Genomic DNA, 72,089 nt, shown 5'->3' on the forward strand with positions numbered 1-72,089 from the left:
TTATTACTAGGCCTTTCAACTAATGTCCATACTTTACTTCTCTCAAATTGATTTAACTCTTCTTGCATGACTAATCCATTTTCATCTTTAATGCTTCTTGGATATTCTTAGGCTCTATGCATGAGATAAATGCAACATAATTATGTATATTTCTAAGAGAAGATCGAGTTGTTACCCATTTGGATGGATCACCTATAATTTCACCATCCTTGACATAGTTGTATTCTCTTGGGTAAGAGACTTCCCTTTCTTCAATGGTTGGATTCTCGAGAGCATCGTGAGTTTCCTCATCTTTCATTTATTTATTTGATGATGGTTCTCTAATGTCATGTCCAACGTTATGTGTATTTACAATACCTACGTCATCATCAAAACAAGAATCCTTCCTCGGAAGGGTATTGTCATCTAAAACAATATGTATAGACTCTTCTACCACTAAAGTTCTTTTATTAAATACTCGATAAGCTTTAGAATTTAAGGAATAACCCAGAAAAATTCCTTCATCACTTTTAGCATCACATTTTCCAAGGCTGTCTTTACGTTGTTTAAAACAAAATATTTACATCCAAATGGATGAAAATAGCTAATGTTAGGCTTTTTATTTTTGAAAAGTTTATATGGAGTTTTCTTTAAAATAGGTTTAATCATTACTTGATGAATAACATAGCAAGCGGTATTTGAGGCTTCAACCCAAAAATATTTTGGCAAATTGTTTTCACAAAGCATAGTTCTAGCCATTTCTTATAAAGTTCGATTTTTCCTCTCAACAACTCCATTTTGTTTAAGGGGTTCTAGGTTCTGAAAATATGGCTACCATTAGAATTACAAAACTCAGTAAATCCAGATTTCAAATTCAGTACATGATCAATCCTAACACTAGAAATGGAGTAACCTTTTTCGTTTTGGATTACTTTTGAAACGTGATGAATTTTTCTAATGCTTCATATTTAGTACTTAAGAATATAACCCAAGTATCTAGAATAGTCATCTACCAATACAAGCAATATTGTTTTCCACCCAAGCTAATCGTTCTAATATCTAGAATAGTCATCTACCAATACAAAGCAATATTGTTTTCCACCCAAGCTAATCGTTCTAATTGGCCCAAAAATATCTATATGGATCAATTGTAATACTCTACTAGTTGATACATCATTAATGGATATAAAGGAAGTTCTTTTATGTTTTCCTTTAGCACATGCATCGCAGATTTTATCTTTGTCAAATTTTAGCTTTGGCAACCCTCTTACTAAATCTCCTTGAATTAGTCTTTGTAAAACACTCATGTTGGTGTATCCTAGTCTCTTATGCCATAACCAACTATCATGTTCATCATTAGCAACTAGGCACAAGTTAGTCATTTTTTTATATCTAAATGCACCATGTAAATATTTCCTATTCTATGACCAACAAGCATAATCATATTAGATGCAATGTCAACAATTTTACAATCATTTGTTTCAAATAAGACATTGTATCATTTATCGCATAATTGACTAATACTCGATAGATTATGCTTTAACCCATTCACATATAAAACGTTTTCTATTGTATGAAAGAGGTATAACCTATAGTACATATACCTTCAATGTAACCTTTTGAGTTGTCACCAAAGGTTACCACTCCTCCATTTTTGTCTTTAAGCTCTATAAATCGACTCTTGTCTCCGGTCATGTGTCTTGAGCATCCACTATCAAGGAACCATGAATTTGAACTTGTATTTTGTGCCTTGTAGCAATGCTTTTTCCTACAAACATAGATTAATTTTTATTTTTGGTACCCAAATTATTTTGGGTCCATATTCATTAGTCCCTAAAATCCTAGTCCCCTTCGGTATCATTTGTGAAGATATTATCTTTAGTAGTAATGAGTTCTTTAGGAACCCATATACTTTTAATGATTTTACCATTTGAGGTTCTTTGGGGACCTCTATTATTGTAGTTTTTAAAACTTTTTCTAACAAAGTTGGATTTTGAACTTTCACCATTTTCAAAACGTTTTGTTCCAACTTTATTGAAAAAAGCTTTAAGATCATCAATTTCTTTTTGATGATGGTCATGAACTCTTGAAAATAAATTATGCAAATCATTATTTCTTTTTAAAAAATCTTCGATTTTGATTTGTAATTCTTTAATTTTACTTTCAAAATTATAGTTGATCTTGGATATGAGTTCATTTTCATTTTTCAATTTTGAAATATCATTTTTGAATTTCAGAAATAATTTCTCATAATCCGAAGTCAACCCCATATATTCCTTTACTAACTCATCAAAATAATAATATTCGAAATCAAATGAGTTAGAGATTACCTGAGAATCTTCTCCGATGGCCATCAAGCATAGGTTCACTACTTCTTGTTCCTCTTCATTTGATGATTCATCATCATCACTCCAAGTAGCAACATGTGCCTTGTGCTTCTTCTTGGATTGACCATTTTTCTTTAATTGAGGGCAATCATATTTGACATGCTCGGGCTTTTTGCATTCGTAGCAAATGATCGGGTCCTTATCCTTTGGTTTACTTTTGAATCCTTCATTTCTTTTGAATTTTCTTCCTCTGTTGGGCTTCATTCATTTTCTGAACCTTTTGGCAAATAATGCCATCTCTTCATCATCATCAGAATCACTCTCAACTTTTATGGATTCGAGAGCAACTCCAATGTTCTTCTTCATTTCCTTCTTTGTTTCATTCTTCTTTTAGAGGTCTACCTCATCTTGAATCATTATTTCATGAGTGAGGAGAGAACCAATTAACTCGTCAAGAGTTAAAGACTTTAAGTTTTTAGCCTCGATGATCGCCGTCTTCTTCGATTGCCAAGCTTTAGGAAGAGAATAAATTAACTTCCTCACAAGCTTCACATTTGAAATGATTTCTCCATATGATTTGAGACCATTGACAATCACGGAAAATCTATCTGTCATAGCTTGGATATCTTCATCCAGTTTCATCCTGAAATTTTCATAGCTATGAGTTAGAAGACTAATTTTATATTCTTTTACTTCGTCTGTGCCTTCATGAGTGACTTGTATTTTATCCCATATTTCCTTGGCGATTGTACAAGATAAAACTCTTTCGTATTCATATTGTCCAAGAGCACAAAATATAATATGGATAGCCTTTGAGTTGAGCTGGAACATTCTTGTGTCTTCTTCACTCCACAATATTAAATGAGTGGATAGAATGGTGTATCCGTCTTCCACGATATTCCATGCTCCCATGTCACTTTATTGAATGAATTACCTCATTCTATTCTTCCAATAAGCATAATTAGCTCTACTGAAGAAAAGAGGCTTGTTGGCACGCATTGAATAAAGACCGAAGATAACGTTTGAAGTGGAGGACATTGATGACTTGGATATCGATATAACTCTTCCTAAATTGAATCAAGAGGTGGTTAAACCTTCAAATGAGTGTAGCTATGATACCAATTGTTTAGTTAATCGAACGATGAATTGGCCAAGAGGGGGTGAATTGTCAATAAAGATTTTGGTAGAAGCTTTTGTAGAAAATTGAAAATATTTGCACAGCAATTTAGAGTGGTTCGAATTTCTCAACCAAAGTCTACGTCCACTACCTTAGTTATCCACACTAAGGATTTTCCACAAATTCAATAATTTGTCTTTCTTTTGAGGACAAAGAGTAACCTTACAACTCCCTCAAGAATTATACCTCAAATTCTTGAGAACTCTCTCTCCCAAAGAGAAGAATACAAATTTCGCAAACTTATAGAAAAACCTCACAAGGAAAGATGTTTGTACAATTCTAGAACAAAGAAAGAACACTCAAGAATGAATACAATTGAGCACAAATGGTGTTCTTGAAAGCAAAATGAATAATGAATGAAAATAGGCTTGAAAATGCTCAAATGATAAGTTCAGGGCTTTCTCTTTGATTCTCTCTCAATTCTTGTTTCTTATTTTTGATTAATGGCTCCTTAGCTTGTTTAAATACACCTTGGATCACTTCTGAACGTTGGGGATCATTGGTGAAGTCAATAGAGTCGTTATGGTGTAATTACCATTAAAAATGTGTTAGGAGCATGGGTGTATCGGTACACTCTCTAGGTGTATCAGTACACTCAGTGTAAAATTCAAATATTTCGACCGTTGGTTGACCTAGTGTATCAGTACATCCAGGTGTATCGGTACAATAATTACATTCTATGTTTCTCGGAGTAAGGGGTGTATAGGTACATCAGTCAGTGTATCGATACACAAAATGCATTCGATGTAGGGGGTGTATCGATACATCGAAGAGTGTATCGGTACCCAAATTATTCGATTTAGGATATATTCGATACATCCAAGACTGTATCAGTACCTCCCTTTCTGAAAATCATTTTGGTCCGATTATGGTTCAAAATACTTGTAAATTGTTTAAAAAATATTTTAAGACTAAAACATAAATTTACACTTAATGAAGGATTAAAATTGACATTTAAAACCTTGGAATATTTTTTATATACGAATAATTTATTCAAATTAATTTTGAAATCGAATATAAAATCTTAAAATTCAATATGATTTATTTGTTATATTGAACATCAAAATGTTTTCAACAATTTTAATGGATTGACAAAAATTTTAATTTTTTTCCTGGATTTTTACTATGGGTTGCTCCGTGGCCATAATGTTACACTTCGGATCAGGTCACTCGCATCGGTATGAGGATGTTACAGTTTTTGTTTGAATAAATGGTTTAAAATTATCAATGTTTAAATTCTTGCTTTCTTTATTGTTTAATTGCTTAGATTTGTAAAATATTTCAAGAGATAGTCATAATCTATGTTTGATACTTAATATCAAGAGAGTTAGGCTTCATCGAGTGAACAATGGGGTTAAGTTAGGAGCAAAACCCTAACTAGTCTTAGACATAAGGATGGGTTTCAACTAAAAGAGGACTTATTCTGATAGAATCTTACTTATGTTTACGCTGAGAGGTATTATTGTAGCCTTGTACATCAGGTTTCTTACTAAGATAGCCTAGAAAAACTTTAGCAAACTCTATCGAGCAATATACTCATGGAAGATGTAACCATTCTAGAAGACAAGTCATAGATTCCTTAGTAAACCCAACCTTTTATCCTTTTTGTAGCTTGTTTGTGTGAGGTTGTCAAGTTATCTTATTTCATACTCCAGTGCTCAACTCAATTTTTTGATAGAATTCTTTACTATTTGTCACAATATTTTTACACACATAATTCAATACCATTTTATAGCTAAGTGCATAAACTTTACTCGAAGTTTTATAGTCTAAGTGAATAACATTTACCTCGAAGTCCCTTCGATGCCTATAGAGATAATATCACTCAACTATATTACTGTTCAATGTGTATACTTTGCTCATTGCATATCAATTAAGTACACTCACAACAACAAGTTTTGGTGCCATTTTCGGGGATTGACAATTGATGATTTTAATTTTAGTTATTGCATTATTTTATTTCTTCTTTTTGTATAGATTTACTTGTTTTTTATTTACCTTTTTCAGGTGTGTTGTTGCATGACCCAAAGAAGATCTGAAGAATCAATTGAAAGATTATTTTATTGAGAAAATATGCTCAAATATGGATTCAAAATCAAGTGGAGGATCCTTAGTTCCAAATAAATAGTAATTCGCAATGATGGGTTGTAGCTCAACCACAAACTATTAGAGATTATTTAGCACCCATCTTGGACTATCTCAACCCTAAGATTATAGCTTCATCAATTTAGGTAGCCCAACTTCAAGCTCAAATCTGTGATGTTCAATATGTTGAGCTCAATGGATAGTTTGTGGTACACCTCATGAGGATGCAAGGTACATATTTATGTTTCTAGACATGTGTGACTCCTTTCAATAGCAAGGTGTACATGAAGATGTGCTGAAAAAGAATTTATTTTCCATATTCTTTAAGAGATCGAGCTAGGGCATGGCTTAGGAGTACCCTCTGGCTCGATAAAGTCATGGACATACCTATGCAAAAGCTTTTGATACGTAATCCACCCAACATGAACTCCTAGCTAATAAATGATATCTTCTTTCGTCAAGTTGATGATGAGTCAATGTAAGAGTGTTAGGATATATACAATGAATTTCTTCAAGTGTACAAACCATGGATTTCATGATTGGACATAAGTTGTTATGTTCTATCATGGTGTGAATGCTCCAACAATGATGATGCTAGTTACTTAAGAAAATGGCACTTTGTTGGAAAATCTCCTAAAGAAGCATTTGATATCCTTGATAGGATAGCAAACAATGACTATTAATTCCTTCTTCGAGGCTAAGAATGCGGAAAAAAGCTCAAGGAACAGTTATGTTCGATGCTAAGGATTCTGTTTTATCTCAATTATTGACCATTACCAAAATATTGAAGAGTCTCCAACGTCCTAGTGAGATGAAGGAAGTCAAGCTTGCAAGCTCTTCTTGTGTTCATAACCTTGGCATTCATCATGTGAGTGAATTCCCTGAAAACCAAGAGTAACCAACTACGTGGGGAAATTCAATAGGTGAATACAACCCCTATTCAAATACTATAACCATGATGGCATTAACATCCTAATCTATCTGTGGAATCTATGCAAAACCATTGCAAGTAGCTCAATCGTCAACAAATCTAATGAACCCCTAAGTTTTAGCAAAGTATGTCGTGGCATAATAACAGTAAGGGGTCAGCATCTTTATCGAAAATCAACTCTTTATAAGCCATTCTTCAAGACTTTATGGTGACTACAAAAGCTCTATTTCAAGATAACTATTCATCTATTAAGATACAATGAGTATTATTACAAAGCCAATGGGCATTGTTGCAAAGTCGTAGTTCATCCTTGAGAGCTTTGGAAACCTAGATGGGTCAAAATTCTCAAGCATTACATGTATGCCCACAAGGCAGTTTACCAAGTTATACTAAAATCACTAAGGCCAAGGAAAGGAGCATTGTAGTTCATTCAATATAAGGAGTGGCACCCAACTTAACAAAGAAAACAAGTTTGGGAGAAGAAACTCGATGATCCCAAACCAAAAACTGTGCAAGAAGAGTCTGAAGAGTGTGTGGATTCACCTCCTATGCAGAACAAGGCTGAGGGTTGAACGAGTGAACCCAATGAATACAGATAACATAATTCCACAACAAAAGAAAGACCCCCACTAGAAAAAAAGGAAGCTGCAAAATTTTGTTGTAGCCATTTTTTGAAATTTGAAGACTACTTGGAGCTTGATGATGAAGATGAGGAGGAGCACAAAGAATATTCAAGGGAGATGCATCAATCTAGCTTACTCATAGCTAGACCAAGTACATAATTTGAACCCTTGAATTTCACTGAATTTACTCCTTCCAAACCCTCACTTTTACACCCGCCCACTTTAGAGTTAAACCCCTTATATTCACATTTTAAGCATGTTTATTTGGGTTGCAATTAAACTTTTCCTATGATTATTTCTGGTAATCTTAAGCTTGAGCAAGAGAGTAGATCAATTTATGTTTTAGCTCAACATAAAAAGGCTTTAGGTTGGACCATTACTGATTTGGAAGGTACTGAAAACCAAGTAGCTGGTAATTTTTCTAGGCTAGAAATTATGAAAGAACTAAAGAATGAATTGGAGATTAATGATGAATTTTATGATTTGAAATTATTATTTTTCACATCAATTTCATGGTATGCTGAAATTTTTAATTTTCTCGTTAGTGACATTTTTTCTCCTCATTTGATTAGTTAGGGAAATAATAAGTTCATGCTCGATGTTCGCTATTGACCATGAGATAACCCCTATATATTCAAAGAATATGATGACTAAATGACTAAAAGATGTGTCCCCGAAGAAGAGTAAAAAGAGATCGTATACCACTACGATTCAACTTATACTCTTCAAGAATACCCAAGATTTCTGTAAATCTGAGTTCTATTGGCTTACAATATGAGTTCTATTTCCTTACACCCTTCAAGGATACCCAAGATTTCTATAAATCTTATAATAGATGCCAAAGAATGGTAAACATATATGAAGACATGAAATACCCAAGCAAAAAATACTGAAGGTTGAACGATTATATGTGTGGGGCATTTTGGTCTATATTGGTGCTCTAATTGAATGTGAAAAAAACTTTCATATCAGTTCAGGATGTTTGAGAGTTTGCATCCCTTAACCTTTTCTAATTTCTGTAATAGCAATATTTTGTTTATTTTTTTCATTATTTTATTTATTTATTATTAATTTTAATATTATTTTTTTAGAAAAAGAAACTCCCAAACTTGTGGGCAAGGTTAAAGCCCTCATGGATATTGAAGCAACTTAGGAAGAACACTCATTTGTTGTTTGTACAAATGATGATACGAATAATGATGTCCATCCAGTCCCAATGTAACAGCAAACTGCAACACCACCGATGAGGGGATGCTTGAAGAGAACTTCTAGTTAAGCTTAGACCTCTTCACCAAGAAGTCTGATGAAAATACACCACCACTCATCATAGCCGAGACTAACCACTCCATTACAGTATTATGAAAAAAAACACATCAAGAACATGGAACCCAAGAAAACACCAACACTACTATAATAGGATTTAGTTTTCATGCATTGAAGACAATGTTTCCTTCAAGTTTGGGGGAGTGTTGTTCATAGTTAATCATTTGCATTTTTAGTTACTAACAGAATTTTTCCTATAGCATTTGTTTAACTCAGAGACAATTTATTGAATAAGTTGATGATGTCCGATGATGAGAAATGTTTTTATGGCTTTGATTGAATGTACATGACTATTAAGATTGGAATAATTGACTTTAGGACATGATTCTTTTTTAATATTTTATACACGATTGCATGTCCTCTATGCTTAAGGACTCTAGAAACTTTTTATGAAAGAACTCTTGCATGCCTTAGTATGAATTCATGTTAACAAACGTAAATGATAAATGATAGCATAAAAGGCTTAAATTAAACTCCCTTCTACTAATTGATTATGTTGAATTATGAATAAATACTTCGACATAACTATAGAGGGACACTTCTCTTCGCTATAACATTTCCTATAAACCCCCTTGAATAAATGACAGCAATATAATATGAATGAATGAATGAAAGTAGTCACATGATGACTCTGCTCAATAGGATAGGGAATGGGGACTTTGCTTCACTTCATTTTCAAGTCTATGAAGGTAGTTATGATAGGTTGACTCCCCTCATAGCAGTTAAATTTTTTTTTAAAGAAATGAGAGTAATTGTGTGCTTAAAGGTTAAATAAATGCTAAGGTAGAATAAACAACTTACCAAGAAATTTTTAACTTTGTTAAGCATTGATTAGACAGAATTACACAAACACATACAAAGAATCTAGTCCAAGGATTTATTCTTGATGTTTCCAGCATGTTGGAGTCAATTATTTCTGAGTACTGAAACTTTGCCATAGCTTGTCTCGGTTAAACTTTGTCATATCATTCTTACTATTAACTTTTACCCATTTCTTGAGGACAAGTAATAGTTTAAGTTTCAGGGTCTAATTACCCCATAAAAAGGCTATATTTCGTATACTTAGGTTATTGGTTGTTTAAAATCTCATTTCATGGCATATAGTTGCATTTAGACTCATGTAGTGCCATATGGTGGTTTTATTTTGCTATAGCAATTTATTCATGAAATTGGTGTCGCTTAAAGGGAAATGTGGTGTTTTGGTGGTGAATTGTGTAGGTGAAGGAAGCTACAGGAGAATGGGAAAATGCCACAGCATTCTGGATAGCATTCATTGGTAGAAATTGTTGTAGCATTCTCGATTGCATTCTTGGGTGAAAAAAAAAGACAAAATAAAGAAGATGTTTTATTGTTGCTGCTAGCTATCACACGTGAATTCCTTGAACCAGTTGTCCAGTCCACATAGTTGAAGGGAATGATCCCCTAGGGTGCAAAACAAATTTAGGTGCAAAACCCTAGGAGCCCTTAGTATAAATAGATAAGGATAGCTCATTTGTAAGGCGCTTTTGGTAAGAATGAGATAAGAGAGAGAGAGAGGAAGTGGAGGCCACACAAAAGTCTCAATTTTCTTCTATTCTTCATCCTTTTATGTTGTCCTCCATAGCTTAGCTCCAATGAGATACCAAGCTAGGCCTTTGAGAGAAGCTAGCTTGCTAAGGCGGTTCAAGGCTCACAGTAGCTCACACTTTGGGAGTTTTCTTTCTCCTTTAGTTGCTTTTCATTCTTATTTTCTCGTGGGTTTTGTATTGAAACGAATGTTAAAGATATTTAATTCTAGCCCCGCCATGAACTACCTTAGTTGGTGTGGTTTTACTATGGATTAATATGTTTTTGTTTGAATGAATAGTTTAATATTTACTATGTTTAAATGTTTTCTTTGTTCATTGTTTAATTGCTTAAATTTGTAAGATCTTTTGAGAGATAGTCTTTACTATGTTTGATGTTTAATATCAAACGAGTTTGGCATAGACTGACATGAACAATGAGGTTGATCTGGGAAGCAAAATCCTAACTCGTCTTAGAGATAAGAATAGGGTTTTAATGAATAAAAGGAGTAGGACTTATTTTCTTATAGAATCTTGTTGATATTTATGTTGAGAGGTATTGATGTAGCATTTTAATATCAGGTTTCTTACTAGAGATAGCCTAGAAACACTTTAGCAATCTCTGCCGAGCAGTATACTCATAGAAGATGTGAACCATTATAGAAGACAGGGCATAAGATTCCTTGGTAAACCTAACCATTTATCCTTCTTTTAGCTTGTTTTTGTTAGCTTTTCAAGTTATCTTATTTCATACTCAAGTGCTCAACTCAATTTTCCATAGCATTCTTTACTGTTGTCAATAATATTTTTACACGCACACTTCAATACTTTTCCACAACATTCGCATTCACTTGTTCATACCATTTTACATTTCCTTGTTTATAATCTAAGTGCATAAACTTTACTCCTGTGGAGACGATACGAACTCACTATTATATTACTCGTTCAATGTGTATACTTACACAGATTGATATCAATTATAGTACACTCACACATACAACATATAACATCTTGGTTATATATATTCCTTGCAATCATTATTTGTTCACAATCATTCGTTATGTGCACCTTATGGGGTACTTTTGAAGTTTATTTCTCAGTATGGTTGTTTAAGTAATTTATGCCACCTATATGATATTTGAGTCATTTCATAAATTAGGACCCTTTTTCAAGCGTAGTTGTAAATTTCATAGCCATCTATAAACATTCGGGTACTATAATATTTGATGTTGGAGAGTATTGATACCACAATAATAATATTATAATAGTATTGGTACTATAATAGTATCGGAACTTTAGTATTGGTAGTACAAAAATATTTGCACTATAATATTGGTACTTAGTATCAGTACTACAGGACATATATTACAAGAATGGTATCGATATCATAAACTAAACAAACCAAAAATAGGCTCGAAAATCATTTAAAAATCCTCCTAAACACCCTATTTTGGTCCCAAATCACGTTTTACAACTTAATTGAGTTAATTAGTGTCATCTAGCACAATAAAAACATAATAATTACACAAAAACATCATCTAAGCATGAATTAAGCAAAACTCCCAACATGCCCAAATCCCAAATCCTAAACACAAAATCATTACATTTAATGGAGTCATAACACCACAAAGGATTAGAAATACACTAACTTGGTGTTAGAAACCCGAAATGAAGTTGCTCAACTACACAAAATGTTTCTCTCTCTTCTTGGATTAAAAAGGCCACCACCCACATTCTCTAGCCAATAAGAGATACAATGAGTTTGTACTCAAAAGAGATGTTAAAAAGCTAAGGGAAATTTTAAAGTGTAAAGGAAACATAAAAGATGCTTAAGAACTTTCCTTTCAACTATGGCACTTGGGAGGAAAAATGTAGAAGAAGAGATGTAGAAATGAAGAAGAAAAAATGAAGAGAAAGCAAAGATGAAAAGTCACTAGACTTTTGTTCTAGCTCCCCATGTCACCCTTGTCAAGAAATCCTAAAAGAATTAACTTTTAATATAAGGGTCTAATTACATTTTTGGTCCCTCATATTTTGCCTTCAATGCAAAAATCCATTTTTCTTGGCCATTCAAGCCCAAATTACAATTAATTAAGCCTCATTTGGCCCAACGACTTAAATCACAAACTTCATGTGGTCCAAAAACGTCTTGGGTCAACCTGAAACTACTAACCCAAAATTTGGGGTGTCACAGATAGGACCCAAACTATCGCAACACTCAATTTATGGCATTGATCTCAACAATGGCGAAATGAGGCAACGACGTTACGACACACCATGTCTATGCTCCTTAAAATATAATGGCATAAACAACATTGGATATCCAACTCATAATACGAAATCCAATTATACTATAAACATATTACATTTTTATAAATAAATATAAATTATCTTAATTTAAAGTTATACAAATATTTAGTATTTACTGCATGTCTAATGGTGATATTGATCATCATTCGTACATCAATTTTTGTTGCACCCTCCAACTTTGTATTGTAATTCTATGTTGCCATCTAAACAAAATAATAAATACAAATTAACAACTAGATTATTCAAAATTTCTAAAAATATTAATTATTAATATAAAGCTACTAAAATATAAATTTAAGAAATTACCTTGTAGTGAGATGGAACTCAATCGGTAAATCTATACCTACCCGCGATTTGTATTCTTGCAAAGTTCACGATATAAAATGTAAAAATCATAAATCCCAAACTATATTGACATCACTCACTAATCTTTTTCATTATCAGAAGATACAAATTGTGTACCAAATTCTCAGAATTATCCAGTAACAATATCCCTCTAATCAGTTGGAGAAGACTAGCTCAGGCTGCGTACATGACCTCTTTCTCGGTAGAACTCTCATCCACTTAAGATTCACTCTCCAACTATGTCATCAATATTTAAAGCCCATTTGTGACATCTTTTAGTGTACCTTTCCAAATAATTGCTGGCAAATCTAGTCTCGCTTGTAATTATTGTCTTACCAATGTCACACCATTTATTAGAACGCCAACTTGATAAGTCATATCTTCCAAAGTAATCGCCGCTTCACCACTAAGAAAACAAAAAATATGAGTTTTGGGTCTCCAATGTACAATCAACACCGAAATTCATGCATGCATCACCCTAAAACCACGAAGAAATATGATAAGATAAAATCTAGATTGTTGTAGATAAATAACAATTCGTTGATATGGCTCATCATTTTTCATTCCGCAATGACGAATGACATATTCTTCTTCCTACGATTTAAATTCAAACAATAATAAAATTTTTAAAACTACAACATTAACATAATAATTTTAACTTTTAAAAGTATAAGAAATAAATCTGACCATATTCAGTTCAAACGATAAAATATGGACATCTTTAAGACGTAGCATTTCTTATCAGGTAGACATTTTACTGTAAAATCTATAAAAAAAAATTCTCTCAAGCAACTATTTTTCTTCTCAATAAATCACAATACAAACCTTAAACCCCAAACTCCTATTTATAGTTCCAAATCCAATAGCAATGAACGACTAGTTCATGAAACTCATCACTCTCACATGACGAGCTCCAATGGACTAGTCGTTTATGACCATTAGAATCTACCTGTTGACCAATGTTCAGTTAACGACTATAATTTTTAAATTTAAACGAAACTCATCACGCTCACATGACTAGTTCCGTGATTAAAAGAACTTAATTTATAATTATTACATATTATTTTAATTAAAAATAATATATATTTTAAAGTAACTTGTCATGTGGGTTAGGGGTGTTCAATCGGTCAATTCTGTTAACCGACCGAACCAAACTTCCAAAAATTCATTAATCGTATTTTTTTTCACTATAACCATTTATTAAACCGAATTTTTTTGAAAATAATTAATCAAACCGAACAAAGTTTGGTTAATCGAATTAACCAAAATTTAATTATATATATTATGTATTAAATATTTAATATTTTCAACTTTGATTAACTCGGTAGGTTAATTCGATCGATTAATTCAGTTAAAACCAAAATTTAAACACTTCTAAAGGTATTAATATATAAATAATATGTTAAATATTTAAAAATTTGGTTAATTAATCGATTTTGAACCGAATTAATCGATAACTGAAGTTTAAAAAATCATTAACCATTAGCCGACTTAACATAAAATTAGCAGACCGATTAATCGAAAAAATTTCGATTCACTCAATTAACCGATTAAAATCAATTAATAAACACCCTTAATGTGGGTATGGCGAGGTTCAAGAAATATATTAAACAATTAGGCCTCACGGTACCCACAACCTAGATCTATTAAAAAATAATATATGGGCAAACTCGATATGTAGGCATAATGAGTTTGCCCTACACTATAACAAATGTTATATATTACAAATTAATATTTGAGTTAATCTATTGGTTCAAATATTTAATCTACTTGGATTATTGGTCCAATTTTGCATTTATACTAAGTACCAGAATTTATAAGATCTTACAATTTAATCTTTAAAAATAAATATTTTTGCAATTCTTGTTGATCGATAACTCTGATTGAGTTGAGATTTGACATGTCTTCATTAAGACATTCTAATAATTTTTTATTTTACTTTTTTATTTTAGGGTAAACTACGTATTTAGTATTTAAACTATAGGTTTTAGTTCGTTTTAGTGTCTTAACTGTTTTTTTCAAAACCATGCCTAATGTTTAGTTTTTGTTTCATTTTAGTACTCCATTGTTAAAAACTTAACTCGTTTAGTACCAAAACTATCAATTTTGATCTATGTTAGTACCTAAACCTTCAATTTTTTTAAAAAATTTAACGTTAATTTTTGAACAGGGGTACTAAAATGAAACAAAAACTAAACTTTAGGTATGATTTTAAAAAACTAAAAGTTTAGATACTAAAATAGACTAAAACTGATAATTTAAGTACTAAATACATAATTTACCCTTTATTTTAGCATGATTTACGAAAATATGTTACTCCCTTTGTCCCATAATTTGTCTTATATTTGACTATACACATAATTTTACGAGATATATTTAACCAAGGAAAATGACAGTTATCCCTTAAAGATGATTGAGATTTAAAATATTAGTTTTAATGGGTGTCAAAAAGTGAGGCATATAAGGGTAAAAAAAAAAGAAATATAAGTGTTGTTTGTTGACTTTTCTAATAAGACATTTTGAATAGGATAATTTTAAAAATCAAAAGAGACACATTTAGTGGGATGGAGTGAGTACAAAAATAACAAAAATTGTACAGAAAAGTTATTCACACAGTAAACACTAACCCAACCACAAGTGCAGAAAAATGTCGATGTTGAAAATAATTTCTTTTTAAAGTTGATTTTGAAAGCCAAAATGAAAAACTAAAAAATGAATTTTAATACTTTCGAAATTAAATTAGAAATGAATTTTAATACTTTTTTATGATTTTCATAAATCTTTTTAGTCATAATTTTGATGAATTTTTAATACATATATAAAATTATGTCAAAAGATATGAAAAAATATTACTGATGTTACGAAAATAATTGAATACATAAACTAAAATAATCTAATTACTATTAAAGACGGTGAACTATATATTTTGTATACTGTTATTTTACATTTCTTATTTTTAAAACACTTTCAATTTTTAATAACGTTTTCGCTAATCAAGCAATCAATAATTGCTAATTCTTTTATTATTAATTTTAACTATTTAAAAAAGCAGCACATCCATCTTTTCTTCTCTTCACTAATTTCAATAGAAATATAGCCTATATTGCCTCCTAAATAAGATCTTATTCATACAACTTTAATTGGAAGCTATTGAAAGGAAGACGGGCAAGCATTTGCCTATCATATGCTTGTACTCAAGAGTCGTTGGGGTATTGGAACATTTGAAACGATGGATTAACAACACTAAACCCTCCATCTATGAAAAGATTATGCCCACTAATATATCTTCCCTCTTCACTTGCTAGGTAAAGTGCTGCATTTGCTACATCTTCAGCTTTAAGATACACACCCTTAAGGTTAGCCAACACACTCATTGCTTTTTCGAGCTCCTCGTCATCTTTAGCCCCCGTGAATCCCGTCGCTAAAGGCGTCGCAAGAGCGTAGGGAGACAAGCAGTTAACTCGGATCCCGAATTGCCCAAGCTCAACTGCGGCATTCCTGGTGAGTCCCAACACCGCATGCTTCGAAGCACAATACGCATGCGATGCGGCTGCACCTAGTATGGAGCTTACACTCGACGTCGATATTATGCTACCACTTCGGGCGGGAACCATGACCCTCGCTGCGTGCTTGATTCCTAGGAATACACCGGTTACGTTAACACTAAGAACACGTTCGAAATCGGATTTCTCATTGTCGATTATTCGAGCCTTGTTGGCATCCACTATGCCGGCGTTGTTAAACATGATATCAAGCTTTCCATGAGTGGCGACAGCTTTGTCAACGGCACTTTTGATTTGGTCTTCGTTAGTGACATTGCAATGGACAAAGGAACAGTTTGAGTGCCCTATTGCCTCACAAACTGAATGACCCAAATCATCTTGGATATCAGCAATTACAACTTTGGCCCCATGGTGTGCAAACACTTTAGCAGTGCATTGTCCTATCCCACTGGCTCCTCCAGTAATTAGAGCTACCTTCCCTTCCAGCCTGCACTTGGTGGTTAATAGCAATAACATGAATTAAAGTGTTGTACTTGAGGTCTTTATATATATATATATATATATATATATATATATATATATATATATATATATATATATATATATATATATATATGCTTCGTATTTGTTTACTCCATAATTAAAATAATTAAAAAGATTACACAAGGCTGTCTCTTTGGGGCTGTTCATTGGTTTGGTTGTTGGTAAAGACGACGGTTCTTTTTTATTATCACATCTTCAATTTGCATACGACCTAATTATTTTCTGCAGTGCATCCAAGACGCAAATTTTGAATGTAAAGAGAGTTCTAAGAGTTTTTGAAGTTATGTTCGATTTACAACTTAATCTCAGCAAAAGCAAGTTATTTGGAATCAATATTGGAGAGGAAGAGATCAAGGAATGGGCTGGTGATCTTGGGTGTGCTATAGGAACTTTTCCATTTGATTATTTAGGTCTGCCACTTGGAGCAAGCAGAAATTTTGCTGCTTTGTGGGATCAGGTCGTTCAGAAATTCTATAATAAGTTGTCCGGTTGGAAGGCAAGAACACTCTCTTTGGCAGGGAGACTGGTAATGTTGAAGTCGGTATTGTGCTCTTTACCTACCTACTATCTGTCTATGTTTAAAATTCCAGCAGCAGTGAATTCGAAGTTAAACTCCATCATGGCTAATTTTTTATGGGGAGGTACTACATATTATAAGAAAATACACTGGGTAAACTGGTCCACAGTGTGTGAACCAAAAGGCAGTGGTGGTCTGGGTGTGTTGAACATTAATCTTATGAATAGGGAATTATTAGAAAAAATGGTTTTGGAAGTTTGCTAATGGAAGGGATTCAGTTTGGAAGAAGATGATTTGCTCCAAATACAATTTGAACACTAATCTAATTTTTTTTTCAACAGCAAAGTACCAAATAATGCTTCTTGGTTGTGGAAATCGGTGGTTAATAATCATTATAAAGATGATCAGTTTGGCGAGAATGTTTGAAGCATGTTTCAAATTAAAGTGGGAAATGGGACGAGCATAAGGTTTTGGTTCGATATTTGGGCTCTGGATTAGGCCTCTAAATGAACTGAACGTTCAGCGAACCGTTCATGAACCATGCGGCAGGAAGTTCGTTTATGTGTGTTTATTTATTAAATGAACGAACATGAACAAGATTTTGTGTTCGTTTAATTAAATGAACGAACACGAACATAGGTCTCGTTCGTTCATTTACGTTCGTGAACGTTCGGTTATGTTCGTTCGGTTATGTTCGTTCATTTATGTTTAACCCAATCTTCTTAAATCAATTTTGGTGACCAATTTGTAAGTATCTTAAAAATATTAATTAATATGATATTCTGATGACCAACTCCATAATTAATCCAATTTTATTTGGAGATTAAATTCAATATGTTAACCCGTGAGGCACCTCGCACCTATATTCATTTTCCCCTGTTTTTTCCCCAAACCCTAGTGTTCACTGGAGAGTGGAGACGATCAGTGAAAGCTTCAAAACAAGTTATATTATAGTGCAATTTGAAGTTTTACAGGTCTATTTTCATCTCTTTCTCTGTTTTATTTGGCTTAATAGTTGATATGTAAAGTTATTGCGTGTATCTTCACATCTAAAACTCAAGAAAACATCATACTTCTTTCTAGAAATATATGGGAAGATAAAAGTAACAATCGGAAGTATATAAGCATCAGTAAAGAGAAAAATATATAGAATTTTCCAGAAAACAAAACAAAAAGTTTCTACGCAATTTTTGAAAAAGAGTGTAATAATTGAAGTAATGGATTTTCCAGGAAGAACCCATTAATAAGTAGAAAATACACTTTGACAATGAACTTTTGTTTTCATAGTTCTTGTGTAACCTTTAGTTGTGGAGTAGACTTTAGGTACGTTAAAATTTTGAATGGTGGTTTAGCAATAATATCAGTTACGATATGTAGAATTGGAGGGATTTCATATCTATGTTATTGCCTTGTAGTATAATTTGTACCGTTCGAAATCTTCATGATGTTAAATTTTCTACTTTGCCAACGGAAAGGACCATTATTAACAAATCTCACTAAAGTCTGACATTGATGTCACAAAACTTTTAGCCGACGAATTTATTAGAATAACGTAGTGGAAAATGATTGTTCATATGTAATCATGGACCACTAAGATAAATGTTATAGCGTTAAATTAAAGTTGTGTGAATCATTTAATATCTTTAAAAGATCAATCGAAATATCTGATATCTTCAAACATTTCATCACTTCTAATCAGCTCTTACGTTATTTATCACTGTAGATTTGGTTGATTTGCATTGTCGACTATTTTTCATGAAAGAACAATAGAAGGTAGGGTCTCCAACGTTTATGTTCGTTTATGTTCGTGTTCGTTTATGTTCATATTCATTTATGTTCGTTTTCGTTTATATTCGTTTATTTATTAAATGAACGAACATGAACAAGCTATATTCCTTAATGAACGAACATGAACAAGCTATATTCTTTAATGAACGAACATGAACAAAAAAAATTATTCGTTTATGTGTGTGTTCGTTTATATTCGTTTATTTATTAAATGAACGAACATGAACATACCTCCGTTCGTGTGCATTCGGTTCATGTACATGCCTACTCTAGATCATCCTTTGAAGATTGCTTTTCCGAGAATCTTTGCTCTTTCCCTGAATCAGTTTGGGAAGTTTAATGAGTTCGGTGAGTTCAAATCTTCAGGGTGGATTTGGTTTGTGCAATTGAGAAGAAACCTGTGTGATTGGGAGCTGGAACAGTTCTCAAATTTTCAAACCATCATTCATAATTATAGTCTTCTCCAAGAGTCCAAAGATGGTTTGATTTGGAAAGGGAATAGGGAAGGTATTTTTTTTTTTGTCAACTCTTGCTTGAAGACCTGTTTTCTTATACCGACAGAAGACAATTTCTGGGAAACTTGAATTTGGAGGGGGTTGGTCCCTCCAAAAGTAGAGACTTTTATGTGGCAATTAGCGCACCAAAAATTGGCGGTTAAGTTGGAATTACAGAAAAGAGGTCACTCATCTTTTTTCTCCTGCACGGTTGCATGGTCCCTCTGGAATAAGTTTCTGAAGCTTTGGAAATTTAGCTCGGTTCTTCATGCTAATGTTCATGGATTTTTAATTGCTTGGTATGATATGGTGTCTGCTTCTTCGGTTTGGTCCTTAATTCCGGGAATAATGTTTTGGACTATTTGGAAATTCAGAAACAAAGTGGTGTTTTAAGGAAGGTCTTTAAATCAGATTAAGTTATTCTTCATGGCTAGGATTAGGCTAGCTTCATGGTTCTTAACTATGTTCAAAGATGTACATATCTCTAAAGAATCTATTATTAATGATCCGTCTATTGCAGATTCTTGCTATTCTACTACACAATTGGTCCAAAAAGTAATATCATGGATCCCCCTCCTAAGGCCTATTTAAAGTTGAATGTGGATGCAGCAGTTTGCAAGGATTGGCGCAAGAGCGGTGTAGGTGATCTATTAAGAGATGAGTTTGGCGTTATCAAGGGTTCTTTCAAGGAAAAAGTTGGTCCAGGCTCTCCTACTTTGCTGGAACTTATAGCCATCAAAAGGGGTCTAATTATCTTTGATTCTATTCTTCAGTGTTTTAAGACTCAGTGGATTATTGAATCTGATAGCAAATCTGTTGTGGATTGGATTAAGAACTTGGAGAATTGTCTTGCAGGTTTTCGGGATTTAGTAAAAGAAGTTGCTGATATGATAAAGGTTTTGCAGGGTGCTATTAAATGGGTAGATAGAACTGCTAATATTGAAGCAGATACATTAGCTAAGGTTGGTATCGGATAGTTTTCTTTTGCTTGTTAGGTTTTGATGTTTCTCCTTTATGTCAGATGTGTGTCTAGGTGTGTTGTGGGTTGTTTTTGTAAAGGGATTGTTTGTTTTAAACATTATGTAATCTTTCAGTTATTAATAAAATTTGAGGCACTCTTTTCCTCCTTCCACTGATTAAGGAAAATCGAGTGGTGTTCTTTTAATCAAGAAGGGGTATTAACAAGGCCTCCACCTCCTATAAAAAAATAATTAAAAAGATAATATTTTCACCCAGATGGATCTAGGAATAGGGATGGTAATTTTTTCTGAATCTAATCAGTTCGATCTATTCGAACCCAATCAAATCTATTTTTATTTAAAAAAAATTAATTTTAGAGTAGATCAAGTTTTTTTAAGGATATAATCGGGTCGAGTCCAGGTTCAAAGTGAAACATAACCTGGCTTGATATAATATTATAATTATTTTTTATTAATTTAAGATAAATGCAAAGTAATGTATAGAGATAACTTTCAAACATTAAATATTAAAAATAAATGAATAAATATATATGTGTCGGGTTTGGTGTGGACTTTAATCTAAAAATTGAGTTGGATTTTGGATCGAATGAGGACCCTTCTAAACCTAGGTCGGGGCGGGGAGAATATAGGGTTTTAATTTTTTGGCCGAACCTACTAAACCTAGGTCGGGGCGGGGAGAATAGAGGGTTTTAATTTTTGGGTCGAATCTTCGGTTGTGTCAAAAACATCAAAATAGTGCAGAAAACACACAAGGAAGGTGGGAGCTACAGTACTGCAAAACTGCAAAAAAGAAAGAGCTTCAGCTGGTTCATATCTTTACCAAGCCAAACCCATCAAATCTAAACTACAGGAACAGATTGACATCTTAATGAGAATTTAATGACAAAGTGGAAGTTAGATTAGTTTTGAACTGAAGAGCATTTCAGGACTTCATCTGATGACCATCTCAACATCAAAAGAAGAAATAAGATTACAAATCGAGTTGTAGGGATTAAAAAAATGAGTGAAACTAAGAGAAAATCTCACCTTTTTGTGAGTGCTGAGATGAAAGATGAAGAAGCTGCCATGGTTTCTTACAATTCCTAGACAACGAAAATGAAGGAGCCGGTTTCTTATAAACTACATCGCCTGCTTGTGATCTTTTAATAGTATTGGCGGAGCGATAAGGAAAGATACACATTTTGCATAAAATAACATTTTATTTTCTCTTTCTAAAATTATCTTCAAGAGGTAGGTACCCAATTTTCTAAAGTTAATATTATTTTAAAGCTCAATCATAAACATTATTATTGATTTTGCTGCCGTTATGAATATCCTAATATAGGGTGTAAACGAGTCGAGCCGAGCTGAGTCGAGTCGAGTTTGAGTATTGTTGAGCTCGACTCGACTCGAAAACTTTGAAATAAAGCTCGACTCGAAAACTCCCGAGCTTAAAATTTTCAAGCTCGACTCGAACTCGAAATCTTAAACTGAAGCTCGTGAGCAGCTCGAAAAGGCTCGAAATGAAAAAACAATTATTAAACTTAACTCGATTGAAGCCTCAAACTCGAACTCGAACATAAACCTTAAATACAAGAAGTCTTACTGTATTTTTTTATAAAAAAAATTAATATATAAATATTAATATTATTAATAATTTATTTCTAAAAAAATAAAATCTTAATATATTATATTTTTGAGCTGCTCACGAGGTTTTCGAGTCGAATATCGAGTAGCTCGTTTCGGCTCGTTAAGAACTCGAGCTCGAGTCGAGTCCATTTGATCCGAATATTTATCGAACCTTAATCGAATCAATCTTAAATAACTCGTAATCTGTCTCGTCTCATTTACATCCCTATCCTAATCCAACCTTTTTGGATGGAAACTCCAATTTGAATAAAATAATTGGTGGCCGGTCGGTTAAAGCATCTATATTGAATAATTTAATAAATAAAATTTTACTAAAACAATATGCTTTAGTAAGCAAATACTTCGAAACGACAGAAGGCATATGGAAATAGGCATCTTCTTTGGTCTTCAAGGTATCTTTCCTTTCCCTTAAATATAATGATGAGAGTAAATTACTAGATATTAGTCATTTAAATATTATTTTAGTTTTTTAAAGAAATATTATTTTAGTTTTTTTAATTATTTAATTATTTTTTAAATTATACTTAAATTTATATTTTAATTATTTATTATTAGAATATTAATAGAACTGTTAACATTATATTTTTAATTTTTTTTATTAATGATGTAACTTTGATTACATTATAATACGTTAATGTAATTGTTAATTTTTTAACAACAGATAATCAAAATAATATTTAAACATAATGTTAATGATAATTTTAAAATTAATTAGATAATAAAAAATTAAAATGGTAATAGAGTGATTTAATATAATATTAATAATAATAATAATAATAATAATAATAAATATTATGTTAATTATTAACCTAATTATATATTTAAAACGATAGGAGATAGGAGTATGCATTAGAAACAACTCCAATTAGGTGACCAATCTATAAAATCCTATGTAAATTTTAATTGGATCTTAGATATACTTTTACCCTGTACTAAGAGAATCACCTCTAACCTAAAATTATATGTGAAAAAAAAAAACTCCAACAAGAAATCCTGACAAAAACTAAGTACGAACTTAGTTTACATCAATAGTTAAAATGCAAGCATAACAGTGTACTAACAATCTAATCACTCTATCCGAATTAGAAGGAATAGATGAGATCCAGAAGATTCATTAACTTGTTTTCTCATAATTAACCCAAATGTGACTTAACAAAAGATTAAATTTATCGGTCGTGATTGATTTCAAAAGTTAAGAAAATGTATAAATTCAGTTAATAAATTAAATTGAAAACAAATACATATAAAACCAAAGTTCAAAGTCTAATGTTAATAATAAAATTTCAAAGTCCAATGTTTAAACATAAATAAATAAATAAAAAATAATAACAATTCTCAAATGTTGACGAAAACGGGTAAAGAAAACAAAAGAACACGAGAATTTTACGAGGTTCGGCAATGTGCTTACGTCCTCGGTGCCTAGGCGGCGCTAGAAGTTTTATTCAATGATATTTTAGGTCTAGGTATTTATAATAGAAAACACTGGTACATAATTACAAAATCAACTATGTACCGTACCGCAGGGCTGCGCCCCCGCACCCCCAACCCACATAATTCGTAACCCCACAACAAGACTTTCTTTGTAAGGACAGTTGATGTTCGCTTCGCTCACTCCGCTCCATCTCCTGTCCTCTTTACTGGTATATTTATGAGCCATACCTAACAAATCTCCACCTTGGTGAATATCCTGCCCCTTGGAAACTTCAATGTGGGTTGGGTTACCTTGCTTCTTTAACAACTCGAAACATTCAACAAGTCCAAGCAATGCTTGTACTTGTCTGTCGTAACTGGCTTGGTGAACATATCAGTGGCATTCTCATCAGTATGTACCTTCTGAAACAAAACCTCTCCAGATGCAACCAACTCTCTGATCTTGTGGAACCTTACATCAATATGTTTAGTTCTAGCACGATACACCTGATTCTTAGCCAAGTGAATAGCACTTTGATTATCACAAAGCAACTGAACTCCACCTTGTTGAACACCCAACTCCTTCACTAAACCAGTAAGCCATAAAGCTTCTTTTGCAGCTTCAGTCGCTGCCATGTACTCAGCTTCAGTTGTAGATAGAGCCACAACAGATTGAACAATAGACTTCCAACAAATAGGCCCTCCACCAAGAGTAAAGACATACCCTGTCGTAGATCTTCTATTATCCAAGTCACCTGCATAGTCTGAATCCACATATCCTACAACCAAAGGATTATCCCGCTGACTCCCAAAAACAATTCCATGTCCCACAGTACCCTTTAAGTACCGAAAGATCCACTTGACTGCTTTCCAATGTTGCTTACCAGGTTTAGACATGTACTTACAAACTTGACTAACAGTATGAGCTAAATCAGGACGAGTACATACCATCGCATACATCAAGCAGCCAACAACATTAGAATACGGAACCTTTGCCATATCTTCAGCTTCCTTATCTGTCTTAGGGCACTGTTCTGATGAGATCTTAAAGTGATTCGCCAATGGAGTGCTAATTGGTTTCGCGCTGCTCATCGCAAACCTTTCTAGCATTTTCTCAACATAACCCCGTTGAGATAGCCGCAGTTTCCTTGAGTCTTTGTCCCTGCAAATTTCCATTCCAAGAATTTTCTTTGCAGCACCTAAATCTTTCATATCAAATTCCTGACTCAATAAAGTTTTCAAACCGATAACATCATCCATGTTCTTCGCAGCAATCAACATATCATCAACATACAGTAATAGAAAAATAAAAGAACCATCATCAAGGCTCTTAACATAGACACAACAATCATACTCACATCGGTTGTAGCCAATCTTGATCATATAGGAGTCAAACCATTTATACCACTGTCTCGGAGACTGTTTCAACCCGTACAAAGATTTCTTCAATCTGCAAACTAAATTCTCGTTTCCAGGTTGAGTTAAACCTTCAGGTTGCCGCATGTAGATCTGCTCCTCTAAATCACCATGCAAAAAAGCAGTTTTAACATCCATCTGCTCTAAATGCAAATCCCAACTAGCCACCAATGCAAGTACTGCTTGGATTGAAGTGTGCCTGACCACATGAGAAAAGATTTCATCATAATCAACTCCTTTCTGCTGTGAAAAACCCTTCGCTACCAAACGAGCCTTGAACTTATCCCCCTCTTTTTCTGTTAATGTTGGTTTCTTCTTATACACCCATTTGCAACCAATCGGCTTCTTACCCTCAGGAAGGGGAACTAACTCCCATGTGCGATTGTGATTCAAAGACTCCATCTCCTCAACCATGGCTGCCATCCACTTGTCGTTTTCCTGACTAGTAACGGCATCATGAAAAGTAACCGGATCATCACTGCTAACAATAAGTGCAAAAGATACCAAGTCTTCAAAACCCAATCTGTTCGGAGGCTTTATATTCGTCCGTCTCACCCTGTCTCTGGCGAGACTATAATCTTGCAAATCATTCGTAGTGGAACCACCAGAAGTCGGTTGAGAAGTTTCTGGGTTCTCAACTGGAAACTGCTCGAAATCCACCACTGTCGTGTCTTGCTTCTGCTGCAACATGGACTGTTCATCAAAAACGACATCTCTACTAATCACAACTTTCTTCGCAACTGGATCCCAGAACTTGAATCCTTTGACACCTTTCTTGTAACCCAGAAAAATGCACTCCTTCGATTTTGCATCAAGTTTGGATCTCTCATCAGCAGGTACATGCACATAAGCAGGACAACCAAAAATCCGTAAGTTATCAAAACTAACATCATGACCAGTCCATACCTCTTCTGCAACTTTCCCAGCCAGCGATGCCCTTGGCGATCTGTTGATAAGGTAACACGCCATGTTAACAGCCTCAGGGCCAGAAGTGTTTGGGAAGCCCCACATTCAACCGCAAACATCTGGCTCTTTCATTCAATGACTTTGTTCATTCGTTCCGCAACACCATTCTGTTGTGGTGTCTTGCGCACTGTAAAATGCCTATGAATCCCATGCTCCTTACAGAATTATAGGAACTGTGAATCTGTGTACTCCGTACCATTGTCAGACCGCAAACACTTGATTTTTTGTCCTGTTTGGTTTTCTACCTCAGCTTTCCACAGCTTGAACTTCTCAAAAACTTCAGATTTCTGTTTCAAAAAATACACCCAAACTTTCCGTGAAAAATCATCAATAAAAGTAACATAGTACCTAGATCCACCCAAAGACGATGTCGTGGAAGGCCCCCATACATCAGAATGCACATAATCAAGAATCCCTTGAGTTGTGTGCTTCGCAGTCTTAAAACGGACTTTAGTCTGTTTACCAAGAACACAATACTTGCAAAAATCGAGCTTACAACTTTTGACACCATGCAACAAGTTTCTCTTGTGTAATTCTGCCATACCACGTTCACTAAGATGAGCAAGGTGTATATGCCACAATTTTGTCGTATCATCACAGGACTCAACAGAGTGAACTCCACCTGCAACGGTACTCCCTAACAATCTGTAGATATTCCCTGCAGTCATCTTGCCTTTCATCACAGTCAATGCTCCTTTAACAATCCGAATGGTTTCCCTATCCTCGTCAGCCTTAGGGATAAAACCATTCTTGTGCAAAGTGCCCAAGGAAATCAAATTCTTCTTCAAGTCTGGGATATGTCGAACACCACTCAACGTCCGAACGGAGCCATCGTGCATCTTAATTCTGACATCACCAATACTAACAATATTGCAACATCGATCATCACCCAAATAAACCGAACCAGAATTAATCGGCCTGTATGTCGAAAACCATTCCCTATTTGGCATGATGTGATAAGAACATCCAGAATCAAGAATCCAAACATCCATCAATTGTGTCGTTGAAATAGAAAGCATATCACCCTCACTGCAATCAGAATTATCATCCTCGACCACGTTCACAGACTTGGATGAGCCATCACGCTTCTCATCAGTCTGCTTTTTCAACTTCGGACAGTCTCGCTTCATATGTCCCGCCTCCTTGCACTTGTAACAGTGAATCGTCTTCTTATCCCTGGATTTGGATCTGGAATTCCGCTTCCCGGACCCTGCCTTCTCTGGCTTCCGTCCACGATCTCGATTACCCTTGACATATAAGCTATCGGCTTGAGAGCTTTCCCCTGCATTCTGCTTCCGCTGGTTGTGAGCCAACAAGGCTGCAGTAATCTCCTCAACGTTGATAGTCTCTTTCCCATATGTAAGAGTAGTCACCATGTGTTCGTAAGAGGGAGGCAACGAACACAAAAGAATCATCGCTCTGTCTTCATCCTCAATTTTCACATCAAGCTGAGCCAGATCAGAAACGATTTGATTGAAGACATTCACGTGTTGCGCCAAATCGTGATCATCCTGTATCTTCAGCCCATACAGCCGCTGCTTCAGATACAGTTTTGTTGTTAATGATTTGGACATAAACTGACTTTCCAACTTCCTCCAAATTTCGTCTGGAGACAATAGATGCATGACGTGATACATGACCTCGTCCGCCAAGCATAATCGTATGGTTCCTGCCACTCGCTGCTGCAATTCTTCCCAATCTTCCTCATCCGTCGACGTCGGCTTTGTAGGTCGCAAAGCCTTCAAGATCCCTTGCTGCGCCAATAGATCATTCACCCTCGTTTGCCATAATCCGAAGTTACCCTGACCATCGAATTTCGCGACTTCGAATTTTGCTCCTGACATCTGATACCAATTGTTGACGAAAACAGGTAAAGAAAACAAAAGAACACGAGAATTTTACGAGGTTCGACAATGTGCTTACGTCCTCGGTGCCTAGGCGGCGCTAGAAGTTTTATTCAATGATATTTTAGGTCTAGGTTACATCTCTATTTATAATAGAAAACACTGGTACATAATTACAAAATCAACCATGTACCGTACCGCGGGGCTGCGCCCCCGCACCCCCAACCCACATAATTCGTAACCCCACAACGAGACTTTCTTTGTAAGGACAGTTGATGTTCGCTTATCTCACTCCGCTCCATCTCCTGTCCTCTTTACTGGTATATTTATGAGCCATACCTAACACCAAATAAAAATATTAATAAATCCTAAAATGATAAATGTGGGTAAAAATTCTCATACTATGATTAATAGTAAAATCTGAATACAAATCATCTCAGTACAAGTTAACCTAAACTTGAGAATCTGAAAGAAAAACTAGATGAGTGTAAGCTTAATAGTATGTCATTAAAGTGCAAACAATCACAAAACATATCATAGTTTGAATAAATCAATATTATTCATAAATCGAAATTAACAGTAATAAACATAGTTTGAATGTTACGTAAATGATTCAAACACCCATACACCTGTCATTGTCACACCCTAATTTAGGGTTTTGTTTTCTTTTAATTTAATTATGAAGTTTAAAATAGCAGGTCAATTAAAATGTTGTGTCCACAAGAAAATTTAAGAGATTCAAGGACTTTAAGTGTAAATTTTCTTTCTTGGGATATTGTGGACTTAAGAGATTCTAGAAATCACATGAAAAAAAATCATCTTTTGTCTGATGTGAACTTTATTATTTAATCAAAATATTTGTAACTATAAATGGATAAGATATTTTAGGCCAAGTTCATTTTTAAGTCATAGAATCAGAGAACCAATTTGATTACCCAACAACTCGCTTAAGTGACCCATTGCAAGCTTCAACCTAACCCATCAACATTTCTAACCTCGGAATAGTAAACTGAACCCATTCAGTTCGTCCACCCCACCCAACCGAAGGTTCAACAACCTACAATTGAATATCCATCCACTTAAACTCTCAGTAGACTACCACCAAGCTCAGTCAAGCTCCGATAGTGTTAAATGGCTGGCGATGCAACTTCACTCGTGCACCATGACATCACCTGCAAACAAACAAACAAGAAACGAAAGCAAACAAGAAGTAAAATAGAAAAGTCGATGGGGGTATGTATTTCGATTTCCATCGATCCCGACATAGATTGGAAGATCCGTACGGTGGAAAGGTTGGAATGATAGCGGGGAGTAACATATCATGGAATGAACGGAGGCAAACTGGCGAGTTTTTTTTTGGGATAACCGAACAGTTTTTGGTAGATCTACGACTATCCAACATGAGTCTCGATGGACGAAAGTAAGATCCGTGAAGAGGAGAACAAGGCAGTTTCGATGGTGTGCTTTTGTTCTTGAATGGCGGTCGATGGCAATAGAGGTCAGCATTCGATTGAGTCGAGTAAAAATTTTTAAGTTATTTGAGTTGACAAGTCCTATTTTACAACTCGGTGTTAACTTTAATTTTTTTAATTCGAGTCGAGTTTATAAATTTCGAGTCTCGTCGAGTCCAATTTTGAGTTTCTGTTTAAATTTAGTTATAAATATTTAAATATTATGATATTACTTGATTTTATTTTAAATAATTTTTTATGATCATATACAATATATATATATATATATATATCCATTCATGTGTGATTGCTGATAAAAAAACAATATATATATTTCTTTTATATATACATATATCGTATAGAATTGAGAGATTGTACTCAAACTTAAAAATTCATCCACTAATTGCTAAAAAATTGAAATTATTCAAGTTATATTTTACAACTCTATTTGGAATTGTAATTTTTTCTAGTCGAGTCGATTTAAGAAATTATAACTTGAAGTTATTTTGAGTCAAGTTCTTTTGAATCGATTTAAGAAATTAACAACTAAATTATTCAAAATTTCTAAACATATCAATTATTAATATAAAGCTACTAAAATATAAATTTAAGAAATTACCTTGTAGTGAGAGGGAACTCAACCGGAGTTGTTATAATTGGTGTCAAAAATAGAAAGTGGTACCTACCAACGATTTGTATTCTTGCAAAGTTAACGGTATAAAAACGTCAAAATTGTAAAACCCAAACTATATTGACATCACTCACTAAAATTTTCTATTATCAGAAGATACAAATTATACACCAATTTCTTAAAATTATCCAGTAACAATATCACTCCAATCAGTTGGAGAAGATGAGCTCGGACTGCGTACATGACCTCTTTCTCGGTAGAACTCTCATCCACATAAGATTCACTCTCCAACCATGTCATCAATATTTGAAGCCCATACGTGACATCTTTTACTGCACCTTTCCTAATAATTGTTGAAAAATCTAGTCTCTCTTGTAATTATTGTCTTACTAGTGTCACACCATTTATCGGCACGCCAAGTTAATAAGCCATATCTTCCAAAGTAATCGCCACTTCACCACTATGAAAACAAAAAATATGAGTTTTGGGTCTCCAATGTACAATCAACATCGAAATTCATGCATGCATCACCCTAAAACCACGAAGAAATATGGTAGGATATAATCACAACAATAAAACTGTTCTGTAGCGGCGTTTGACGAGTAAATGCCACAAAATTTAAACATATAGCGGCGTTTACAATCCAAATGCCACAAATTGATACTTTAGCGGCGTTTCTTGTACAAATACTGTAATAAAGTAGTAATTTAGCGGCGTGTTTAGCAAAACGTCGTAATAAATAATACTTTAACGTCGTTTTTACCACAAATGCCACAGTAGGGTTAATAAATAGTGTTGTTTCTTGTACAAACGCTATAATAGAGTAGTAATTTTGCGGCGTTTTTAGTCCAAACACCGCAATAGAGTAGTAATTTAGCGACGTATGTAGTAAAAACGCCACAATAGGGTTTTTTATAAGGGCGTTTTTCGAAAAAAATGCCGCAATAAATAATACTTTAGCGTCGTTTTTAGACAAACGCCACAATAGTGTTAATCAATAGTGGCGTTTCTTGTACAAATGCCACAAAAGACATGTGCTATAGTGGCGTTTTTTTAAAAACGCCGCCAAATGTTAAATATATGCTCCACCCTTTTCTTCTGCCCGATCCCTAAAATCATTTCAACTCTTCTTCCCTCAAAGCTTCTTTTCTAGTACAACAACGACCCTCACACGATTCCAAGCGACGTCGTCTTTTGTCTGTCCCAACGACCAAGTCGACCCTCTCACCGTCGAACTATAACACAATTGCACGGTTTGATCCCTCTTCTCACTACTAATCTTTTTCATTTTTGTTTTTGTTGGTATTCTGAAAATGGGGAAAACCCATAAAGTTAACGTATTTGAGAAAAAAATAGCTTTCGAATATGAAAACAATATTTATACATAGTGTTTTATTGGTTTACTGCTTTCGAATAGAAAAATAATAGATCTGCTTCCGAAAAGGAAAATAATAGTTTTTGAAAACGTGAACAAATGCTTGTGGTACAAAGAGCAAGTGTTGCCTTGAGTAAGAGAAATTATCGTCGGAATGTCTACGTGGCATATTTGCTCTAACGATGGATCAAATTATCGTTGGGAGGCTACAGGTCCGATCTTGCCGTCGAAACTCGATGATGACCCGAAAGGAACTCCTCTATCTCTATACCCTTCCAATGGCCTATCTCCTACTTGAAGGTAATAATCTATGAATCTTTCTGCCGCTATATTTTTATATTGTACGCTCAAATTTCATAGATCGTACGCATGTAGGATGTTCGAAGCTTATTGAGAACGATGATAGAGGAGTGTATAAATACCCGATGTTTAGAACTGAATTTGGGAACTCTGTGGCATTAAAAGAATCTTCAATTGCAAAAGCAATATCTATCCTTAATGAAGACGATGTTGCCTCTACTGTTACTCCAAGTAAACGTTTATATCTTCTATTTAAATTTTTTTAATGTTTGATTCAGTTCTCAAGCCACCTCCAATCAAGTTTCATACTGTAGGTGGAATGTCGTTATCTGTTTCAAGTGAAGCACTGAAGCGTACAAGGAGTCTTCTTGGTGAATCGGAGGTAGGGGCTTTATTTGGTGAAATGGATGAAGAGTATCTCCATATAGAGTTTACACGAAGGAAAAACTTAACGATGCATCGTCAAACATGGAAAAGTGTTTTTTTACATCCTTTCCCCACGAATGAGTAATGAAGACTAAATTGTTGTGAACAATATATGAAGATTGTTTATGCATAACTTTAATGTTTATAAATTATGATGGATTTTGTTGTTAAGTATATGTTTGCATAACTTCTGTCTTAATTAAAATGTATGGTTGTTGTTAATTACATAAAGGTAAATGATAGTAAATATAGTTTATGTAGAGCAGAAATGAAATTTTTAAAATCAATTAATCTTATATAAATAAAGGTAATTAGCGGCGTTTTTGGATAAAAATGCCGCTATAGACCTGACTTTTTGCGGCGTTTGTATCAAAAACGTCGCAATAGGTTTATCCATAGTGTCATTTCAATATAAACGCCATAATAGGGTTAATCTATAGTGGTGTTTTTTCAAAAAATGCCATAGAGTAGTACTTTAGCGGCATTTTCATAAAAACGCCGCAATAATTGCATCCATAGTGGCGTTTCTCAATAAACGTCGTTACAGAGTAGTACTTTAGCGGTGTTTGTATAAAAACACCGCAATAGTGTTCATATATAGTGGCGTTTTCTTCACAAATGCCGTAATATATTATTTTCGCGACGTTTTTTCACAAACACCGCAATAGGCGCTACAACAAAATAGTTTTATATCGGCATTGTTCACGGCATTTTTATAGTAAACGCTGCTAAATTTGTACATATAATGGCGTTTATAGCCGAAACGCCACAAAATTATTACATTTACTGCGTTTTTAGACAAATGCCGGTACAAAATCATACTTTAGTGGCATTTTTATGAAAAACATTTTAATACATTAAACATATCTGTCGTCCCATACCCTTTAGTGGCGTTCGACAAACACAACAATAATTACATAATTTGGGACGTTTTTTAAATAAACACCGCTTTAGTCTCATCAATCTGTGGCATTTTTTTGGCGTTTGTATTTACAAACGCCGCTAAGGTGATTTCTTAAATCCTGCGAGACCATTTACACCCCCCCCCCTTTTCCATCTGTTTCTTGACATAATTTCAATCATCCCAGAGATTTACGATTGAAAACAACTGCTGCCCGATGCCATTCGAAGCCGTCATCACCTACACTGTGTGACCGAGTTGAACACCATCGCTAGACTACCGCCGTCAAGGTTTAACACCATTCTGTCTTGACCTAATTTCCCCCCCTTTCCATATGTTTCTTAACCTAATTTCAATCATCCCAGACATTTTCAATCCATTAATCCATTCGCTGCCCGGTACTCAACTGCTGATGCTCGTCGCCGCTCGAAGCAGTCGAGGCCTCCATCGTTACGCCATCAACGCTCAACTCTCTGATTTGAGGTGCAAATTTCACCATTTTCACAGCTACATTCATCTGTTGTCCATGTTCTTTTTCATCTTCTTGGTTCACTGCTCAAATATATTTAGTTCTACTTCTCAGCATCATCCTGAGATCTGTTAGTCATGCTGCATTTCTGGTTTCCATTAGTCATCAATAATTGTAGAACTGGAATAAAAGTAACCAAAGCATTGAACTTGAAAGAAGCCATATGAAACCATTAGCGTATATAACATGAGGTTGCCAGCCTTTCTGGTTTCCATTAGTCATCCAACATTGTAGAACTGAAATAGAAGCAATGAAAAACATTGAACTTGAGAGCAACTGTATGAACCCAGTAGCTTATTACAGGGGATTAGTGCCTATGTTTCTTGTCAGAAATCCAACTCTGTAGAACTGAAATAGAAGAAAGTGAAAGCAGCCATATGAACTCGATAGCATATAAGGTTACTTGTTATCTACTGGTGTGTAGGAAATGTGGCAACTGACTCATCATCTGCAACGAGTGATTCACTGTTTTTTACTAATCGTGATTTGGTTCATCAAGTGTCCTTGTATTACTATAAAATCAAGATATCGAAGCAAGTTTTAGGAATTACAGTCTTAGAAAAGTGAGAGATTAAGAGTGCATCCTATCAGAGTAAGGGTAGTCACTTACGGAATACAAGAATATATTAGCTTCTTATTATGAGGTTACATTACCTAGTTGGTCCATACATTATAGGTTCAATAGCAAATAAGTTTATCGTCAACATTAACATTTGTTTTTTACTTAGAACACAACATTCTAACAGTTTTTAAGGTTCAACTTCAATATTTCTATAGTTATACTTATTTGTTTCAAAATTACATGTATGAGGACCAAATACTAATTTGTATATTAAAAAAACCAATATTGAAGAGGAATCAGCTGCCAGAGGTAACTAAAATTTAGGTCAAACATTAGGTGTGTCTAAGACTGGAGCTTTTGAAGTTATTATCTAATTTGTTAGAGTCTGATGCTTGGGGAGAAGACGTGAGAGATGTAATCATAAGATCACCTTTGTCTTTGAAATGGATGCTTTCAAGCACTAATATCCTGCTGCTACTCAACTCATTTTTTAACCCTCTCGAATTATATCAAGTTATTTTTAGTGATAAAATATAATTACACGCGATTAAATGAGATTTATTAATTAGAAATACAAAAACAATTCATATATAATTACTATTTTTTTTATCACTTTCTCCTTTCTAACTTAATTTCTTTTGTGAGGAATGGAAGCCACTCAAAGCTTTGCTCTCCAAGCTTTATATAGACTGGATAACGGTCATGTACACTGTAGTAAATAAAAAATAATCGCCACATTTTCGGCGTGCCAATTTAAAAATCTCATTCAAGCTTAGACAATAATTCAATCATTGAATGATTTATTTAATCCAAGTAAAACTAATGTAGGACATCTTTAATATGTTGTTTCAAATCATTTCATGCTCATGATTTTTCAGTGAGATAGTTCTTCATGATCATCTTATGAAATGCTTACATTTTTGTTTAGCAGATTGACTCTTTTCTTCCTGTACTTGTCTTGGTTTAAACATGGAACTCAATATAACCAAATTCTGAACAGGTTTGCTGTAAATAGTTGTTTTTCATCTTTAATTAAAGCATATCTTCATAATATTTCATTTTAGAAATATGGTCGAGTATTATCTGCGGAGATTTAGCTTTCCTTGTAGTTTGCCGGATCTTTAATTAAAACATATCTTCATAATTTTGACCCAAAACCAGCCATACCTAAGGGGAGGTCCAGAATTGGCAGCTGGAACATTAAGGTTGTATCGAAGAAATCTTTTGTTTTGCTTTCAAAGAATTAAGGATTTAGGATTGGACTAGGTTATCATAGTATTTTTACTACATGTAGAGTGGTTGCCTGTCTCTCCCTTAGATTTGAAAGCATTAGAGTTTAATCTGCTGTTTTATGCGAAAGGAATTCTGCAAAACTTGCAACAATAATAATAAAGCCATCATAGACTCAATGTTGTTTGTCTTTAAGGTTCCTATAGACTTCATCAACACCTGGACTTGCACATGACCTTAAAATATTTAGATTTATGTTTCTTGTAAAAATTTAACATATTATAATTTTTAAAATCTAGAGTAAAATATTTAGATTTATGGTTCCTGTAAGAGTTTTGAATAATATGTGCTTTCATGATTCTTATGTAAGAATGACCTTTTGTTTCGGAACTCTGGTTTCTATAACTCGATTTCAATGTGTGACCAAGTGCTTAACGACCATTATAACTTTGACATATCAACCACTCACATGAATTGTGCTCTGCAGTGTGACGGCCAAGAACTTTGACATTTCAACCACTCACATTAAATATATTTGAAATGATGGGAGCTAATTTTGCTGTGAATTGATTGCAGATAATGCTCCAGTGACAAGAAACTTTATTGTTGTATCTATTTTTCTTCACCGTATTTTTTGGGATCCAAGGCCGTTCGTTTAAGCTCGGATTGTCGTATCAGGTGAACCCCTCACCTTGTTAAGTAGTTTTGCTTTATCTGGATTCAGTATTCTGTTTGTAGGATTTGTTCCTTTTCTTAATTTAAACATATTCTTTATGAATTATGAATTATGAATTATGATCCAATGTTACTTCGTTTATTGCAATGTCCTGTGTTTTTATGGAAAGAATGAGAAATGTTTATTCTTTTGGTTTTGTAGTGGATCTTTTATTGAACGCATTACTTGTTTTGGATGTCAATGCATCAAGTAGATCATGTCATATGTGTTATCTTATGCACAAACCATTTGAAATTTATAGTAAATTCTAGGAACATCTGATTCACTTGGGATGCTATCATGTCTTCAAATTATAAAGTACTACTTTTCTTTCTTTAGTTACATTGCAGAATGACCTTACGTTCAAGATATGATATGCTCCAGTCACATGTAGAAAATTATACCGTGGGTCCCAAATATCTGAATTATACCGTGTGGATGGTTATAAAAAGATTAGGTATGCTTAAGGAAAAAAAGCAAACTGTTTATAAAAGTGTGGTTAGACTTTAGAGTAGACAGTTAATAGTTGGATTAACTTTATTTTTAGATTGTTATATATGAAAAAGTCTCTCCAGTCACTTCCTATCATTAATCCAGCTTCTATCCACTGATTACAATCCCCCTCCCTCTTTTAAGCTCACTTTAAAGGTTGTTACTTAACTCAACCGAAAATATTTAAAAATTAAAATAAAAACTAAAAAATATAAAGTTATAAAAGTAATTCAAGTTTATCAATAATTTTCAATTAAATTATTTATAATAATTTTTATATTAACAAAATATATAATTAAAAGTCAATTTTAATTAAATTACTTTATGTCCTTACTCACATGGAACAAAGGTAATCAACTTCATTGTAAATAACAGAGATACACTTGTTCCCATAAAATTTTATCAATTTAAAAGTTCTATAATTTAGGAGGGATTAGATCTATATTATGCAAATATTATTATGCACTATATTTGATAGTTTAATGTTTATGTTTAGGTTCTAACTTTCTATATAATATTAGCATTTAACATTTGAAATTGAAACTCCAGAAATACGAAATGGATAAGACTTGGATGGATTGCTCAAGGGTTAGCGTCGAATATCGAAATGGAGTCGAAAACTTTCTAAATTTTGCTTTTCTGAATGCAAGCCAAGAGAATATGATTCTTTGCCCTTGTAAGAAGTGTGTTAACATTAATTGGCACATTCTTGAAGTTGTGTACGAGCATCTAGTTGTTTTTGGATTTGTTCGGGTATAGAAAATGGATCTTTCATGGGGAGTTTATATCAGATAGAGCTGCTTCCACGAGTTATTCGACTTATCTGCTCTTTCTCACCATCCAACTGTTAGAGAAGATGACATGGAAGGAATGTTACGAGATGCATTTAATATGCACAATCATCAGTAGTATGTTACCGGAAATTATTGTGACAATGATGTTAATGATTTCATTGAGATTGGAAGAATTGGATGTGATGAAGAGCCAAATGGAGAAGCGGCAAAGTTTTACAGGTTGCTGAATGAAATGAATGAACAACTTTATGAGGGATCAAAGTTTTCAAAGCTTTCTTTCTGCATTTGTCTTTTCCACTTAAAATGCTTGGGAGGGTGGACTAGTAACTCTTTTACGTAATTGTTGGAGTTACTAGGAAAAGTGTTTCTTTTTGCAAAAATCCTTCAATCATGCAAAGATATGAAGAAAATGATAAAAGATTTGGGCCTTGGATATGACAAAATTCATAGTTGTCCGGATGATTGTATGTTGTATTGGGGTGATGGAGAAAATCAGAAGTCTTGTCATGTATGCGAAAAATCTCGATAGATAACTAGGGACGCATAACATGTTACCGAGGATAAAGCTCAAGCACAATCAAAAAAGAAACCGATAAAGATTCTGCGATATTTTCCTCTCATTCCTACGCTACAAAGATTGTTTATGTGCTCCAAGATTGCTGAGTCTATGAGGTGGCATCATGATGGCAGAACCAAAGATGGATTATTACGGCATCCTGCATATTCTTTAGCTTGGAAGTCATTTGACAACAAGTATCGAATTTTTGCGAGAGATCCTCGAAATGTCAAGCTTGATCTTGCAACTGATGGGTTTAATTCATTCAAAATCATGAGTACTTCTTATAGTACTTGGCATGTTATACTTGTTCCATACAATTTGCCTCCGTTGCTTTGCATGAAACAATCATCTTTTATCTTATCCATGATAATCCCTGTCGAGAAAAGCCTCGAAAATGATATTGATATTTACATGCAGCCGCTAATTGCAGAGTTGAAAAAGTTATGGGAAGGGGTCGAAACATATGATGTGTTTAAGAATGAGAACTTTAATTTACGCACGATTTTATTATAGACAATTAATGATTTTCATGTGTGTGCAAATTTATCTGGTTGGAGTATCAAAGGTTGTTATGCTTGTCCTTGTTATATTGCACAAATATGTTCGATGTGGTTGTTTAATGGAAAAAAAGTTCTCTTATATGGGACATCGTCGGTGGTTACCTGATAATCATAGATTTAGATGTCAAAAGAATATGTTTGATGGTGATAAAGAGTTTCGAAATGCTCCTGACCAAACGATCGGGTCTGAAATATTCTTTATGTTGAAAAATATCAATTTTACTTATAGAAAGATGAATCAACCAAGTAGTACACGGTCAAAGAAAAAGGCAAAGCAGGTCAATAAAGAGCTTGAAGTTGACCAACAGAGTGATCATGAGTCTAATGAAGAGGATGATCCAAATGAGGAAGACTTGTGGAAAAAGAGGAGTATATTCTTCGAGTTGTCGTATTGGAAGAATCAGATTCTGAGACATAATCTGGATGTAATGCATATTGAGAAGAATGTTTGTGAGAATATAATTGGGATCATTCTGAATGATGGCAGAAAATCTAAAGATAATCTCAAGAGTCGACTTGACTTAGTCGACATGGGAATTCGACATGATCTTCATCCGCAATTACATCCTAATGGAACATGTTTCTTGACGCCTTCTATTTTTTCTCTTTCGTAGAAAGAAAAAGAAGTTTTTGCACGTTCTTGAAAGATATAAAAGTCCTAAATGGGTATGCATCAAATATATCTCGATGTGTCAGTGTTAAAGATCGAAGACTTTATTCTTTAAAGTCACATGATTATCACATATTAATGCAAGATTTACTACCAGTAGTTGTACGTGGTTGCATGTCGAGTAAGGAGACGTCTTGTATCATTGAACTTTCCAATATAATGAAAGCCATCTGTGAGAAAGTTTTGATGGTTGAAGAACTTGATAAACTACAAGATCGAGCTGTCTTGACTTTATGCAACTTGGAGAAGATATTTCCGCCTTTATTCTTCACAATTATAGTGCATCTGCTAATTCATCTTCATCACGAAACAAGAGTTGGTGGACCAGTTTTCTATCGATGGATGTACCCTATAAAGAGGTGCTAATTGAATTATACGTTTCAAATTACTACTGGATATACCTTTTAATTAAATATATTTACATTGTACGTTGTTTTCTGTATAGGTTCTTGGGCAAGTTGAAGTCTTACTGTCGTAATAAGTGTTATCCGGAAGGATCAATTGCTTAAGGGTATGTGGCGGAGGAATGTATGACATTTTGCTCTAGATATTTGGAAGATGTTGAAACAATATGGAATAGACCAAATAGAAATGATGTGTTCAATACTAATGACTTACCTCAAGATTATTTGTTTGGAAGTTATGGTCAACCACTTGGGAAAGTTGAAATTGCACACTTAGATGACACGTCTTGGGTAAAGCACACCGATATGTTCTTTTCCATCACGATTCAATAGATCCCTTTCGCACGTAAGTCTTTCAGACCCAATACTAATGAAATTTCTTAATCTTTTATATTTATCAGTCTTTAATGGCATAATCTACTTTATAGTGAGTTTAAAGAAGTCTTGAGATCTCGTGCAGCTCTCGAAGATTACATCAGCGAGAGATACATAAGTTATTCAAAAAAACTTTTCATGAATGGTTAGGCCAAACGGTAAGCAACAAAATCATTCCACATACTTATAAATAATATATGTCTTGCTTTTTATATAGAAATTAACCCTTATATATGCATCATTCATGTGTAATAGGTTTGGAGTGGGAGGGAAGTTAGTGAAGATGTTAAATGGCTTTCTTAAGGTTCGAATAGAATAATTAAAAGATATAATGCCTTCCTCATTAATGGGTTCAGGTTCCATACGAAATCTCGTGAAAGATTAAGGAGGACACAAAATTGTGGAATCGTAGTTACTTCTTCAACTACCAGTTATGCTAGCGTCAGAGACAATAATCCGCAGGAGGGAGATTTTGATTATTATGGAATTCTTACGAACATTATTGAGTTAGATTATTATGGAAAACGAAAGGTTGTGTTGTTTCGTTGTGATTGGGTTGATGTAAACAGAGGCATAAAAAGAGATAAATTCGGGTTTACAATGGTGAATTTCTCTCGATTAATTCACACTGGTCAACGATTGACGGATGAACCATATGTATTTTTTTCTCAAGTGAAACAAGTATTTTACTGTCATGATCCAATAGATGACGGTTGGTATGTTGTGCTCCATAATACTCCCAGAGATTTGATAGACATCGGGGATGGAAGTAGAGATAACATTGAAACAAGATTAGAATGTTTACCTCTAGTAGCACAAAACTTAGATGAAGTTATCACTAATACAACACAATTTCAATGGGTTCGGGAGGATGTTAATGAAGATATTTATGACAACTGACATTACATAAGAATGTCGTAAGATTTTATATATTAATTTATTTGTTTATAATGTTATAACTTTTAACATGTTGTCTTTCAATATATTCATTAATTAAATCATTTTCTTATTACAAATGTTTGTTTATTACAAATATCATGCCGGGGAGAAAAATAAGTGATTTGCGGGTTGCTCGAGCTTCTGAAGAGCATGAACAAACAAATAATGAAGAATCAAATGCAGCTGACTCTTTTGAAGTTCCTATAACTGATGAAGAAGCTGTAGAAATTCAAGGTAATCTTCGAAACTTTATTTAATAGTTTGTTCATTTTCAAAACTTACATTTAATAATTTCTTATATAGTTGAAAATGCTGGAACACGCAAGAGTAGAGGACGTACAACGTTGAAGGAATTATACCAACTTCCTCCTGGGCACCGTGTCAAAGTTTCAAGAAATGATGTCGGTCAACCTATTGGCTCAGAAGCACGTCTTCTAGCCGGTTACTTAGGCATAGTTAGACGTAATGATAATCTTTTGTCGATCAATTACGAGTCATGGCGCGAAATGCATAATAGTAACAAAAATCAGGTGTTGGATTTTGTTAAGGTAATAATGTCATTATAATATATACTCTATAACAATTCAACACTAATTTATACTTACGTTGAACACTTATTTACTGTATAGGAGAAATTTTCTTTAGAGGTCTCTGTCGATTACATGAAGCAAGCGTTAGGGAATAGATGAAGAGACCACAAGAGCTCATTAAAAAAGAAATACTTCAAGAATGATCTCAGCCTTGAAGAGAATATACAAATTGTCCCACTTGGAATGCTCAGGTACCAATGGAAAGATGCAGTAAGATTTTGGAGTTCACAAAAAAGACATGTATGATATATTTTTCAAAAATAATTTTAACGAATTATAAATCATCATTAAAAGTGGTTCTTTGAAATTGTAGGACTGAGACCATGTTGGTGTTGCTAGCAGGCAACAACAAAAGTTTACACACATGATTGGATCGAAGAGCTTTACTTGTATAGCTAATAAGGAGGTATTATAGATTATTCACATAGTTATTTGTATTCCATGTACATACTAACTCAAACTAATTATATTATGGTACATTGTAGGAAAATACATCTAGTTCTAAAGTTGGTCGAATTCAACTCTTCGACATGACACATACGACACTCCTATGACTGCTGAAGCTGCGGAAATTATGGTATGTTTATTGGATACAGTTTTTGAATTACGTTTTATTTATATTTGTAGTATGAAATATTTATTTGAATTAATTATTTACTTTATTATTAGAAAAAAAAATTGAGGGAGAAAAGGGCGGAGTATCAATCTACGGCTTCGAGTTAAGGTCTTGTTAATGAGGATAACATTGAAAACCAAGCTATTAATGACGTTTTGGGTCTTGAGATATGGGCGGGTACGCTGTCAATGATCATTCGTTACTCCCACTAAATATTTTGGATCCAGTTCATCTCAGTACATGTCATCCCAGTCTCAGTATTCCCAATTAGAAATTAGTCGGTTAAAACAAAAGTTGGTTGAAATGGATTAGCAAATGGCTAACATGAAAGCTGAAAAAGAAGTAAGGGAAGCAGAGAGAGCAGCAACGGAAGCACAGAGAGAAACAACATATCAGTAGAAATGTGAAGAATTTGAAAGGCGACTAGAATCTATGATGCATATGTTACAAAAAATGCAACCTCAGAATCCACCATCTTAGTCTTTTTTATGTTATATGTTTTGTTAGCGTTTTTATAAAATGTTTAACTGATACTCTATTACGTTAATGTAAACTTTTATTTATTATAATGGATTTGATATTGGTTGTTATGGAAATTGAGTTTGGTGTTATTGATTATATGTTCGTTGGATAATGAAACATGTTAGAAAAACATATTTTGGGTAATCGAAGAAAAAAATAAATTATTTACATTTCTGTGTTCAATAGCGGCGTTTCTAAAAAACACAGCTAAATAACACAAACAATACCGGCGTTTATATACGACAACGTCGCTATATACAAGACCTTTTACAGCGTTTGTATAAAAAAAACGCCGCTATATACCAGACCTTTTGCGACGTTTGTATCCGAAAAATGCTGCTAAATATCTTAACTTTTTGAGGCGTTTATAAAAACACCGTTATATATATATGCATTTTGCGGCGTTTGTGGGCCAATCGACCCTAAAATATCAACACCTATTGCGGTGTTTTTGGGACAAACGCCGCTAAATCTCAACACCTATTGCAGTGTTTGTTGGACAAACTCTGCTATATATCTTTACCTATTGCGGCGTTTTTTGTTATCAAACGTCGTGAACTTTAGCGGCGCTATTTTCCCCGACGCTTCTTGCGGCATTTTTCATATCGCTGCAAGTGTTTTTTACAGTGCTTAAAAATGCCGCTATAGGTAAAAAAATGCCACAAATGTACAGTTTTGTTGTAGTGAATCTAGATTGTTGTAGATAAATAACAAGTCGTTGATATGGCTCATCATTTTTCATTCCGCGATGACGAATATCATATTCTTCTTCCTAAAATTTAAATTCAAACAATAATAAAATTTTCAAAACTACAACATTAATATAATAATTTGAACTTTTAAAAATATAAGTTCAAGCGATGAAATATGGACATCATTAAGACGTAACATTTCTTATTAGGTAGACATTTTATTGTAAAATCCATAAAAAAAATTCTCTCAAGCAACTATTTTTCTTCTCAATAAATCACAATACAAACCTTAAACCCCAAACTCCTATTAATAATTCCAAATCCAATGGCCATGAATTACTAGTTCATGAAACCCATCACTCTCACATGACGAGCTCCAATGGACTAGCCTTTTATGACCATTAGAATATACATGTTTACCAACGTTCAGTTAACGACTATAATTTTTAAATTTAAACGAAACTCATCACGCTCACATGACTAGTTTCGTGATTAAATGAACTTAATTTATAATTATTACATATTATTTTAATTAACAATAATATATTTTAAAGTAACTTATCATGTGGGTTAGGGGAGTTCAATCGGTAAGTTCAATTAACCGACCGAACCAAACTTCCAAAAATTCATTAATCAAATTTTTTTTCACTATAACTGTTAATTAAATCGATTTTTTTCCGAAAATAATTAATCAAACCGAAAAAAGTTTAGTTAATCGAATTAACCAAAATTTTAAATAATATATATTATGTATTAAATATTTAATATTTAATATTTTTGACTTTGACTAATTTGGTGGGTTAATTCGGTCGATTAATTCAATTAAAACTAAAATTTAAACACTTCTAAAGCTATTAATATATAAATAATATGTTAAATATTTAAAAATTCAATTAATTAACCAATTTTGAGCCGAATTAATTGATAACCGAAGTTTAAAAAATCATTAACCGTTAACCAACTTAACATAAAATTAACAGACCGATTAATCGAAAAACTTTCGATCCACTCAGTTAACCGATTAAAAATCAATTAATAAACACCCCTAATGTGGGTATGGCAAGGTTCAGAAAATGTATTAAACGATTAGACCCCACGGGACACTCAGACCTAGATCTATTAAAAACTAATATATAGGTAAACTCGCCATGTGGGCATAATGAGTTTGCTCTACTCTGTAACAAATGCTATATATTACAAATTAATATTTGAGTTAATCTATTGGTTCAAATATTTAATCTACTTGGATTATTGGCCCAATTTTGCATTTATACCAATTACCAGAATTTATAAGATCTTATGATTTAATCGTTAAAAATAAATATTTTTGCAATTCTTGTTGATCGATAACTCCGATTGAATTGAGATTTGACATATCTTCATTTGAGATATTCTAATAGTTTTTTATTTTATTTTTTATTTTAGGGTAAACTACGTATTTAGTATTTAAACTATAGGTTTTAGTTCGTTTTAGTACCTTAACTTTTTTTCAAAATCATACCTAATGTTTAGTTTTTTGTTTCATTTTAGTACTCTGTTGTTAAAAAATTAACTCGTTTAGTACCAAAACTATCAATTTTGATCTATTTTAGTACCTAAACTTTTAAAAAAATTCAAAATTTAACGTTAAATTTTGAGCAGAGGTATTAAAATGAAACAAAAACTAAACTTCATGTATTATTTTAAAAAACTAAGAGTTTACGTACTAAAATAGACTAAAATTGATAATTTAGGTACTAAATGCATAATTTACCCTTTATTTTAACATGATTTACGAAAATATGTTACTCCCTTTTTCCCATAATTTGTCTTATATTTGACTATGCACATAGTTTTACAATATATATTTAACCAAGGAAAATGACACTATCGTAACCGATTTTCGCCCGGGCATGAATTTTCCTTGGCGGAAAAGTGTATGGATAAATAAATAGTTTTTTTAAGGAAATGTTTTGGAGTCATCATCGACCTTTTGGGTTAGGTGAGTCGAATATCTAAAAATCATCTATTAAAAGAGTTTTAAAAAAAACTATTTAAAAGATAAATCAGTCTGCGTATAACCAAAAATTCATTCTTTTTAGTAATAAAAAAGGATTAGTGGTCGGTTACGTTTGGGAAAAGATTAGCACCCCTATAACGCCCAAAATTGGTACCCGTCGATTATAAATTGTCTCTAGTAGTGGAAGTTTAAGAATTCTAATATGAATTTAATTTATGATCCTATTATTCCAGATTCAATCGAATAATTCTAAAAATATATTAAAATATTTTTTTATAAAACTAAAGTAAATATATATATATATATATATATATTTATATATATTTAGGGTTTTGTAAATAGGGTATTTATTTATTTAAAAATATTAGAAAATGACATCTAGTTGCTTTAAGACAATCCCTTGTTTCAATATTAAAAAATAAATAAATATTAATAAAAATATAATAATTTTTCCTAAAAATTATAATTTGAATGAAACTAAAGTAAATATATATATTTTATTTTAGAGAAAGGTATTTATTTATTTAAAAATATCATAAAATGACATCTATTTACTTTAAGACAACCCCTTTCTTAATATTAAATAAATAAATATTATCCTTTCCTATATATATTCATATGATTAAAATAAAATAAAGACAAATAATTAAAGTACTAAATTAAACATATTGAAATTAAAAGGGTAATAAAAATAAATTTAAATTGCAATTAAACAGTGACTAAAATAGAGAAAAATTAAAACTATAGGATTAAATTAAAAAATAATAAAACTTATGGTTAAAAATGAAAATTATTAAAGTATCAGGCATTAAAATGTAAAATATCAAAATTGATGGACATAAATAGAAAGATTATAAAATACATGTCCTAATAGTGTAATTTAACCTTAATTAACTATTTCAGGGTTAAAATAAAAATTATTTAATATTTTAGGGACTAAATATGATATTTATCTTAAAATATATCATTATTGGTAAGGATTAAAATATAAATTAAATAAAATTCAAAGACCAAATTAAAATGGCATAAATTGATTTCCAGTGACTAAATTGCAAAGTTAAACTAGAGGGACTGCAGACAGGATTTTCCCATGTGGGAAATTACACAGGCACCCCTTACCAAAACTACGTCGATTTGGTGAGGGTATAAATACCCCCAAACCGGCCCAAACATGCAAAATTTTTCATTTTTTTTTTCATTTTGCTTCTTTCTAGGATTCCCTCACAGGAGGGAATCTGACCACCGCGGTACCACCCACGGTGGCCAAAATTTACAAAATTTTCTCAAATTAAAGCCTTTATTTTCCTAAACCCGAATCCAAACTTATTTTAGCCTAAAACCCTTTAAATCGAAGTAGATCTAACTTTCTTTACCTTCGACCTTTCGGTTCTACGGCTGCATATGGAGGTTCTGACGACCGTGGTAAGTTTTCTCTCTCTTTTTCTTCTTTTGGGTGTCTACTGGTAGTTGTGGTTGCTTCCTTGCTCTTCTCTTTGTTCGATATTTTGTTTGATGTCCGTGTGGGTGTGCTTACTGTTGTCGTGTGTTTGTCGTTGTAGGTTCGATGGCCTTTATAGGCCACCACGGTGCTTGCCTCAGACCGGTCCTATGGGTGACTTTCGGTGAGTCACCGAACCTCTAGGGGTGACTCACCGTAGAGGCGACGTGTGCGGCTGGCGTTGGGCCTTCTGGAGGCATGGCGTGACAGAGGCACCTGACAGTGGAGGCATCGGCAATGGCGGCTTGAAGCTTCAACATAAACCCTAGATGCATTCAGGTCTATTGGGTCGGGTCTGCACCGAGCCGAATCTGGCATGCTTCAACTGGGTTTTGATTCTTGTTGGGCCTCCGGGTTGTAATTGTATTTGGGCCTGGTTATTTATTTGTAATTACTATTATTTAATAATAATAATAATAATAATAATAATAATAATATTTAAAATAAAGTGAGAAAAAAAATTAGTGTCTACAGACACAATTATTCTAAAAGATGATTGATAAATTTGTTTTAATAGGTGTCAAAAAGTGAGGCATATAAGGGTAAAAAAGGAAATATAAGTGTTATTTGTTCACTTCTTTAATAAGATATTTTGAATAAGATAATTTTAAAAATTAAAATGGACACAATTAGTAGTACGGAGGTAGTACAAAATAACAAAAATATATGTGTTTGTTAGTTGTTTTTCTTACTTTTTCAAACGTGATTTAGGTAATTGCTACTGTGGAATGATCTATAATATTAATACCCAATTTATATTACAAAGATCTTTATTCAATGTGGAATGATCTTCTAAAATCAACAAAATAATTTGAATAAAATGTCGATGTTGAAAATAGTTTCTTAATAAAGTTGATTTAGAAAGCCAAAATTAAAAAATTAAAAATGAATTTTAATACTTTCGAAATTAAAATATAAATGACTAAAAAGGGAAACTTGATTGAAATTCAAATTGATTGGTTAAGGGGAAAAAAGTTGTTGATTTCTCACCCATGAAAATGTGTGCACATTATCATGATTACGATCAATGATCATATCATACATATGACTCAACATGAAAACTGACTCGTACATTTTCTGATTTAATAGAAAAGACTTGTTGAACTTTTTATGATTTTCATAAATCTTTTAAGGCATAATTTTAATGAATTTTTATTACATATATAAAATTATGTCAAACATATGAAAAAAAATATTACTAATGTTACGAAAATAATAATAAAAAATAATTGAATACATAGACTAAAATAATCTAAATACTATTAAAGACGGCGCACTATATATTTTGTATACTGTTATTTTTCATTCTTTTACTTTTAAAACACATTCAATTTTTAATAACGTTTTTACTATTCAAGGAATCAATAATTGTTAATTCTTTTATAATTAATTTTAAATAATTCAAAAAGAAATACATCCATCTTTTCTTCTCTTCACTAATTTCAATAGAAATATAGCCTATATTGCCTCCTAAATAAGATCTTATTCATACAACTTTAATTGGAAGCTAATGAAAGGAAGACGGGCAAGCATTTGCGTAGCATATGCTTGTACTCAAGAGTCGTTGGGGTATTGGAACATTTGTAACGATGGATTGACAACACTGAACCCTCCATCTATGAACAGATTATGCCCACTAATATATCTTCCCTCTTCACTTGCTAGGTAAAGTGCTGCATTTGCTACATCTTCAGCTTTAAGATACACACCCTTAAGGTTAGCCAACACACTCATTGCTTTTTCGAGCTCCTCGTCGTCTTTAGCCCCGATGAATCCCGTCGCTAAAGGCGTTGCAAGAGCGTAGGGAGACAAGCAGTTAACTCGGATCCCGAATTGCCCGAGCTCGACTGCGGCATTCCTGGTGAGTCCCAACACTGCATGCTTCGAAGCACAATACGCATGCGATGCGGCTGCACCTAGTATGGAGCTTACACTCGACGTCGATATTATGCTACCTGATGTACGGTACTTGTACCTTTTCAAATGATTATGGATCTAGGAAGGAAGCAAAACAACCTGCAAAGTGAATGGCTCAAAAATAGAATGGTTAAGGGTGATAGTCGTATGGGTGAATTGGTAGGCTATTTAAATAATGAGTAATGGAAGCGGAAGATAGTTGATAAGGCTATGGTTATGGATATGAAATAAAAGGATGGTTGTGAGGATAATATCTTGAAGAAATCTCAAAGAAGAACCAATGCTATAGAGAGCAGAGACCCAATCTTTATATTGCTTCTTCAAGGGGTGGTGTTAAGTACTTTGACCCACTAGTTATATGAACTAGGAACCAGAAGTATCAAGATGAAAGAAAAGGGGTTGACGCCACAAGTATAAAATACTTGATAAGTCGATAAAAAGTCACCAGGACTTAAGAAGAGAATAATCTCACTTTAATTGAATAAAAGGTGTGCTTACAAATGAAATATGCTTTCCTATTTATAGGAAATGGAATGATATGGCCGAATGGTTACAAGAGGATTCGACCAGCCCTTGTGCCTCTATAAAATGACATAATTTAATTACAAATAGAGATGATGGTTCGGTTTAAATGGAGGAAAATATCCTTTGGCCGAATAGTGCTTGTACCCCTTCAAGTTGGCGCCAAATTGGAGAGAAAGGAGTGCTTGGCCGAATGGTAAGAGGACTCTTCATCTTGGTGCCTAAATGAAGTCACATGCCTATCACATGGTGGTCTGGTCACAAGGCGTGCACATGGCCTCTCTAGGATGCTTGTGGTGTAGCCTTGCGCATGGAATGATGGCTGGTCATGTGCTCCATCTTGGGCGTGCATGTGTCTCCTTCCAAGCTAGCTTGAGTGTTGAGCTAGCTAGCAAGAATGGGGCTGTTTATGAATGATCTTCTTAGCCGAGTCCTTTTGAGCTCCATAACAGCATGTTCAGCTACATTCAGCTACATTTGTCATCACTTTTAGCAACTCAGCTTCAAATAGTCCAACTAGCTAAGTTTAGCTAGCCTGAAGCTTCTCCAGCTGAATCGAGCTTCCCTTAGCATTCCATGAGCTGCCTTGTACTTTGTGAGCTGTTTGTGAGCTGTATGTGACTTCCAAATCGTTCACCAAGCTACCTCAACGTGCATCATACTCCATTGTACCTATATGTGCAAGGAAACAAGGTAAGTTCATGATATTGAGCTAAAACGAGCTAAATACCTTGCTGCCATGTTTGTTTATGGTAATGTGAGCTAAGTATGATGGTCATGAGCTAAGTACATCATCTCCTAATATGTGTAAGATAATGTATAAAGCCTAAGAGTTAACATGAATGCAAATAAACTAATGAAATGCATTATAAGTATGCTGCCTTGATGTATATATAATAATCATGCATAATATGATAATAAAACTATCCTAACATTATTAACATATTAAAATAACAATGTGTAATATGAATTCATACTAAGTTACTTAACTAATATTCTTATCATAAAATGTATTATAATAGCATATATTATAAAGCTAATAATAAGTAAATTCAATATAAAGATGTTCAAAAGTACTCCCTTTATAGATGAAAACGTGCTGATATCATCCCCCCCTTCTTTAGGGCGATTTGTCCTCAAATCGAGTTCATTCTGTCCTTGCATAGCTTCACGCCTCTTTGCTAATAGAAAGTATTCTTTGAACGTTTGTGTTCTTCCATTAGGTACCTTTTCGTAAGATTTCCTTTTAGGTCTTTCTTTGGAATATGATTTACCAACAGATACCTTTTGGGAATGATCTTTATCTAAGGATATCCCTTTTGGAAGTGACCTTTTACGTGATTGGTCCTGAAAAGTGAGAAGAGAAAAGGTTTCATATGAAGGGTTACTTACCTTTTGAAGTCTAAACCCATTGGTGAAAAGTTGCGACTTTAAGTCCCAAACATCACCATTGTTCGTAGAAGACCCTTCATTTTTCAGCATTGAACCATCATGTTCTCTATGAAGAAGTTTGGTTTCTTGTTTTGTTCCTCTTCATTCTTTGTTGGGGTTTTGTCTTTGCGCCATGCTTGTACACTCTTTCTCATATGCAACTGATCTTGTTGCACTTCTTTGGGCGTTAAAGGCATCAAGGTCACCTTGCGTCCATCATGCTTAAAAGTGTATTGATTGTGAAAACAATCATGAATAGCCCTTTTATCATACTGCCATGGTCTACCAAGTAAATGTGGCTAGCATGCATAGGGACAATGTCACAAAGCACCTCGTCCTTGTACCTACCAACTGAAAAAGGAATTAGAACCTGTTTGGTAACATTTAACTCATCTCCTTCATTGAGCCATTGGAGTTTATACGGAGTAGGATGCTTTGACGTTGTTAATCCAAGTTTTTCAACCATAAGAGTGTTGGCTACGTTTGTGCAACTTCCTCCATCGATGATCATTGTGCAAACCTTATCCTTGACATGGCACCTTGTATGAAAGATATTGTTTCTTTGAATATCCTCTTGGGATGTTTGTGATTGTAGGCACCTCTTTGAAACAAGCATTTCACCATGATCTGCATTTTCTTCCGTTTCTTCGTCTTGTATTATTTCAGGTTCCTCGTCAAAAATAGGCTCATCAGAATCTGATACAATATCTCCATTGTCAAGTATCATCATGGCATTTCGGTTGGGACATTGACTAGCAACATGTCCTTTTCCAAAACACTTGAAACATTTGATGTCTCTGGATCTCTCGAAAGTGATGGTTTGCTTTTCTTTACCCTTGCTAGATTCGCCCATTTGTGCAGATTTGGGTATCTCTGCGCGATCCTTTGGTTGGATTGGAGTTTGTTTCCGGAAGGTAATAGGTTCTTGCTTCCATTTGGTGGCCGAATTTGGAATGCTCCTAGTGTAGGATTTCCTTTTGAGTTGTCTTTCAATTTTCATGGCCACATGCACCATCTCTTCAATTTCTACATAATGCTGAAGTTCAACAAGGTTAGCAATATCAATATTTAGACCAGATAAGAACCTTGCCATTGTTGCTTCTCTATCTTCATCCACATTGGCTCGGATCATGGCAATCTCCATCTCCTTGAAATAATCTTCAACGTTCTTGCTTCCTTGTTTCAGATTTTGTAACTTATGATAGAGATCTCGGTGATAGTGATTAGGAACAAACCTTTTTCTCATAAGGGCCTTCATTTCTTCCCAAGTTGTGATGGGGCGTTCACCATTTCGTCTTCTTGAACTCACCAACTGATCCCACCAAACTAAGGCATAGTCAATGAATTCCATAGCAGCAAGTCTAACCTTCTTTTGCTCCGTATAGTTTTGGCATTCAAAAATGTGTTCAATTTTGATTACCCAATCAAGATAGGCTTCTGGATCAGTTCGTCCTTGAAATGGAGGAATAATCACTTTAATGTTGCTGAAGTTGTCATTTTGATTTCGATGAACATCTCTCCTTGCTACTGATGTTACTTCAGCCTCTTCCTCTTCTAAGTCTTCTTCCATTCTAGGGCGATTTACTCTCCGATTGCCTAGAGATACTTCTAATTGATCCAGACGATCTTGCAAAGGCTCCAATTCTAATTTCAGCAATCTTGCCATTTCACGCATAACGGCTTGAGTCTGCAAATTAGGGGATTCTCTTTCTGGGGATCGTCCTGAACTCCGAGACATGGTTAATAAATAAGAAAAGAATAAGATGTGTAAAAGACCTTACCAGAATATACTCTCACAAAGCCTCACGAGTCACTCCAAGAAAAACTTGATGTCACTCAATCCGCTCGTGTTTGCACTCTAGGACTTTTAATGGCTTTTACTTGTCCTCTTCTGATCTCACACACACTCCAGCCTTTTTATCCTCAATTCTCTTGTCTCAAGTTCTAATGAACTTTTACTCAAGACTATATCGAGTAATTTCACTTGTTTGGCGTCGGTTGCAAATGGTTAGTAGGAATGGAAAACAAATATAGTTGAAAAGGTGGCTTAGAAATTAGAAAGAAGAGAATGAAAGGGTTACTTACACAAGTCACTTCACAACCTTCTATCACCACAATCAATTTTAAAGGCTTACTTGAAAATGCTTGGTGATGAGAATTGTTGATGAGTGCTTCCAACTTTTCTTTCTTTTCTTTGCTTTTTTTTTTCTTCTTTTTGAGTGCTTTGACTTTTGAGTCCTTCAATTTTCTTTGCTGATTTTTTTTCTTTTTCTTTGACTTTGCACTTCACTTTTGCACTTCTTTTTGTATTTTTCTTTTTGTTGTTGTTGCACGTTGCTTCTTCCACCAAAGCTCTGATTACCGCTTGATGTACGGTACTTGTACCTTTTCAAATGATTGTGGATCTAGGAAGGAAGCAAAACAACCTGCAAAGTGAATGGCTCAAAAATAGAATGGTTAAGGGTGATAGACGTATGGGTGAATTGGTAGGCTATTTAAATAATGAGTAATGGAAGCGGAAGATAATTGATAAGGCTATGGTTATGGATATGAAATAAAAGGATGGTTGTGAGGATAGTATCTTGAAGAAATCTCAAAGAAGAACCAATGCTATAGAGAGCAGAGACCCAATCTTTATATTGCTTCTTCAAGGGGTGGTGTTAAGTACTTTGACCCACTAGTTATATGAACTAGGAACCAGAAGTATCAAGATGAAAGAAAAGGGGTTGACGCCACAAGTATAAAATACTTGATAAGTCGATAAAAAAGTCACCAGGACTTAAGAAGAGAATAATCTCACTTTAATTGAATAAAAGGTGTGCTTACAAATGAAATATGCTTTCCTATTTTATAGGAAATGGAAGGATATGGCCGAATGGTTACAAGAGGATTCGACCAGCCCTTGTGCCTCTATAAAATGACATAATTTAATTACAAATAGAGATGATGGTTCGGTTTAAATGGAGGAAAATATCCTTTGGCCGAATAGTGCTTGTACCCCTTCAAGTTGGCGCCAAATTGGAGAGAAAGGAGTGCTTGGCCGAATGGTAAGAGGACTCTTCATCTTGGCGCCTAAATGAAGTCACACGCCTATCACATGGTGGTCTGGTCACAAGGCGTGCACATGGCCTCTCTAGGATGCTTGTGGTGTAGCCTTGCGCATGGAATGATGGCTGGTCATGTGCTCCATCTTGGGCGTGCATATGTCTCCTTCCAAGCTAGCTTGAGTGTTGAGCTAGCTAGCAAGAATGGGGCTGTTTATGAATGATCTTCTTAGCCGAGTCCTTTTGAGCTCCATAACAGCATGTTCAGCTACATTCAGCTACATTTGTCATCACTTTTAGCAACTCAGCTTCAAATAGTCCAACTAGCTAAGTTTAGCTAGCCTGAAGCTTCTCCAGCTGAATCGAGCTTCCCTTAGCATTCCATGAGCTGCCTTGTACTTTGTGAGCTGTTTGTGAGCTGTATGTGACTTCCAAATCGTTCACCAAGCTACCTCAACGTGCATCATACTCCATTGTACCTATATGTGCAAGGAAACAAGGTAAGTTCATGATATTGAGCTAAAACGAGCTAAATACCTTGCTGCCATGTTTGTTTATGGTAATGTGAGCTAAGTATGATGGTCATGAGCTAAGTACATCATCTCCTAATATGTGTAAGATAATGTATAAAGCCTAAGAGTTAACATGAATGCAAATAAACTAATGAAATGCATTATAAGTATGATGCCTTGATGTATATATAATAATCATGCATAATATGATAATAAAACTATCCTAACATTATTAACATATTAAAATAACAATGTGTAATATGAATTCATACTAAGTTACTTAACTAATATTCTTATCATAAAATATATTATAATAGCATATATTATAAAGCTAATAATAAGTAAATTCAATATAAAGATGTTCAAAAGTACTCCCTTTATAGATGAAAACGTGCTGATATCACTACCACTTCGGGCTGGAACCATGACCCTCGCTGCGTGCTTGATTCCTAGGAATACACCGGTTACGTTAACACTAAGAACACGTTCAAAATCGGATTTCTCATTGTCGATTATTCGAGCCTTGTTGGCATCCACGATGCCGGCGTTGTTAAACATGATATCAAGCTTTCCATGAGTGGCGACAGCTTTGTCAACAGCACTTTTGATTTGGTCTTCATCAGTGACATTGCAATGGACAAAGGAACAGTTTGAGTGCCCTATGTCCTCACAAACTGAATGACCCAAATCATCTTGGATATCAGCAATTACAACTTTGGCCCCATGGTGTGCAAACACTTTAGCAGTGCATTGTCCTATCCCACTGGCTCCTCCTGTAATTAGAGCTACCTTCCCTTCCAGCCTGCAGTTGGTGGTTAATAGCAATAACATGAATTAAAGTGTTGTACTTGAGGTCTTTATATTTAATTATTTATATATATATGCTTCGTATTTGCTTACTCCATAATTAAAATAATTAAAAAGACTATTTTCACCTAGATGGATCCGGGAGTAGGGATGGTAATTTTTTTATGAATTGGTCAGTTCGACCTAATCGAACGCAATCAAAACTGTTTTTATTTTAAAATTTTAATTTCAGATTCGATCGAGTTTTTATTTAAGGATAAAATCGGGTCAAATCCAGGTTCAAGGTAAATACATCCTTATTTTATCAAATAAAATATTTTTTATTAATTTAAGGTAAATACAAAGTAATGTATAGAGATAACTTTCAAACATTAAATATTAAAAATAAATGAATAAATATATATGTGTCGGGTTTGGTGTGGACTTTAATCTAAAAATTGAGTTGGATTTTGGATCGAATGAGGACCCTTCTAAACCTAGGTCGGGACGGGAAGAATAGAGGGTTTTAATTTTTGGGTCGAACCTTCGGGTGTGTCAAAAACATCAAAATAGTGCAGAAACACACAAGGACGGTGGGAGCTACAGTACTGCAAAACTGCAAAGAAGAAAGAGCTTCAGCTGGTTCATATCTTTACCAAGCCAAACCCATCAAATCTAAACTACAGGAACAGATTGACATATAAATGAGAATTTAATAACAAAGTGGAAGTAGGATTAGTTTTGAACTGGAGAGCATTTCAGGACTTCATCTGATGACCATCTCAACATCAAAAGAAGAAATAAGATTACAAATCAAGATGTAGGGATAAAAAAAATTGAGTGAAACTAAGAGAAACTCTCACCTTTTTGTGAGTGCTGAGATGAAAGATGAAGAAGCTCCCATGGTTTCTTACAATTCCTAGACAACGAGCCGGGTTTCGTATAATACTCCATCGCCAGCTTGTGATCTTTTAATAATATTGGCGGAGCAACAAGGACAGATGCACATTTTGCATAAAATAGCATTTTATTTCCTCTTCTAAAATTATCTTCTAAAGGTAGGTACACAATTTTCTAAAGTTGATATTATTTTAAGGTTCAATTATAAACTAGTATCACTCAACTTTTTTTTTCTCACTCATTTTTGCATAAAATAACATTTTATTTCCTCTTTCTAAAATTATCTTAAAAAAATAGGTACATAATTTTCTAAAGTTAATATTATTTAAAGGCTCAATTATAAACTTGTATCATTCAACTTTTTCTCAGTCATATTTTAGTCACTAAAATTTTAATATTTATAAGTTATTCACTAGACTTTCAATTTGCTTCTATTTTGGTCATTCCGTCGTTAAATACTTAAACGTCTAAACATATTTTTAATTATGAAATGCCTCCAAAACTTTCTTCATTCTTTTGTGAAAACCCCTAATTTCAAATTATATTTAATTTCTTGATGATGAAGGATCTTCTTCCAAATTCCAACGACAGAGAGGTTGTTGATTCCAAGTTGATGAGATGGTAGATATTATAAATGAAAGTGGTCTAGAGTTTCATAAGTTTTGGGTTTAGGATTGAATTTTGTGAGTTTCAAAGTTACTTAAGTAAAATCTAAACTGATGAAGTGGTAGAAGACAATAAAGATAGTTCGTCAATATCTTAAATGGTTGAATAATACGCCAGGGAATTATAATTACAATGTTGACGTGAGACAAGGATTAGAATGTAAAATTTTATCTTGGAGGAAGAAGATAAATCAAACAATAAAAGATAAAATGATGTGGATGACACGTAAAAAAAAATCAGTTTATATAAGCACACATGACTATCATGCCACCCTTTCATTTTAGATCTAATGCACAAGTGACGAGAATATGACCAAATTGAATGTTTAATAAATAAAAATAATAATTTTTTAATTTTAGTAACTAAAACATAAATTAGAAAAAATTGATTGAAAATTTTTAATTTACTCTTATTTTAAAGATTTTACATCGTAAAACAGTATTCTTTAAAGATAAGGCATGCTGTAAATATTTAAATGTGAATTTTTTTAATAATTTGGAGTAATCGTAAAATAATATATGTTAATAATTTTTTAAATTATTAGTAATTCATATAATCTGTTAAAGTAACTGTTTGAATTCAAGATCTTTAACTATTGAATTCATTTAATGGATTAAAATGTGAATTTCTAAAATATCAAGTAGTGCAACATTTCATTATTGGTTTCATGAATGCATCCGAGAAGCAAGTTGTGAGTACTGGTACTGCTGCGGGTAAAGAATCAGCCAGTGTTGAAGAAAATGGTACTGGCAAGGAGAGCCCTCATCTTGAAGACGGTAGTCTGCCAGAAAGTTTTGAGAACAGCCTTCCTGATAACCCTTTTGCATCTCCTAAAAAAGCTTCTGGATAGTACTTGTCTGCATTCTCTAATACTGAAGCGGACAGGGACGCATCAGTCTCGGCTTCTTCTATAACAAATAATTTGGTTCCTTCAACCTTGCTTCCAGAAAATAATGCATTAGACATGGCATCATTCAACTCTTTCAACTGCCAAATGCCCAGATTCTCATCAGGACATGGGACCGTCAGCATGTATGCAGGCACTGGCGGCCCAACTTGCCCTGTTGGAATTTAACATCCTTTGGCAAAGGTTAGAAGACTGAAGGTATAAATCAAACAACATAGTTTCACATCAGAGATCTAATAGAAGAGCCAACCACCACTATACTCTATTTACTACCATACAAAATGCGTACATCCACCACTATACTCTATTTACTACCATACAAAATGAGTACATAAAAAGGCAGTGAAGGAAGTGGGACAGCTATTCCTTCTCTTTTGTTGTAATAATGTTTACCTATTGTTTCGATAGTTTGAACCACAGGTTAAAAGAAAGCATAGAAAGAAAAAAGGATCACCCAGTCAATGTGTATCTGTAACTCCCCAATGGTTTCCCTGTAAGAAACAAGGAGGAAAAACCCTTGTTTATTTCTTTTCTTTTCTAGCTTAGTCTATCCTTGTACAGAGCAAGAAGGGAAATCAATCCAAAGGCAAAATTGTAAGAACATGCATGTATTGCATTGTGTATGGTCCTTTCAGGGTAAAAATGAAGAACAATGGGAGAAGAATATGTTAAAATCTCAGTTCATAGTAATCAAAGATCATGTGGTAGTTTGATTGTGTATTAGAATCTTACATGCACGTGCAATCGGCATAATAGCAATGGCACTACTGGCATTATTGATTAAGGGTGGGGTCATTGTATGACATTCATTTGGGGGGGGGGGGGAAGAAACAGAAAGGTCCACAAAGAGAAACAATCACATGGGGTGACTAGAGGTGATAAGTACAAGTGGGTCCAAAGCCATTGTTTTAGAGATTTAGTAAATAATTAATATTAATCTATATAAATGCCAGGTTGTTAGTGGGGTCCTCTAAATCACCACCCACCCAGTTGGCTTCATTTCACTGATAAAAAAAATATTGGTTTCATGAATATCAATTATCTGTATGGACCTTGTTAAGTCCAAGAAAAATTATTGATCTAGTTGATTTAGATGTGCGGCAAGTCTAATAATAGATTTTTTTTGAAATTTAATAATAGGTATTTTATTGAAATTTAATAATAGTTATTTAGGTACCATAAACAATATTATATATTTATCAATGGTAAAATATTTGTTAATACTGGAACTACATTAATACTTTTACAATAATAATGCATTAATACTGTCTTAACGTTAATTTTTTTTATAAATATAATATCTAATTTTTGTTTGATCTACTCTTTTTAAGGTCTATATATTTTTATTAAAACCTGATTCTGAAGTTTAGAACATAAGTTAACTTGTGATGAATATTCAAATGAAATTCTAACTTTTTAAATATAATGTTTTTTTTAAATATAATCGATTATCAATTAATTTTCAACACATTTTAAAACACTTTAATTGAATATAAAATTTTTAAAATATCTTTATTTTAACGAATATAGTGTACACATATAATTGAATAGGATTTTAGAGAAACATTAGTTAATGATTCTTATTTATGAAATAAAATTAAGTAGCTTGAACATTATTATTGATTTTGCTGCCGTTTTGAATATCCTAATCCATCCTTTTTGGATGTATATGAGGAGAAACTCAAATTTAAATACAATAATTCTTGTTTATTGGTGGTCGGTCGGTTAAAGCATCTATATCAACGTTTTGAAAACCAGATCAGACCGGACCGGCCAGTTCAACTGATTCAACCGGGAACTACTGTCAGGTCCGATTCATTCTACCCCGGTTAAACCGCTACTAGTGAATCGCAAGGAACCGTTGAACCTGCTGTGAACCATTCGAACCGGCTGTGAACCGTTTGAACTGGACCGAGAGTGAACCGCTAAGAACCGGCCATCAATAAAAAATTTGATTTGTGTTCTTATCAAAATGCTTAAATGTTGTTGAAGTTTAACTTTATTTGGAAGGATATTGATATTTCGACTTTTATTTTGAAGGTTAATCTACTTTTGTTTTGGTTTTAATGTGTAATGTTTGGAGATTTTTATTAGAAGTAAATCAAGTAATGAATGATGTAATTTTGGTGTTGTATTTAAGTATTATAGTTGTGGGAATGTTTTTAGTTTTTTATTAAATATTTTTTTTATTTTTATTTAATTTTTTAAATAATTATGACGTCGTTCGATTCTTCCGACCGGTCTGACCGATTCAACCGGTTGAACCAGTGAACCGGTAGCATGACCGGTTCGCTGACCAGTCCGGTTCTGAAAACCATTATCTATATTGAATAATTTAATAAATAAAATTTTATTAAAATAATATGCTTCAGTAAGCGAATAGCTGCTAAACGACAGAATGCATATGGAAATAGGCATCTTCTTTGGTGTTCAAGGTATCTTTCCTTTCCCTTAAAATATAATGATGAGAGTAAACTACTAGATATTAGTCATTTAAATATTATTTTAGGTTTTTTTAATTATTTATTTGTTTTTTAAATTATCCTTAAATTTATATTTAATTTTATTTTAATTATCTATTATTAGAATATTAATAAAACTGTTAACATGATATTTTAAAAAAAAATTGTTAATGATGTAACTCTGATTAGATTATAATACGTGAATGTAATTGTTAATTTTTTATCAATAGATAATCAAAATAACATTTAAACGTAATGTTAATGATAATTTTAAAATTAATTAGATAATAAAAAATTAAAATGATAATAGAGTGATTTAATATAATAATAATAATAATAATAATAATAAATAAATAAATAAAATATTATGCTAATTATTAATCTAATTATATATTTAAAACAATAGGAGTATGTCTTAGAAACAACTCCAACTAGATTGATAATCTGTAAAATCCTATATAAATTTTAATGAATCTTAGGTATACCCTTACCTGAATTGAGAGAGTCTCCCTAACCTAAAATTTTATGTTAATAAAAAACAACTTCAACTGGAAATTCTGACAAAACTAAGTACGGACTTAGTCTACATCATAGTTACACTCTATCCGAATTAGAATGAATAGATCAAATCCAGAAGATTCATTACCTTGTTTTCTCATAATTAACCCAAATGTGACTTAACAAAAAAATAAATTTATCGGTCGGGATTGATTTCAAAAGTTAAGAAAATGTATTAATTCAGTTAATAAATTAAATAGAAAACAAATGAATATGAGAACAAAGTTAAAAGTCCAATGTTAATAATAAAATTTCAAAGTCCAACGTCCAAACATAAATAAATAAATAAAAATATTAATAAAACCTGAAATGATAAATGTGAGTAAAAATTCTCAAACTATGATTAATAGTAAAATCTGAATACAAATCATCTCAGTACAAGTTCACCTAAACTTGAGAATCTAAAAGAGAATCAATCACAATAATATTCTTAAATTTAGTATGTCTCTAAAGTGGAAACAATCACAATATATTGTCATAACCGTTTTAGGTTGGAACAATTATTTGTTTTAAAAATAGTTACGATTTTAAATTTTAGAAAATTGGCAGTTTTAAATTGATTTGAAATGGAATTGAAAGGAGTCGCTATCGACCTTTGAGTTAGGTTGGTCAAATACCTAAAAATATCTTTTAAAAAACAATTTTAAGAAAAATCATTTTTAAAAAATAAAAGTTGGTATGCGTTTACCAAAGATTCGATTAAAACGGGCTCGAGAGTCGGTTACGCGTGAGGAAGGATTATCACCCCCACAACGCCCAAAATTGGTACTATGTCACTTACATATTGTCGTAATGGTGAAAATCCTGAATCAAATATCAAGTTAAAATATGATCCATTTATTGAATATTAATTAATTTGCTTCAAATTAATAACTTAAATGAATGACTGAAATAAAAACAAATAAATATTACAAACCTAAATACAAATAACAAAAATATGTATTTAAATTTATAAAAAGCCAAAATAGGGATAACAAAAGCTTTAAGGACATAATAAGTGACAAACATAAAATAGTAGCTAATATGTAAACATTATATAACCTGAGTACTAAAGCAGCAATAAATCCTAAAGAAATATGCAGGACCAAAGTATAACAAAGGTAAAATGTCATGCTTCAAAAAGAAACATAACAAAATATAAAACAACATGAATAAAATTACTAAAACGAAACAATAACAACCTAAGCTACTTAATCACGATTAAGTTAAAATACGATGGCCCATGTATAAATATAAATATAAACATGTTTAATAAGAAATTCAAGACTAAAATAGAATATAAATAAATAAAGATCTCAAAATAAAAAGAACTGAAAATTCATTAGTGACCGGAATACAACTGTTACAACAATTTGGGAACCCTGAGTTAATTTAATACTTAATTTTCAAAATATTAAAACAAGCGTATGGAAGACTTGGAAGTAAAGACATGTATTTTGGGCTAAAATTGATAGTGGGATTAAAGCTTAATTAAACACACTAGTATTCAAATCCACTTTGCCATTGCTTGATTTATAATTGATTACTTCAAAGAATCTCAATTTTGCATAGCATATTTTTTGAGTTAGTGGCCCATGCGTTGAACTTAAACCCCATCATGCATTAGTTATAATCCATTTAAAGGTTATTTTGAAACCCTATTTCCCATTTTCTAAATCCCAGCCGTTTGGTGTAAATTAAAGGAGAGAACGCTCTCATTTTCCGAACTCCTTTCTTCGACCGAGAGACAAGCATCAGACCACCCTACGCGGTGGTCCTTGAACCGTAAACCAACACCACCTATTCCCTCTCTCCGATGACAGTGTTACCCCGACGAACACTCAACAGCAGCAAGGTAACTCTAAAATCCCTAGCTTATTTATTTTAGAAAGCTTTAAAATTACATGAAACCAAGAACAATAGTTAAACTCTCCTTTATAGTTACGTTCTAAGAATCTAGCAAATAAACCGAAAATAAGGACCTAAATACCTCTTAACATGCTTGAAGATTTCGATTTGTTTATTTGATTTGCTGCTAAAAAGACTGTGCTTCAATTATTGATGAAAATTTTCTTGTTTATTGCTGATAATCGGTCCTCCTTACATTGCTTTTCGTTTGGGTTCCATACCCATTACAAAACTCTCCATCTCCTTCCCCCTTTTTATTTGTTCTCATTCGAAACCCCCTGTTCGAATATCTCCTTCTTATCGAACGATTACCTCCATTTATAATGGATTTTAGCTTCTGTGTTGTGGATTTTCCACTAATATCCAAATAATGGCATATTAGGTATTAGGTAAAAATACCTAATTTCTGAAGGAAAAAAAAATTTAGTGGATGTTGATATCTTGTCTGATTTGGTGATTTTGTGGTTGCTTGAGTGATATCTGGCGTAGGGGATGACGCACAGCGACTCGATATCTCGGTGGTTCGTCGGAGATACATGCACGCCGATGGAAGCTGGAAGGACTTCACTGTTGCGGCTGGGTTCGGTTGGAGCATTCGGCCATGGCAGCGTTTGCTGGAGTTAACGTCGGTGGCAGCTGAGTGTTTTAGTTTAGGGTTTCAAAACCCTAATCTATAATGGGCCAGTCTGGATCCAAGTCTTGTAACTGGGTCTCGTTGGGTTGCAATTGCTGGTGGACTTTTAGATTTTCACTTGGGCTTCAGGTTTGGGCTTGTACCTTGTAATGGGCTATGGGATTTATTTTGTAGGCCTGTAAACATTTTAAAATAATAATAATAATAATAATAATAATATTAATAATAATAAATGATTATGTACTCATACACCTGTCACTGTCACACTCTAATTTAGGTTTTAGTTTTCTTTTGATTTAATTATGAAGTTTAAAATATCATGTTAATTAAAATCTTGTGTCCACAAGAAAATTTAAGAGATTCAAGGACTTTTAAGTGTAAATTTTACCTTTATATGGATATTGTGGACTTAAGAGGTTCTAGAAATCACATGAAAAATCCATTTTTTTCTGATGTGAACTTTCTTATTTATTCTGAATATTTGGAACTATAAATGGATAAGATATTTTAGGCAAAGTTCAGTTTTAAATCATAGAATCCGAGAACCAATTTGATTACCCAACAACTCGCTTACTTGACCCATTGCAAGCTTCAAACTAACCCATCAACATTTCTATCCTCGGAATAGTAAACTGAACTCATTCGGTTCGTCCACCCCACCCAACCGAAGGTTCAACAACCTACAACTGAATATCCATCCACTTAAACTCTCGGTAGACCATCACCAAGCTCAGTCAAGCTCCGATACTGTTGAACGGCCGGTGATGCAACTCCACTCGTGCACCATGTCATCACCTGCAACGAAAACAAACAAGAAGTGAAATAGAAAAGTCGATGGGGATAAGTAATTCGATTTCCAACGATCCTGACATCGATTGGAAGATCAGTGCAGTGAAAAGGTTGGAATGATTGCGGGGACCAACATATCATTGAATGAACGGAGGCAAACTGGTTAGTTTTGTTTTGAGATAACCAAACGGTTTTTGGTAGATCTACGACTATCCATCATGAGTCTCGGTGAACGAAAGTAAGATCCGTGAAGAGGAGAATGAGGTTGTTTCAATGGTATGCTTTGATTCTTGAACGGTGGTCGATGGCGATAGGGGTAAGCATTCGATTGAGTCAAGTAAAAAATTTAAATTATTTAAGTTGACGAGTCTTATTTTACAACTCGGTGTTGACTTGAAATTTTTTCAAATAAAGTCGAGTTTATAAAATTTGAGACGAGTCGAGTTGAATTTTTGAGTTTATATTTAAATTTAATTTATAAATATTTATGATATTACTTGATTTCATTTTAAATAATTTTTTATGATCATATACAAAATATATATATATATATATATATATATATTTATTTATTCATGTGTGATTTTTGATATATATATATATATATATATATATTTATTTATTTTATATGTAATATACATATATCATATAGAATTAAGTGACTTGACTCAAACTTAAAAATTCATCCATTAATTGTTAAAAAATTTAAATTATTCGAGCTGTATTTTACAACTCGGTCTAGAATTGATATTTTTTCTAGTCGAGTTGATTTTTGAAATTATAACTCGAAGTTCTTTTGAGTCGAGTTCTTTTGAATCGAGTTAAGTCGAAAAAAATTGATTTTTTTGAATCGAGTCAAACTTTGCTCACTCCTAAATGACGATGGTCGACGTGGTGGCCACTGGTGGTCGATCGATTAAGCATTCATTATTGTTGTGTGATAGCTCACTGGTGAAGAAGGGAGAAATAATATTCAAGAAATGAAATAAAAATGTTGCGTGAAGATAAAGCTCGAAATGTAGAAATAGTGTAGATCACTTAGTTTTTGGATAAGTCATCCAAGTTTGGTAAAAGTTTAACATTCTTCTACCTTCCAATTTGTTAGGATTATGTCATAATGGTTTCATAATTGATTTCAAAGGTAATGCGATTTTTGGATAAGGAATGGTCAAATTACAGCTTCAGTCCTCTATTTTTGTATGGTTATAACCTTGTCCTCTAATTCATATATAGTCTTGACCAAGTCAAGATAGTTTAAATGAATTAATTTTAGTACCTAATTTTTAGTATTATATATTATAGTGGCTCCACAAGTTTTTAGTTTTACCGATTGTGTCTTTGAATTATTAAACTAGATTCTAGTAAGTTATTTTTTTATGGAGAGAGAAATTAATTGGATTTGATTTCAAAATAAAGATGGTATGGGTTCATGAGATGGGTCGGAAGCTCATAATCAAAGTTAGTAAGCTCAAATTTGTGGATAACGAGGTTCTAGTAACGTAGTTGGTTATTTCTAAAAAAAGCACGTTTTGGGTTCTTTGACGTACTGAGTTCATTTTTAGCTCTATTTCATCAAAATCAAACCCAATAAGCTATTTTTCAGTGTTTGGTCTTCTAATTCGATTCGATTTTCGCGATTAATTTTTGGGTCTGATATAATTTCTTTTGTCTTTTATCTGAGATATTTTGGGATGTCGAATTCAAGTTTGAGAGGGATCAAATGGAGTTTAAATGATCGATCGATGTGGCATGGAAATTGATGTAATACTTTACTACCTTTTGTATACTTTACATAACATGTTGGTATTGTTTAATGCATTAATGATTATCATGGTTCAATTATGTTTAGTTAATTATTGTTGGACTCAAATTGAATACGGTAAGAAGTTAGTAAATTGTATAAGACTCAAATGACTCGCTAATAAATTAAAAGACTAATAAGAAATAATTCATTGTTAAGTGATTAGTTGGTAAAACGATTAACCATAGGATCCTTGATTTCTAATTATTCTTGTTAAAAGTTTTAATACAAATATACTTTGATAAGAAATTACAAAAATATATTTAGGGTTTAAAAGTGTCATCAATTGCCTCTAGTAGTGGAATTAACCTAAGAACTAATGCTTGGTTCGATAGAATTACTGATTCACATGTTGAATTGTTGATCTATTTAAAAAATTTCTGATAATCAATTCCTAACCTTTGGGAAGGCATAAGACCTGGAATTTATGATTCCTGAGCAAACACCCAGAGACTAAATTACCGAAAGTACCCTTTATATATGAATTGCTCGAAATGAATGAATTTTATAAAAGAATAAATCGAATGAAAGGACTAAAATACACTCAACTAATAAAATTACCTAATTACCCTCATAACCTAGAAATAAGTGGATGTAATTAGATAAATTCTAAAAACATTGATAAACTTAACTATTGTACCGTCTTTAAGGTTTGGAACACGATCCAACAAGTTGGTCATTTTGGATACTATTGTAATAAAAAATAAAATAAATACCACCAGAATACTTATTTAATTCCTCAAGATCCGTCCAACAATGTTTCTGAAGGTGATCAGTTCAACTAATGCATTCGATATTAGGAAGTGAATAATGGCGAAGTATCTTAGTCTAAATGATTGTCAAGTATCACAGTGTTGGGATCTGTTAGTTCAATTTGATTGGAAATCCTGATAATTCGATATAAATACTAAATACTAAAAATCGTTGTTTATCCTTATTGGGTTAAATTACTTAGAATTTTTCAGGAATCATAATGTCAAAAATGGCCCTGAATAATTGAATCTCTCATGTTAAATTTAAATCTTCAATAATTCTTATGTAAAGGTTCCTAAATACCTTCTTGATGCACTCGAATCCTAAATGGTCTCGAAACATCAAATTCTGAATTTTGATTAGATTTGCTAATGAACGAACCCTTTTAATAGAGACCACAATTTTGAAATTCAACCAATTTATAGATGTTCCATATTTTCCCTTCCTGATAACTACCAAGGTCTCTGAAAAATGATTGGATCCTCTAATGTGTTCCTTGTGCTATATAACTATTTTATCTATACTAAAATATGATTTATTATCTGATTCAATATATGAATATTTTATCTGATTGATATTCTAATTTCTAGATATATTATTTATGAACTATGTTTTCCTAATACAAGCTCTACCATTTTTTAAGAGATATACATGGTTTTGATTAACGAAATCATGATAATATTGATTTCTATATGAAACTATTTTATTGGGTTACTATTTTGGTAGGATTCTAGAGCATGGAGGTTCAACTCCGATCAAGCGATAATTCCTTGTAAACCTAAGGTAACCCATAGGTAGGCTTTTAGGCCCAAGGTAGTCCCTTAGGTTGGCTTCTATACTTATTAGGTAAAGGTAAGTCTATATGGATACATTTATGGGGGACTACGTTTTGGTGTATGGGTGAAGGGTAGTTATATAATTTAAATAAACATCATTGTCACTTTTATGATATTCTACTAGATTAAAATTCTAATATTATAGTTTACTGCTCAACTTGATTTTTACTAGGGTATTGTATAGCTAGGATTCTGAAGTTAAAGAGGTTTAGCTCTAATGAATATGATAATTTCTTATGGACCTAAAGTGACCCTTAGGTAGGCTCTTAGGCCCCAAGGTACTCCATTGGGTAGGCTCTAAAGCCCCAAGACACTACCTTAGGTTGGCTCCTATGTCCAATGAGTTAAGGGTAAGTCCTTATGGATGTAGCTCTTGGGAACTACATATCGATGTTCGGGTGAATGATATTACTATGTTTTAAAAAACTATTTTACTAAAATAAACTACTATTCCTGGCTTTGTTGGAACACACTAGACTCCTCAACTCCATTTTCTGAATTTGTCTCTCTAAATGTTTCTTCTGAACTGTAGATTTCTTGAAGAATTAATTAATGAAGTTTAAATCGTTACTAGTATCTTTATATACATGGATCCATAAGAAAATTTCATGCTTGACTATATATCTACTTGGCTATATATCTACTTGGCCTTTAGCATCTTTTGGTAGTTTTGTATTACTAAGCTTCCCAAAGCTCACGCTGTTACTTACCATTTTAGTATAAAAAATCGATCTTGTGTAATTATCGACATCAGTAATGGGAGTTCCTTCGGCGTCACTTGTAAGGTACTGTCGACACCCGCTTTCGTCCCGCTATTATTATTATTATTATTATTATTAGTGTTATTAATATTATTTTTATTTATTTTACAGCCTAACATAATCAGCCCATAACCCCGTACACCCAAGTTACAACTCAAGACCCGAGCCCAATTACAAGTAGCCCAAACTCAGACTAATGCTAACCCTAAGTAGTTAGGGTTTCTAAATCCTTTTCACCCAGCCATCTCCCAGTCGTTGGATTTGATTTTAGATCTAACGGTCTAGATATTACAAAATTAAGGTTTTAACCCTAAGTTTCCACCCACCACCGCCACCAGAGGGAGAGCCTGTTGCTGCCCATTTCCCCCAATCAGATATGTCACCCATCTCCACCAATCCCCATCGGTCTCCTACCATGTTAGGTTACCAAATCAGCAAGGAGAGCATTCCATGCAATATACAGCAACAAACAACCACCAAAAACAAGTTACAACCATTTCATTTCATAAAAAAGAAGAAAAATATGTAAAATTAAGGGGTTATAAAAACTCAAATGATGTAATGAAGAAGGGGTTCATCCTTTTGTTTTCGGAAGTAATAAAATCAAAAAAAAGTTCAATGTATTTCCAAACTTTTTTTTTTCAGTTTCAAAACAAACAAAAGATCAAAAAATAACCCTAGGTTTACGCAAAAAAATAGTGAAGAAAGAGAGAAAGAGTGATAGATCTAGAAAAGTACCTGAGGTGAGAAGTCGAACCGTACGGTCGGTTCGTCATCGTGACGGCTGGAGAAGCCCAAAAATCGAACGGTCGGGGGAATATTTAAGGTTGTTTAGGAGCTTTTAGGTATTTTTAGCCCTAGATCTAGGCTTAGGGGGTGTAGATATGAGCTTTAGGAGCTTTTGGGTTGATTTTGGGGTTTTGATCGTCATATACGAAGGTCGGGGGCAGAGTAAGATGGCTGGTAGTGGGCCGATCGAAGGAAAATAAGAGAGAAAAGGCTTTTTTAGGTTTTTAAAGTTTCAGTTTAAAATGAGAAAAAAGTGATATTTATAAAAGTAATTCAGGGGGAAGTCATGCTTAGGTCCCCGACTTTAAGCATGTTTTTACAAAATAGTCACATGTATGTACAAAAATTGATATTTACCCACTTTTACGCATGCTTTGTATTTTTTGTATAATTATTATTTGAGCCCCCTAACTCTAGCGTGTTTTTGCATGTTAGTCACCTGTAGGGGCCGATTTAATAATTTACCAACTTTTGTGCATGTTGTATACTTTTAGGATTATTTGTGTTTTAATCCCTCTATGTTTAGCGTGTTTTTACAGTTGAGTCATGCGTAATGATGATTTATTTTTTTTAAATACTTCTGGACTGATTAGGTAATTTACTCTTTTTTATTCGAATGTATATTTTAGGCTAAAAAAGGAATAATTAGGAAATAGTCCCTGTAGTTTATGCATGCTTATATTTCAAACTATAATTTATTTTTTATTTAATTTAATTTGTCCATGCAATTTTATTTTATTTTAATTTGGTCCCTATGTTTTATTTATTTTTATTATTTGTAATTTTAGCACTCAATATTAAAAATGCTTATTTTAGTCACTTTTGCATTTTGTTTTGTTTTAATTTTTGACATGATGCTTTGTTTGTTTATATTTTAGTCCTATTTTCATTTTATTTTATTTAATTTTTGCATGTTGCTTGCATGTTATTTCATTTTAGTTTAATTAATTTTGCATGATACCCTCATAAACATTTCTTAACTTGAATCGAAATAAATTGACAAAGGGTAATATTCGTTCATTTTAATATTGTCGTAAAATGACTATCTTAATGTATAAGAAAGTTACTTTTGATAATTTTAAAATGAAAGTCTATCCCATTTGGTGAGACAAATTAAATTGAATCCATTTTAAAATTTGGGGATTGGGAAAAAGATCATAGTATTTTAATTAAATTCACAAAGAAAAGATGTTTAGATCGAATCTAAGGTCTCGTCTCGAGAAATTAAAATAATCGAACATCCTTATTCTTATTAAATATTGGTAAAATAAATAATTAATTGTATTTTCTTGGGGTATGCTTCTAATTTGCTTTATTTTTGTATGTTTTTCCAACAGGTTTCCAAAATAGTAACACTTGAATCAATATTGAGAATAGTAATATCTTATCATTTCAGTTGGAGTAATAAATAACTGCTTTCAGGCATGAGAGGTCATTTATTCTCGATTGGAATAATTTGTTATTAATATTTTCTCTCAAATCATTATTGATTTTTAAGACGGAATAGTGACATCTCTTCATTTCGATTGGAGTAATAAATGGTTGCTTTAAGGTATGAGCGGTTATTTATTCTCGATTGGAAATCATTAGATATTATTGTTTTCACTTGAATTGATATTGAATTTTAAGATGAAATAGTGATATCTCTTCATTTCAATTGGAGTAATAAATGAATGCTTTAAGGCACAAGCAGTCATTTATTCTCGATCAGAAATAATAAGATAATATCATTTTATCTCTTAGAATTATTTTGTGTTGTTATTTTGAATAATAATGAACTTTAGAATGAAATTTTTTAATATTTATTTATTTCGATTGGAGTAAGAATCGATTGCTTTAAGGTATGAGAGGTCGATTATTCTCGATAGGAAATAATTATATATCATCGTGCTTTGTCCTAAAATTCAAAAAATATTATTGGTATGATATCTAAAATTAAATTAAACCTGAATTCGTAAATTTTATTGCAAAGACAATTTATTAATCGACTAGGTACCGATTTAAGTTGTTGTGGGGGTGTTAATCATTCCCCACACGTAATTGACTCCCAAACTCAAATTTTGGTAATGCAGGCCACACATTTGTTGTTTTAATTAAAATAGTTGTTTTCTTTAAATGAAAAATACCTTTTGGGTACCTAATCACACCCTAATCAAAGGCTGGTGGCGACTCCTCAAACAACGTTTTATCATTAACTGGTCATCAAAAAATTATTCAAAACAAGACATCTTCCCCTCTTCAAAAAACTGTTTCGACAGCTTGGCGACTCCATTGGGGATTTAGTTTATAGAGATAGGACATTAGTCAAGTAATTAATTGTCTTTGCAAATGAAAATTACAAGTTCACTCTAATTTGATTTTTGATCCCTTGTGTGGTTTGAATAGATTTTCGTGTGCAATTTGATTAACCACTAAATAGCTTTATTGATTTGTTTACTAATGTTTTCAGAGTAAATAAATGTTCAAGATTTTGAGATTTTTGTTTGGTGTTTTTTGATTTGTTTCCGCTTTTTATCACATATTGCACAACTGTATTCGCATAACATGAGCTAAAACCCCTCTTCGTCCTATTTAAGTAGGAGTGAGAAACTACTCCTTCGTGTGGTCTTCACCTCCGTATGGGATAGTGAATCACTCATGCGACTCACACCTTATGGTCCTCCTGATGGTTTTTTACCCTCGAATTGGACTTTATCCAAAAGCTTGTGATGGGCCAAAATGGAGGGTTTGGTAGCCCAAGGGGCACCGACAAGGAAAATTTGACCTCTTACTTTTGAGCTGAACCTAACATATAGTAAACGTAGAACACAAATAGAGCCTTACTCAGATCATAAGAATCCCATGAGAAGAGTATACAAGGAAAATCCTTTTTAAGCCTTTTAATTTTTGTAGTATAATTTTAATTTCCGAATAAATGTATGTGAACTTGAAACCATGAGGTTAGGTTTATTTTTTTCAAACAAGCATGCGAACTAGATGACATGAGGTTAGGATTTTCTATAAATAGAACATGTGGGTAGAAATCCAGTTTGGGCAGGATCTACTAAAGCATGATTGGGTAGTCAGCATGTGAGGTAAGTTTTCATCAACAAATTGTATTATGTCTGATTAACTCCTTTATGATTACTGACTAGTTTTCTCTTGTCCTTTTATTTTATTTTTTTATCATTTTTTCATTATACTTTTCATCCCATGGTGTTGATATGTGCTTTATGTCCATATAGAAGGCTAGTAATATGGAACGAAGGATTCAAAAAAATGTAGAAGACAATGCAAATTTTCTGACATGGTTCGAGCAGTCCCAGCTAAAAATGGAGACAGTTTACATCTTGGGTACGTGTTAGATCTGATTGGGTACACACACACATCAATGTCTGTCAAAATGACCTGAGTGAGCTGAAAGAAATTTGGGGAAGTGGTAATCAACCGATAAGTAGTTGTTTTATCATATCTATGATGACATCTCGTATCTCTAAGACATTCCAATTGACTTAAATATGTTTAGAGCTCTGGAGCAATTTTGGAACCCCGCCTATAGCTGTTTTACTTTTGGTCGAGTGGACATGACAC

At 33.2% G+C, this 72,089-nt stretch overlaps 2 protein-coding genes and 1 long non-coding RNA gene across 3 annotated transcripts; 1 reads left to right on the plus strand and 2 right to left on the minus strand.

Annotated features, from left to right (window-relative positions):
• Nucleotides 1–15,721: 15,721 nt before the first annotated feature.
• Nucleotides 15,722–21,635, minus strand: LOC120165117 (secoisolariciresinol dehydrogenase-like). Its single transcript, XM_039174704.1, has 2 exons — nucleotides 21,496–21,635; nucleotides 15,722–16,634 (listed from the first exon to the last, which is right to left on the minus strand). The coding sequence occupies exons 1-2, from the start codon at nucleotides 21,534–21,536 to the stop codon at nucleotides 15,839–15,841; spliced, it is 837 nt and encodes a 278-aa protein (XP_039030635.1). The 5' UTR covers nucleotides 21,537–21,635; the 3' UTR covers nucleotides 15,722–15,838.
• Nucleotides 21,636–48,012: 26,377 nt separating this feature from the next.
• LOC120165116 (secoisolariciresinol dehydrogenase-like) lies at nucleotides 48,013–55,837 on the minus strand. Its single transcript, XM_039174702.1, has 3 exons — nucleotides 55,640–55,837; nucleotides 54,398–54,792; nucleotides 48,013–48,519 (listed from the first exon to the last, which is right to left on the minus strand). The coding sequence occupies exons 1-3, from the start codon at nucleotides 55,678–55,680 to the stop codon at nucleotides 48,119–48,121; spliced, it is 837 nt and encodes a 278-aa protein (XP_039030633.1). The 5' UTR covers nucleotides 55,681–55,837; the 3' UTR covers nucleotides 48,013–48,118.
• A 5,875-nt stretch (nucleotides 55,838–61,712) lies between these two features.
• On the plus strand, nucleotides 61,713–63,009 carry LOC120165115. The gene is made up of 2 exons (XR_005519784.1): nucleotides 61,713–62,103; nucleotides 62,631–63,009. It is a non-coding gene; the product is annotated as an uncharacterized LOC120165115 (long non-coding RNA).
• Nucleotides 63,010–72,089: the final 9,080 nt, after the last annotated feature.

This window comes from Hibiscus syriacus, unplaced genomic scaffold, assembly GCF_006381635.1.
Source record: "Hibiscus syriacus cultivar Baekdansim isolate YM2019G1 unplaced genomic scaffold, ASM638163v2 tig00111575_pilon, whole genome shotgun sequence".
Lineage (NCBI taxonomy): Eukaryota > Viridiplantae > Streptophyta > Magnoliopsida > Malvales > Malvaceae > Hibiscus > Hibiscus syriacus.

Coding starts and splice junctions, on each gene's coding strand:
- LOC120165117 (XM_039174704.1), bottom strand. CDS start 21,536: ATGGCAGCTTCTTCATCTTTCATCTCAGCACTCACAAAAAG. Junction 16,635..21,495: donor ATCTCAGCACTCACAAAAAG/GTGAGATTTTCT, acceptor CACCAAGTGCAG/GCTGGAAGGGAAGGTAGCTC.
- LOC120165116 (XM_039174702.1), bottom strand. CDS start 55,680: ATGGGAGCTTCTTCATCTTTCATCTCAGCACTCACAAAAAG. Junction 54,793..55,639: donor ATCTCAGCACTCACAAAAAG/GTGAGAGTTTCT, acceptor CACCAACTGCAG/GCTGGAAGGGAAGGTAGCTC. Junction 48,520..54,397: donor CATGGTTCCAGCCCGAAGTG/GTAGTGATATCA, acceptor ACCGTACATCAG/GTAGCATAATATCGACGTCG.